The following is a 71,233-nucleotide window of genomic DNA, read 5'->3' as shown; positions in this document are numbered from 1 at the left end:
AAACATTACTGGGGTACTTAATATTTTCCTTTTCAAAAAGCACTGCTGTCTGTGAGGTCACCTTATGATCAGGTACAAAATCATCAGTGGGTGAACACCCTCCCACTCCTGAAAGAACTTTCCAGAACCTCCTTCTGTGTTGGGCAGGGGAGGAAGGCATCCTTCGTTCATGTGTGAATGCTGGCAGGTATCTCTCCCACAAAACCAGTCTTGACAGGAGAATGTGAAGAGGAGGAGAACAGGAAGTTTAGAATAGGTGAATTAATAGAACATTCTATCCATGACATACCTAACTGACTTCTCAGCAAGATCCAGCCAGTTTTTAAGATTTTATCATCTCTGATGGGCTTCTCAGAACATAAGCTTGTGGAAGGACTGGGGGAATATTAATTCAGCTAGAGACTTTTCACCATTAACTTCCACTTCTAACTACCCAGGCCTACCCCCAGCACATACAGTAAGCCCCCCCTTGGGCCCAGCAATAGCTCTTCATGAGCCTCTGAAAATCTTTATTGGTTTGCTCTGGTTATTAACTCCCCTCCAGCATTGGGGCCTCCCACTGTGTGACCCCAGAGCCCCTAGGTTCTAGTCTGGGTATAAGCCTGGGGTCCAATATTTAAAGGGCACCAAAAACTCTAATCAAGAAAGATAATATTGTAAAGTATTGTTCTAAAAAATCCAAATGAATACAAAACAAACATGATAAGCAAAGGATCAAAATTTTAAATAAGAACAGGCTCCTCTAGGTACAAGATATACAGAAGGGGTCTATTCCCCAGGCAAAGTGAGCAGGCCAGGGCCAGGCTCAGAGCAAGGCATAGGGCCTAACAAGCCAGGCCTGCAACATTTTGTCATGGCAATTATTCCCAGGGGGTAGAGGTGAGGGGTGGGGGCAAGGTCACTGCAGGCCAAGGTGCATCCTCTTCAAAGGGTCCTGGCCTCTTAGCAGGAGGGGAATTTCAGGAAGCACCCGGTCCCAGCACTTAAATCCTCTAAGATGATGAACTAGTGGGGGGGGGCAGTGTTTATCAATTTCCAATCCATCATGGATTGACACTTTTGTAAAATAAAAAAATAAATTTCTAGAAAAATGACATGGAAAAAAAGATACAAGATGCAAAACAACTTTCTTATTATCATATTTCATTATTATATTATATATTATATTATTATATTTAACAGATCATTACTTGTTCAAATGGCTTTCATATGTCTAAATGCCTGCTCTAAATTTCTATACTTACTAGATCATTAACAACCCACACTCAGCAGGGTCCTCGGGCCACATACTGAGTAACATGAATGTGGCCCAGGCGCCCTTCCAGAGAGCAGGGAGTTGAAGCACTGGAAATGGCGGGGGGGACAGTCTGCCCCCACCCCCACCATCGCCACCCCATGGGCCCAAGCATGTTCCCATCTCTATTCACAATAAATCATTGGTTCTCAGTCTAAGTTTCCCCCCAGAGGCTGTCCTGGTGACAAAAGAACATGACTGATTCCCTGGAACAATGAAAAACACAGAGGACTGCTGCATAATCCAAGATGGCGGAGGAAGAGACCTTAGTTTCAAATTCAGCTAGATAGCTATCGAATCATTCTGAATGGCTGTGAACTCAACCAGAGCTCTAAGAAAAGAATAGCTGCCACTCTACAAATAGAAAACTTATGACTTTCTACAAGGTAGGGGGTGCAGAGAAGTGAATCCAAGGTGATATATGGGAAGATAAACCATGGGGTGGGGGTCTCCATAAGCCAGCACCAGAAAGTGTTATAACAGAGGAGCACAAAATCAGAACTTTTAGAAGTCTGCTCCAGTGAGGGATGACCCTGCCTGAACAGAGCTCAGGGGGTGAAACAGGGCAAAATCCTAAGTGAGACAGTGTGGTCTCAGGATCAGCTCAGGGTTGCCATATACAGTGAACTGAGGAGCGATCGTGACTGCTCTCTAAGCAGGGGCCCACAGAGTGGCAGAACTGAGGCAAGACCCCCCCCCCCCTTTCTCCCAGGAAGCAGCAGCACAGGTGTGCACCTCAGGAGTCTGCAGGATTTGAAACTGAGTCGTGTGCCTGAGAAAGAAATTCTCGGTCACAGGCTGGGTGAGCACAGAGTGCAAATGGAGGCTTCATAGATATATTCAAAGCATTCTATCCTAAAACAACAGAATACACATTCTTCTTGAGTACACATAGAACATTCTCCAGAATAGATCACATACTAGGTCACAAATCATGTCTCAACCATACCAAAAGATTAGGATCATTCCCTGCATATTTTCAGACCAAAACACTTTGAAACTGGAACTCAATCACAAGAGGAAATTTGGAAAGAACTCAAATACATGGAGGCTAAAGAGCATCCTACTAAAGAATGAATGGGTCAACCAGGAAATTAAAGAAGAATCTTAAAAATTCATGGAAACAAATGAAAATGACAACACAACTGTTCAAATCCTTTGGAATGCAACAAAGCCTGTCCTAAGAGGGAAGTACCTAACAATACAAGACTTTCCCAAATACACAACCTAATCTTACACCTAAAGAAGTTTGAGAAAAACAGCAAATAAAACCTAAACACAGCAGGAGAAGAGAACTAATTAAGACTAGAGTTGAAATCAATGAAATAGAAACAACAACAAAAAAAAAACAGTAAAACAGATCAATAAAACTAGGAGCTGATCCTTTGGGTGTTTTTTGTTTAAGATTTTATTTCTTGGGGCACCTGGGTGGCTCAGTGGGTTAAGCCGCTGCCTTTGGCTCAGGTCATGATCTCAGGGTCCTGGGATCGAGTCCCGCATCGGGCTCTCTGCTCAGCGGGGAGCCTGCTTCCCTCTCTCTCTCTGCCTGCCTCTCAGTCTACTTGTGATTTCTCTCTGTCAAATAAAGAAATAAAATCTTAAAAAAAAAAAGATTTTATTTCTTTATTTGACAGAGATCACAAGTAGGCAGAGAGGCAAGCAGAGAGAGAGGAAGGGAAGCAGGCTCCCTGCTGAGGGGAGAGTCTGATGCGGGGCTTGATCCCAGGACTCTGGGATCATGACCTGAGCTGAAGGCAGAGGCTTTAACCCAGTGAGCCACCCAGGTCCCCCAAGGAGCTGATCCTTTGAAAGAAATAATAAGATTGGTAAATGCTTGGCCAGACTTATCAAAAAGGAAAGAGAAAAGATCTAAATAAATAAAATCATGAATGAAAGAGGAAAGATCACAAACAACATTGAAGAAATATAAACAATTATAAGAACGCATTATGAGCAACTATATGCCAACAAATTAGGCAATCAGAAAGAAATGGATGCACTCCGAGAGATGTATAAACTACAAAAAAACTGAAACAGGAAGAAATAGAAAACCTGAACAGACCCATCACCAGCAAGGAAACTGAAACAGTAATCAAAAATCTCCCAACAAACAATAGTCCAGGGCTGGATGGCTTCCCAGGGGAATTCTACCAAACATTTAAAGAAGAATTAATACCTATTCTCCTGAAGCTGTTTCAAAACATAGAATTGGAAAGAAAACTTTCCAACTCATTCTATGAGACCAGTATTACCTTGATCCCAAAACCGAAGACCCAAAGGAGAATTACAGACCAACATTCCTGATGAACATGGATGCAAAAATTCTCACCAAGATATTAGCCAATAGGATCCAACAGTACATTAAAAGGATTATTCACTATGACCAAGTGGGATTTATTCTTGTGCTGCAAGCATGGTTCAACATTTGCAAATCAATCAATGTGATACACTACATTAATGAAAGAAAGGATAAGAGCCATATGATCCTCTTGGGCAAGACTCTCAGGTCTCCCTCCTTTCCTGGGAGCTTTGTACTCCAGGTATTCTTTGTACTGTCCGTTTGCTATCACTCAATAAACCTTGCTTTGTTACCCACACACAAAAAAATATACAATTTGTGTGAACATGTGTCTATGACTACGTGAGTGCATGGATGTGTGTTCACGTGTGCCCGTGTGAGCTTGAGCATGGACAACATGTTCTCTATGTGAATGTGTTTGTGCATATGTGAATATGAGTTCATGGTTATGTGCACATGTGCACATTTGTGTATGATTGTGTTCCATGTGTATACATGGGGGAGTGTGGATGTGTTCCTGTGGTTGAGTGTGTGTGTGTATGTATGTGTCTAAGTGTGTTCATATGTGCATGTGTATGTGGATATGTTCCTGTGTGTATCTATATGTTTTGCGCATGTGTGCCCATGTATGTGGGTACGCACGTGTTTCTGTGTGTGAGATCATGTATGCACATGTATCTGTCTGCATGGGGGGAGCTGGGACTGTTTGCAGAAGGGAAAGGATGGCCCATCGTGGTGGGGCACAGAGAGCAAGACCTGCAGTAGGAGACAAGACTGAGCCTTGATGGCCAAGTTCACCATCACAAAGCCTAAGGTAGCTGCAGGTGATGTGTGACATGTGCCCATGAACATGAGTTCTCTGGCTGCTTCCAGGGGCACAGGCTATAAGAGGTGAAGTTAGATTCTTGGCAAAATCAATCTGGAGATTTGGTGCTCATCTGATGGGGCCTCCACTCCGTGGGCTCCACACAGAAGAAGCCCCATCTTCTATCTTGAAAGACTTCGAAAGTCTTTCTCGGAAGACTGGTGGTTTTAACCTGGGTTAAGCTTTCTCACTTCCTCAACTCCCTGTTTGCCCTAGGATTGTCCTTCCTAACTAGGTTCCGGCTACTGCAGATTGTTCACAGTGGCCAATCCTATAGCCTGCCCAGACTAGGGACTCTCACCTCCTAGATTCTAGATATCAGATTTCTGTTAATCCAGGACAGGCCTAGAAGACTGGAATCCCAGCTCCCTTCCTGCCGGCTTGCTCCTAAGGCAGTTTCCCCAGGAGAGGCAAGCTGAGATGATGGGAGGCACCCAGGGCTAGAGCTCAGGGAGTGCCCAGGAGAGAAGGCGGTGTGTGGGAAGGAGCTCCCAAGCACCCACAGAAGAAGGAACCGAATGTACGTAAAACAGAATGTGGGAAGTTCAAGCCTAAGGGCACTCCTGAAAACAACAGCTCCTCTCAATTTAGAGCAACCAGCTAAACCAAAAGCTAGCTGGTTCTTTGAAATAATATGGATAGCAGATAGAACCAGGGAAAGAGACAGCCAAGAACCATCCTCCTGGGCTCCAAACCATCCTCAAAGACTGCATGAACTTAATTGGATCAGACCAGGGAACAATTTTTATGCCAGGGCATTCTTGAAAACAATTGAGCAATCAGCCAGGGATTAGAGGAAAGGGGCTGGGTCTATTACCCAATGAGGTAGACAACCAGGAGACCGGAACAGACAAAGAGGACCCTGTGAGACCACTGCCATCCCAGGGTGGAGGGGCTCTGCCCAAGGCTGTACTCTCGGAGGATAAAGAAGGTTCCAAAATTGATTAGATGGTGGATGCCCAACTTGATGACTATACTAAAAACAATGGAGTTGTACACTTCAAATGAATGAACTATATGATAGGTGAATTACATCTCAACAAAATTATTAATTAAAAAAGATAGTACAATTATCGTGATGAGCACCGAGAAATGTATAGAATTGCTGAATCAGTCTATTGCACACCTGAAACAAATGTAACACTGTATCTTAATTACACTTGAACTTTAGCATTTTTTAATAAAATAAATTTTTAAAAAGATACAGAAAATAAATGACCTACGGAGTCATTTCCATATTATTTCAAAGAACCCAGTCTTAAGAAAGAAACAAATGAAACCAAAAAAATGAAACTAAATGACCTGGATAATAGAAAAGACCATGGGATTAACGAATACATTTATTTTTTGGACACCTAGCTACTCTTGTTTCTCTTTACAACAGTCTGGATTTCTGCAAAACGCTTCCAAGTGCTCCCAGGAAGACCCTCATTTCAGAAGACTTTCTTTTATTTGACTCTTTGGCCTTTGAATGAAAAGAGAATTTTCACACAACACTCCCCGGAGAGCCTGTTCCCTCGGGTCCCTGCTGTGGTTTCTTCCTCTGAGTAATTCCCCAGCAGGTACCCCAAGGGCGGGCTGCCCATCTTGGGGTCCACATTTCCTCCATCAATATGGCCCATACCTAGACGCATCGCAAGTGCCGCCCCCCAGACAGCCAAGGAGGAGGCGGTGCTCCACTCCAAAGGCTTCTACTCAGATCCTCAGCCCTAGGAAGGAACCTCATTTGCCCGGAGAGCATCTGGACTCGGCCACCACCATGCACTATGCGATCAGAGGGACGGGGAAGCTAGCCGCCTGAAGAAGACATCCTCCCATTCAGGAACTCTGGGCCTGGGAGGCTCTGCCACCTACTAGGCAGGTGACCCAGGTAGATCACTTGGTCTCTTGGAGCCAGGGTCCCCTCACCTGTGCAATGGGTGCGTGAGAAGTACATGAAATATTGGACGTGGGGTGCTTGGCACTTAGTTTCTGTCTCCGTCAGCCATTATGGGCCAAGAGCTCCTGCCAACCTCTTGTGCTCCAAACAGCCTCACTGCCTCACTGCCACACGTGAAGGGTTGGGGCCGGTCTCAGAGGAGCTCCCGCGGCTCTGAGTAAAAGCTGCTTAATCTGACTTAAACTCCAATTGAATCAAAGGTGGGTCACCCCGAAATAACAGCCACATCCAATGAGATGAGTCAGGACATTGGGCCCCTGCCTTTTTGGTCTGCTGTCTGCAGAATGGAGCCTTCCCCTTCGCCATAGCTGGGCTGGTGAGAGGTGACAGAACTTGGGCACCAGATGGCCTCGACAAAACCTAATGTCCCCTGGGGTTTGCAGACACAGCATCTGGAAGTCTCTGAAAGCCCAAACACCCAGCCATGTCTCTTCCTTAGCATTCCACATACAAAATATTTGGAAATGAAATCATGACTCCTTCTCTCCACATTAGGGAGTAGGGCTGGCGGAAAACAACCCCATGTCCAGTCCCATCGTCACTCCCCACGTGACACTGGCTTGCTCAGCAAAACACCGGCATGCGACCGCTCTATCCAGACTGAGCAGGGGACCCCAGAGGCCTTCCCAGAGTCCACCCAGAGAAACTGCCAGCAACGTCCCCAGTGCCCGGAGACAACGTGAGTAAGGGGGAGGAAGCGGGGGTCAAGGTGGAGCAGGGGGCCACTCAAGAGGCCACATGTCCTTCTACCAGTGGCAGGTGGACACCGGGCTCTCAAACCAGGCCACTAGACAGTATCCAAGGCAGCTATTCTCCAGGGACATCTGGTTCCCATTCAAGGTGGGTCAGTCCTGCCATCAGCTGAATTTTCTCTCTATGCTCATATGGAAGGACAAGGTTTCAGGCCCACACCAGAGTCTGGCCCATCCACAACCAGAGATGGAGAAGGGGCCTTTGGTACTGTGCCTCCAAACTGGGGCAAAAGACAGTCTTTCGGGATAACAACGTGCCAGAATGTTGTACGAGAAGCTCTCAGTAGGTTGCCAACTCTTTGGCCTTTTGACTCTTCTGATTTCTGCTCTGGGCCCGATCGCTGGAGGCTCTTCGGACCCTTCGGATTGCAATGGGTCTTTGCAGCTGTAACAGGTGACATTACGATGAAGAGTGGCGTAGGCCCATCATCCCATGTGACTGGGGTTCCTAGAAGAGGGCGGGACAGACACACATAGGGGGGACACCATGTGACAATGAGGTAGAAACTCCAGCCGCAGGCCAGGGATGGAGGGCCATCACCAGGAACTAGGGAGAAGCGAGGAAGGTTCTACCTGGTGGGAGAGGGAGAGGCAGAGGCTGGAGGGAGCACGGCCCTGCAGGCAGCTTCATTTCTGACTCCTGGCCTCCAGGACTGTAAGAGAAAGGACTTCTGTTGTTTTAAGCATCCACTTTGGGCAGCTTTGTCATGGCCAATGCAGGCCCCAAACTCTGAAGCATAGCCCCCCACCACCACCTCTCTCCACGTCCCACGGGTGCTGGCAGACTTGAGAATCCTGCTGGAGGAGGAGGCCACTTGGGGGGCGGAGGGGAGGCCCAAGGGTATGCTGGGCACATAGAGAGGGTGGACACAAGGAGAAGGACAAGAAACGTGCTATCTCCTGACGGGGGCTCCCACCTTGGGAGGGACCCAAGGAGGGTGGAAGCCGGTGAGCATGGAAGGGCTAAGATCCTGTCCAGCCATGGTCTCTGAAATGGCTGGGCCTAGAATAGAATCAAGTCTCCTCTCTGCTTTTTTGAAAACCCTGGAGTTCCTGCCAACAGGGAAAAAAAAAAAAAAAGAAGAAGAAGAAGATGAGGAGGAGGAGGAGGAAAGCCCACAACACCTCTATTTCTCACCTCCGCATGTATTTGAGAACCCCGGGGTCCCACAGATGACGACCCCACCCTCCCAGCAGAGCTCACACAGGGCTCAGCAGGACCTTCTCATTACGCCAGAGCCATGAACCTCCCAGTCAAGAGATTTGCAGTTATTTCTACTTTCCAGCAGCAGGAAGGAAAAAAACAAGTTGGATCTGAAAAGCAGAGGGAGAATTAAGAATGTACCTCGGTCCCAGGCATCCTTTTTTTTTTTTTTTTAACCACTAACTGGGCAATGAATAATTTATAGCCACGCATGTTTGTGGGGGTATAAAACTGTTGACAAGTCAAGAAAAGCCTCTTAGCAGCCTGATGGAGCAATCCATCTTCAAGAAACAGGTTTCAAATGCATAGTTTGTGAAGATGCTGGTAGAGGTTGTTTCCCTTCTTTCTTGGGTTTTTTTCTTTTTTTATCTATATGGAAATTGGTGGGTGCTGAAATATGCTTCACTTCAGCACGAACTTGGGCTGAATGATATCCCAGGCAAGAATTAAATCATCGCTTCGTAGAGCAAGAAATAAACACCCAAGCAAGGCAGAGCCTCTCGGCACGCAGAGGGAGAGCGGGAGACTTCCAGAAAGTTGAGCGAGCTGTTGCTGTTCCGGGCAGGGTGCCATGCAGAGCTCAGGCTCAGCCTCACCTGGCGAGGGGTGACCAGATCCAGGGAACGTTCCTTCAGGAAGCCCCCAGCAAAGCAGGGCTGACTGCACAAACCGAAGCTTCCCATCTCTGAAGAGCAGCATCCTCCCGAGGTCCTCCCAGATCCGGGCAGTGCCCTGAGGATGTCGTGACAACAGTGGCTGCCATGAAGCTAATGAGGCCAAGAACCCCGACAGCTGCAGGGTCAGGGTTGCATCAAGCACCCGCCATGTGCCAGTGCCCAAGAGCCTCTTCCTCAGTCTGCAGGTTGGCTCTCTGGCCGGTGCTGCCCGAGCAGTCTGGTCCCTCTGTGGCTCCCCTCCATGCCAGGAGGGCTCCTTGGGAACCGGAGTCTGGGGGGTTCTTGTAGACCTGTTAAAGATCACACAGGTACAAGGTGGCAGAGCCTGGCTTTGCCCCCCCCCCGTCTCACCCACCTGCTTATCCACCTCCTTGCTCCTACACAGACCGACTTGCCGTCCCCTTCCGTTCTCATGCCCTCAACGGCCCCCCACCTTCTCTGACCAAAGTTAGGGCAGCAGGCTGAGACCCAAGGGTAGACCACAGCCACACGGCTCCCCTGGGGACAGAATAGGGGAAGTCGATGCCAGTCACCAGACTGTGTTAGTTATCCTCTGCTTCGTAACAAATGACTCCCAGACCCGGCAGCTCCGAAACAACAAACATCAACTACCTCACGGTTTCTGGACAAGGCTTCAGGGGAAGCTACCTGAGTCCCGGGGTTCGGGGTCTCTCACAAGTCTGGAACCAAGGCGTCTGCTGGGGCTGCTGTCATTTCAAGGCTCAACTCACCTGCATGGCTGCCGGCGAGATTCTGCCCCTCACAGGTTGCTGGACTCTTGGTCTTGGTTCCTCACGGGCTGTTGGCTAGGGACGTCCGTCTGGTCTTGGCTACATGGGCTTCTCCACAGGGCAGCTCACGACATGGCAGCTGGCTTTCCTCAGAGCCAGGGAGGGAGCAAGAGAGGCGAGCATAATGGAAGCCGGAGTCTTCTGGAAACGAGCTCAGAGTCACACCCCATCAGGTATGCCTTGTTCTTTTATCAGAAGCAAGTCACTGTGTCCAGTCCACACTCAAGGGGACGGCATCCCCGGAGGCATGAGTAACCTGGAGGCTAGGATCCTGGGCAGCCGTCTTGGAAGCTTAGGAGAAACGTCATCAACCGTAATTAGTAATCAGCCGTATTAGTTACTTACTGTTGTGTAACAAATTACCCTGAAGCTTAGCGGCGTAAAGCGGCAATAATCACTTCCTATTTCTCACAGTTTCTGTGGTCGGGAATGCAGGAGCAGCGTGGCTGGGCACTTCTGCCTTGGGGTTTCTCAGGGGACTGCAGGTGGACGTCAGGGAGGGTCTGACAGGGGCTGGAGGATCCACTTCCACGTGGCCAACCCACGTGACTGGCAAATAAGTTGGTGCTGGTGGCTGGCGGGGTCATCAGTTCCTCCCCACGTGGGCCTTCACGGGGGCTGTCTGAGTGTCCCTGCAGTGTGGCGGCCGGCCTGCCCCGTGTACCATCCAGGAGACCACACAGAAGCTACAGAATGCTTTTCTAGCCCAGCCCCGGAAGCCACAGAGTGCTGCTTCGGCCGTATTCCCCCGACCACGGGGTCAGCCCTGCTTGGTGGCGAAGGCAAGAATACTGGATGCAAGATTCTCTAGGCGCCATCTTGGACCCACCACCACACCAACTAGGCAAGCCCGCCATAGGACGGCATTGCAGCACCGGAGCCGTGCTGAGGGGGCACTGAACCCACAGCCCAGACTCATCGCACGCCGTAGCATCCCTGAATGTGACTGGCCCTTTTGGGCTTGTGCCTTTGGGAGCCTCCCTCTCCTTGTCCTGTTCTTCTCCCACTGGGAGCTCCTATGCAACCTCCAAAGCCCAGTTCAGATGTTAGCTCCTCCACGAAGCCTTCTTTATGCCTCACGTGGTCCCCTCACCCACCACACCCACAACATGGCCGTCTCCTTCTGTGGGCCCCTACACAGCTTTTGACACCCTCTATTGTCCCCTGCCCCACAGTTAGCAGTGGGTCCCTTTTACACACGTGCCCTGGGGTGAGCGCCTTCCCAGAGCCCCTCCCTCAGGCCCCGTCCTGTGGAGACACCTGGAAACATCCTTTGGCCCTTGCTGGAGACAGCCCTGGGCTGCCATCCCAGCTCCGGGACGTAGGCGGCTCCTCCCGGCTCTTCATCCCCAGATTCCACGCCTGTCGCCTGATGCCCACCGGCCTCTCTCCCCGCCGCTGGGTCCCTCGTAAACTTGGCCGCCAACGCTCCACCAAAACTCAGCACAGGCTCCGACCCAGGGCCAGGTCCTCACGCGGACAGGCAAGAGGTCCAAGGCAGGCCTGACTGCCTGACGGACAGGCGTGTTTCAAACCGGAGGCCTTCCTGCTGCCGGGTGGGAAGAGCTGCCTGCGGCCTCCTGGCGGCCGTGACCCGCTGAAGGCACCGGTGCGCTCAGCATGCGCCGCCCCTGGGTGTGGGCCCCCCCTGAGCAGCTCCGCAACCGCGACGGGGCAGGAGGCTTGGTCCCCCGCCGCCCTCCCTTCCTCTCCTTCCCCTGACGGACAGGAGGCCGTCAGCCCAGTAACACGGCAGTTAAACGGGAGGGGCCCTTCCCAAGGGCTTGTGTGGAGGGTGACCCCCAGCCCACGGAGAACAAATACATCCCAGGCTGGGACGCCGAGTAGCCCAAGGGGCAGGCGAGATGGAGCCAGAACAGAGTAGGGAGAAGCTGGGGCGGAAAGGGAACGAGGGGCTGGGCCGGACCCAAGGGGCTTCCTTCGGAAGGCAGCCCTCTAGGGTCCGTCGGTTCCCCCATGAGACATTCTGGTGGTGCTCCTGATTGGAAGTCCTCAACTCCCAGAGACCTGAGATCTGGTCGATCTAGGGGGATGTCATTTTTGTGTTAAACCCTTGCCTTGGGGTGCCTAGGTGGCTCAGTCAATTGAGCATCTGCCTTTGGTTCAGGTCGTGATCTCAGGGTCCTGGGATCGAGCCCCGCATCGGGCTCCCAGATTAGCAGGGAGTCTGCATAAGGATTCTCTCCCTCTCCCTCTGTCCCCCCAACTCATGCCCTCTATCAAATAGATAAATGTGGGGGGGGGCTCTTGCCAGTCATTTCGATGCAGATCAGTTTGGAAAGCCCTGACTCAGAAGGTGAAGTCACTATCCACCCTGATCTTCTGATACAACCTCCATTCCCTAAACTGAGCAACAACGGCCACTTGTACTAAAACGGGCATTGTTCCGTGGTTCTCCTACTCAGTCCTTGATGTTAATTAATTCACATATTATGAATCTGTTGCCCAATCCCGTGATCCAGTTCCGGGTTCTTCCACATCTCAGCCTGCACCAAGGGTTTCTTGGCTGTTGAAAAGAAGATGGAGAAAGCCGGCTTCGAAAGGAGTTCCAAAGTGAGCCATTAGCATGGCTTCTTCCAAAATGGATTTACATTGATTAGATGCATCGTTTCCTCTCATTTTTCTCATGTTTAATGGCTTCAGAGTCTAAGGAACAAGCCAGAGAATTTGGCCTGGACATCCGATCTCCTGTTAGATCCAGCAGCCCTCTGCCCGGAGGCCTGGCTGTGTCTAGTGTCCTTGCTGGTCCCGGTCATGTCTGAAGAGCTGCTACGGTTCTCCGCTCTGGACCAGCATGTGCATGAGGGCGAGGGCCGAGTCTAGGTCTCCTTACCATTATGCTTCTCTGCTTGGCACCATGCCTGGCACACAGGAGGCCGTCAGGAGTAAGACCCCTGGTGAACTGTGTCCAGGGCCCCTGGACACTACTCCCCGCCCACTGAGATCAAAACCTGAACCGAAGGCAGATGCCAGGTCTCGGGTCTCTGGGATCTGAGGACCCCAAATCAGGAGCACCAGCACACCTGCCAAGGCATGAAGTCAGCTGGGGGCCCATCCATTCTGCAGTGGGGTTCATCCTCATGGTCACAGCTTGGGGCAGCCCCTGAAAGGCCCAGAGAGGAAAAGGCAACCTTAGCCCAAAGGGAAAGTCAGGGCAGATCCTCGCTGAAAAGATGTTCTTTGGCCAAGCTCACGGCGCACTCCAAGAGAGACGGAGATCTCTCCCATGACCCTACAGACTGTGACCTCAAAGCGAGCCAGCCACATCCACCATCCCTCCCAGGAAAGGCCCAGCCCACCTGTCTGCCCACATCTCTCTCCAGAACTCTCCAGGCCTGCCAGCTGGGCCCTTTGCTTCTTGCAATGCACATCCCGAGAGAAGCTCCTGCATTCCTGCAGAGCAAGCACCTCGTGGGGACGCCAGGCGCAAGAGGACGCCCGCCACAGCCGCGCTGACCGCGCTGACGGAGAGCGGCGGTCAACAACGTCCCCACAGCGGCCACCCCGCTGAGCTTTGCCCTGCCCCGCTGTCTCTCCTTGGAGCTCCTCCGATGAAAAACCCAGGTCCGGGGTGGAAAAACCTCTTAGGAAGTTAATAGCAAGTGGATAGAGCAGTAAACGTACCGATTTAATCCTCCGAGGGTGGCTAACAGGCTGCTGTTTACCAAAGTCTTCACAGATAATTACGAACGGATAATTACGAAAAGCTGCCGATCGCAGCTGCCCCAGAAACGAGCACAGCCCCCCCCCCCGGTCTACTTCGCCAAGCTACGTAAATGGACTCATTCCGCGAGAAATTCCCCACAAGTCGCCTTCTTGGAAGGACGCCAGCAAGAATCCCACGGCGCCCTCTTGCTCCCTCCCTGGCCGCTGTCTGTCTCCACCACCTCCGGAAAGCTCCCCCAGTTCTCCCCGGAGAAACACCGCGATGCCTTTAAGCCGGCTTCTCACGTGGCCTCTCTCCCTTCTTTGTCTCCAGTTAGCGGGCAGGAGGCAGGGTGTCACCCGCTCTAGAGGCCCCGCTCCAGGACAAGCCTGGACGAAGGCGCTCAGACCCGAGCTGTCTGGGAAGGGCAGGACGGGTACGCTGAGGCTGTCAGCAAAGTGGCCCTAGACGTATGAGAAGCTTGACCTCAAAAGCATTGTCAAGTCTTGCAGATTTCACTGAAATGTTCATGGAGACGTAAAGGAAGAGATGACTCTGAACCTCTCGGGGGAGGACTTCCTCAAACTCCCACGTTAACACGTCTGTTTATTCCCCAAGTTTCGTTCTTACTGCCTCTGCTGTGTCCCTGAGACATACCTGTCTCTCGCAGCCACCTCGCTGGCTCTGCTGGGCTCCCACAGAACACCCCCCACAGACGCCCCCAGCAGGAGAACGTCCAGCCCCCCAGCAAGTACAGGCATCCGACAGCATGGCGCCTAGCTGTGGTTTCTCAAGTTTGCACCTGGGATGAGCTCCTCCTCCTTGCCAAAGGTCCCTGGACCAGAGGCTTCACCTGTAGACCCACAGGTCCCAGAGCCCGTCAGAGTCTATAATACGCTCATGTTCACAGTCATGGCTTGGGCTGTCTCTGCCCTGGCCCTGGTATCGCCCTTCACATGAAGATGTCTTTTATGGTCCTAGTCACTGGTCATGGTCATCTTCAAGGTCATGGCTTAGGGCTACCCCTGTTCTGGGTGGGACTAGGTGCCATACCCCCGTGAAGATGTTTGTTATATGGGTCGTGGGTATGGCGGGAGGCTTTCCTTTCCCTGGGACTGGGTCCCGTACTGTGTGTCCTCGTGGGTATCCGGTGCAGGCCATAACTCCATTCTTGCCTGTCCTGCGACACCCATCCTTCAGCTGCAGGAATAGGGAGCCTCGCGGCCCAAGCTCACCCAGGCTGTGGCAGGCAGCTCTGGGAGAAGTTTTCTGCTGTGGCGGAAGGGACACACATTTCCACTTGAGTTATTTTGACATCAAACACCATTGAGCAGGCAGCCCGGGCTCCTTCAGCCAGGAAGAAGCCCTGCGTGACAGGCTGAGAATTAGTGGCACTCTGACAGGAACCCCTCAACAGGGATGTGTGGCTGGCCTCGAGGATGCAGGGAATTTGCCGATTCTGAGGACACACTTTCTCTGCAACAGAGCGCCCCGAAGATGGGGAGCCTCCCGCGAGCTCGATCCAGACTCACCAAACAGGGAGAAAATCCTCCCACTAGCCTGGGTGGCCCCCAGATTTTAAGAGCCATCTCAGCAGCCTTGGCAGGGCCCATTTTGAGGCGCAGATTCCCATTTTCATGACCACGTTTTTAAAAATTGCATTACTAATTCAGTTTCGGGGGGGGGGGCGGCGGGAATCCAGCTTGAAACTAGGTAAGACTTCCTGAATCTGAAGGCAGTGAGCAAATCATTATTCCGGCCTTCCTTCGGAATGTTCTGGGTGTGTGGCAGGCCCCCTGCTCAGGAAGGGAGGTGGTAGGGATCTAGGCACCCCCTGACCACACTTTCCAAAAGTGGCCCCCTTCCAACTCTTTCTTCAGAGGGAGAACGCTCCAAGGACCGTTGGTGGATGACAATGACCAGCCGGGGAGGAAGTCACATGGAGCCAGGCCAAGGGACAGGACGGTTGGGGGGGTCACTCCGCTCTTGTCCCTCCCACCTGAGCCCACCTACACTTACCATACCCTGGAGACAGGCGGCGGGCGGCAGACACCCCAGCTGCCCCACCCCCAACGGCACCCCTGAACCCACCTCTGACTGCTGGGCCTCGGAGACAAGCGTCGGGTGACCTCACACTCACTTGGCCACTACAGCACCTGCTCTGTGCACGTCGACAAGCACATGAGGGCCTGCCCGGGCCAGCACACATAGCTGGGAGCACAGGGGTTAATCCCTAGGTCCAACCTTGGGCAGTAGGAGCTGAACCAGTGGGTGGACTGGGCCGGCCTCCGCCTTTCCTATGGACAGTCCTCATGGCTGAAGGCCCCAGCAGATGCCGGCATCATGGCCTAGACCGGGAGGCTCAGAGAAGCAAAGCTGGCCCTGTCCTGGGGCCAAAGAACTGCTGTTACCCCTGTCACCCCCAGACAGACACACTCCCGCCCCACGCAGGTGTGAGAGCTATAATTGCTTTTCACCCAGAGGCCAACTCTGTGCTCAGACATGGCTCGCTCGCGCTCTCTCTCTCTCTCTCTCTCTCTCTGACTCCGGGGGAGGGAAGGGCATGTTGATACATGTCCACATGAGATGCCTGGACACCGAGGGGACAAGCAACTCGCAATCACCCCCCAAACTCCTTCCAGAAGGCTCTATTGGAAAGAAACAGTAGGCCTCTGCGGGGACCAAGGAAACTGCAGCTCTTGTGTCCCTGGGCAGGAAGTAGGAAGCCCACGCAAAAGAAGGAATCCCGGCCAGGGGACCAGGGGGCCAGAGGCCAAAGTCCACTGCTGGCTGTGCCAAGCGATCCCCTTCTCTCTCAGGCTCCAGAGTTTCCAGTGAAAAGCTGAGGGGTTGGGGAGGGTGCCCAGAGGCAGCCCGGCTCTGTCCATAGTCCCCTCAACCACGACCCCATAGCAGCAGGTCTAGGAGAAGGAGGTGGGTATCCCACGGAGATGTCCGCTGGTCCAGTACCCTTGGGAAGACTGGCACACAGGAGCCCCCTCCTGGGGACTGGCTTGGCACGTACTAAAGGCCCTGAGGAGTCCAGCAGGGCAGAGCCCTGCCCAGCATGTGGAGTTTCTCTGACTTATGTGGCCACAAGAAACTGCTGCCCGAGCGCATCTACTCGTTCTGAAACACATATTTTGAGCCAATGATGCCGGCGTTTGACTGGCTGTTATCAAGGTTCCTCTAAGGATTCTGCCTCCTTGGCACAGAATCAGACCAGAAGTTTCCATTCTGATAACAAAGCCCTGGCATGGAGAGACAGGTACCTCTAGCTGTTGCAACCAGAACAATATTCCAAAAAACAGAGAGAGGAAACACCTGACCCCTCAAAAGACTGTTTGTATTTGTTATTGATTTGTGATTGGTCTGAGGGTGGTCAGAGGTGGAGGGAATGGGCGCCTCCAGCTGGCTGGGGCTCAGACGGCAAGTTCTCTTGGCCTCCCTTTGTCCAAGGATGAAATCTGGGGCCCCGAGAAAACCTCCAGAAGTCAGCTCTGTGATTTATTTCCCAAGCTGTGAGCCCAAGAGGATAGAGGGATGAAGACAGACACCGAATCCAACATGTTCAGAATAAATCTTGTCTTTCCAGCCTCAAACCCACTCCTCCTCGGATGTCCCCAGCTCCGGGAAAACCTAGCGGCACAGACAGAAAACCAGACAGCGTTCTTCCCCCCAACACACACCCCACCCTGCACATTACCACGCCCAGCCTGCAGGCCTGTTGTTTCTGCCTATCAAACAGCATGCGGACCCTCCCCGTCCCATCATCATTCCCCACGCAGCATTTCCTCTCTGAGGCCCCCGCCTGCAACCCACCACCTGCCTAACAAGAGAAATTAAGACACAGAAGCTGTTCCCTGAAGGAAGGTGGAATGTGTGTGCCTTGAATGTGAGGCCGGTTCTCCCGAACCCTCTGCCCAAACACAGCTTCTCTGTCGAGATGCAAAGACACCAGGGCTGGGGTCTCCCCACAGAGGCCAAGAGTCCACCCCACGCACAGGGACGGGCTCCAGGATGGGCTATCACTAAGCAAAGCTCCAGTGCAGCTGCCCCCACAGCCCAGAGGGCCCAGGGCCATCCATCCATCACACAGCACCTGCTCCTGGGGCACTCTGCCAGCAGCCTCACCCAGGGGGACCTCTGCCGGGGAGGCTGCCCTATAGGAGACTGGGCACAGGCAAGGCGGAGGCCTTTCCAAGGCTGCCTCAAAGTCGCCCCTGGAAGCGCAGAAGGGTCTATGGTTTTCAGGAAACGTGCAGACTTGTATTCCTGGCCCCACTGTCTCAGACTGGCGACAGACCCAGCCTGCCCCGGCGCTCCAAGCAGGAATGCCAAAACCCTGCCTCCCCGCCATCCTGCAGACCTCCGCCCTCTGACCCACTGTGCCCTACGTCTCCTCCTGGCCAAGGGGCTCATTTGTGGTCCAAATGATCCTTCTATTTGTTTCTAGAACCTCAGACTATGAGCATGGATGATGGTGAGCAAGTGCGATTCTCTGCCTTGTCCTTGAAAGACTGACTGGCTAAGCTGCCCCTGCCAGGTCAGTCCGGGGGACAGGGATCAAGTACGTCTACACGTTTCTCACTAGGGCCTGCCCAGGGTTCCCCAGAGGTTGTAAGAGCAGGTTGACACAGCAACCATGTTGCTCGGAGAACCCCCAGGAGCCTAGAAGGACACGTGGGCTTCATCTTGAGGAAGGCGACCATCCAGGGCTTGCTAGCTAAGACCCGCATTTACAAGGCCGTCTGCCTGTTAGGAATAGACTAGCTGCAAGTAACAGAGTCGGATTAACAGCAGCTTGAAGACACAAGGATTTACTTTCTTGCGCTAACAAGAAATCTGAAGGACGGTGGCCCCTGACACTGGTTCGGTGGCTTCAGTCATCATAGTTCCTCAGCCTCATGCTCAGAGTTACGAGATGCTTGCTGTCCCCCGGGAGAGCCACATCAGAACATGGGGGACCCTCTGCTCTCCTCACCGCGTGGACCAGTGGGGTCATCTACTGCCTGCCTGTCTCCCAAGGTTTGCAACACCCTCCCCTCCCCACTGCTTCCCAACCTCCCGTCCCTGACTATTCTCAGTCAAGAGCTTTCTTCAAACCCTGGAGGGATAATTGCTCAGAAGGAAGTAGAGACAGATCAGAGATGAGGCGGCAAATGAAATACACATATTTACTTGTTCTCACTCTTCAAAGGGAGAAGAGAAAACACTCACAAAGTTTTAGAAGCCAGGAAGCAAATGGTTGAATAGTAAGTAACTTAGCAAATCCGAAGTTCTGAATCTTAAGCCCACAAGGGAAAAGGGAAGAAGAACCCATTTTACACCCCAGAGTCCTCAAAAGGCTCCTAAACAAATGGTAACAACTGCCTTTGGAAGCAAAAGAGAAGGTGAGGCTTAAAACTAGATGTGACTTTCTTGGGGGTGCTAATACCCTCCAGGTCTCCCCCACTATCTGAAAGTGGGGCGTTCCTGTGACACCTTTCGTAAACTGAAGGCAAAACCAAGAAGCAATTACCATGTCATGAAAAGGAAAGTCCCCTTCAGATTTCTTTTGGTTAACAAAACAGCTACTGATGCAGTCTTCCATAAACATAAAATGGCAGAATGCAAACTCTGTAACAGTATAATGGGGGAAACGTGTCCCCAGCTTCAAACACATGCTGTCCTTCATGAACAAGGAAGAATGACTCTGGAAACAGAGTTTGAAGACCAGAGTCTGGAATGTGAATCTTCGGGGGTCCAAGAGCAGATTGTGGATGGCAAAGTAATGCCCACCAAAGATGCCCATGTTCTAATCTCCAAAACCTGTGAATATCTTACCTTACCTGGTAAATGGGATTCTTCAACCATGATTTTGGTTAAGGGTGTTGTGATGGGGAGATATCCTGTATTATTGATAAGGGTCCAATGTAATCTGGAGATGTAAAGAGGGGAGCAGACAGGCCATGAGCCAAGGAATTGCATTGCCTCTACAAGACGGAAAGACAAGAGGGGCGCCTGGGTGGCTCAGTGGGTTAAAGCCTCTGCCTTCGGCTCAGATCACGATTTCGGGGTCTTGGGATCAAGCCCCGCATCAAGCTCCCTGCTCGGCAGGGAACCTGCTTCCCCTCCTCTCTCTCCCTGCCTCTCTGCCTACTTGTGATCTCTGTCTGTCAAATAAATAAATAAAATCTTAAAAAAAAAAAAATAGATGGAAAGACAAGGAAATAGATTCATCTCTAGAGCCTCCAAAAAGAATGTAGGCCCACTGATACCGTGGTTTTAGCCCACTGAGACAAATTTCAAACTTCCAAGCTCTAGAACTGTAAGACAAGGAATCTGTCTTGTTTGTGCTAGAGCTAAACTAAGTTGGTTTGTGGTCATTTGTTACACCAGCAATAAGAAATGAATACAGCCCCTAAACGTTTCCTATGTTCATCATATCGTAAATGGAAAAATTAAAGTTCAACTTCCATTTGATTATTTCTAGTACATACAAATGAAAGAATTATATGTATTGATCATATATCCTGTAACCTTACTAAACACAACTGTCAGTTCCAGTAGCTTCTTTTGTACACTCCCTCAGACTTTCTTCCGACACAGGATGCTGTGTAAGAAAGACCACAGCTTCACTTCCTTCCCCATCGGGATGCCATCTATTCTTTTTCTTGCCTTATTGCACTGGCTAGAACTAACGACTTACTTGGTGGTGAGAGTGGACATCCTTGATTTGTTCTAGAAATTAGAAGGCAATATTTTCTCCTTCCCATTGAATTTGATGTCCACTGTGGATTTACCATAGGTGGCTTTATTGGGTGAGGAAATTTCCTTCTTTTCCTAGATTTCTGAGAGTTACAATCAGGAATACAGGATCTTGGATTATGTTTTTTCTTAATCCATTGAGATGATCACGTTTTACTTAACCTATTAATAGAATGAATTGCAGGGGCACCTGGGGGGCTCAGTTGGTTGGTCATCCAGCTCGAGTTCAGCTCAGATTCTGATCTCAGGGTCATGAGATCGAGCTCCACATTGGGCTCCATGCTCAGTGGGGAGTCTGCTTGGGATTCTCTCTCACCCTTTCTCTCAGCCCCTCCACCCCCTTCTCTCTAAAAAATAAATGGACAGATCTTTTAAAAAAAAAGAATGAATTATGATTATAGATTTTTAATTTTTAAAAACCCTGCATTTCTGGGATAAACCCCTTTAGGTCATGGTATATTATCTTTTTAATACATTGTTGGAATTAATTCAATAAAATGTTGTTAACAGATTTGCATGTATGAGGACCATTTATCTGTGGTTTTATTTTCTTGCAATATCTGTTTGGTTTGGTATGAGGGTAATACTGAAATCATAGAAAGAGTTGAAAATTATGGCCTCCTCTTTAATTTCCTGAAAAAGTTTGTGCAGAATTGGTATAAATTTTTCCTTAAATATTTGTTAGAATTTATTTGATGTAATTATTGGTTGAGGGTTACTCCATTTTGATCAGAAATGGAAGTCCCCAACATATTCACTTTTATCCTTCACTCCTCTGGTAGACATTCACCTCCAGCTCCACAGCCTTCATTTTTCCTAAGTTCTGCCTTGAGGTTCCTAATGGTGATGTTAAGATGATGACGGGCAGGCTCCTAGGACATCACAGATTGAGATTTTATAAGAGCAAGTTCATAGCAGTCAGAGCAGGACTCTTCCTTCTGAAAAGCTTGAAACTGGAAGAATCATCACAGAACTTGTTCTCTTTTAATCTTTTGGTCCAAGTGGAGAAAGCAGTGACCTTTCTGCCAAGGCAGCATCAGGAAGCTATTCTAACATTCTTGTGGGCTGGTGGAATTTGGAGATATAGAAGTTAGATTGAAATAAGTATATATTGCTTCATAACAGAAGGAAGATACTTCAAATGCCCTGTGATGTCTCCACATCTCTTGGCCTCAGAGTAAACTCATGCCCCTGTTAATGGCTCCTCTCATGCAGCCAAGGCACAATGGTTTGAAAGGATAAAACTGTTCCCTAACATCTACCCCCATCCTTCACTCCCAGGCTTTACCTAGAGAGGAAGAGAAAACAAACATACAGTTATAGTTGCTGTATCCTCAAAAGATGTTTCTCACTTACTCTTGCTTTAGGGCTGGCTCCAATCTTGGCAAAAGAAAATAAGCTCCCTGGCACATAGTAGGTGCTCAATAAAAATATATTAAATAAATTAGAGAATCAACAAATGAGTAAACAAATAAAAGGGTCACCTTAAAGATGTCCCATGGAGGCAGGGGACGGTCAACCCATGAACATCCTACAATACTCACCCTTTCCCCTCCCAGTAAAGAACAGTGGGCGAGTGGCGAGATGTGCAGATATTTAATCCTCAGTGGGGTCCGTGACCCAGAAAAGATTAAGAGCCATTTCCTTAAGGTCTTCAGACACGCTGATGGATAAGATGATAATACTAATTTGCTTCCCATGGCCAAGTTTCTGGCTTATAAGGATGGGTCAGGCTCTCAGGACAGCCTTGATGTCTACACAAGAGATCTCCCGATTTCTGAGCCCCACAACACAGCTCCATTTATTGCATCTCTAAGTGCACAATTAGCTTCCACAGGCAGCAGACCCTAATGAAGCAAGCTGATTATGGATCCATTAGAGCCTGGCAGAGCTCGTTTATCCTCCCCACAGCCTGGCCAGTGAGAGGACACCGGGTTCCTCCGAGGAAGGGACTGAGCCTGGAGACAGCCATTTGTTCCCTCCAGAGCAGTCTGGCCCCAGTGGTCTCCCCTTCCCGGAGGCATGGGGTGGGAGCAAAGTGCTGTTTGTGTCCCCGTAGGATGTCACGACAGAGGAAGGGGAGTGAGGAAAGGAAGAGGGCATCTGGCTAGGGTTCGCATTGGTCCTACTCATCACCAAAGGGGACAATTTGTTTCAGGAAGGTCATGGAATTTCCTTGATGTCCATTAAATTTCAAAATCATTGAGCCAGTAAGAAATACAGTGAGGCTCTGAGAGGAATTTAAAATGGGGGCCTATCCATTCAATCTGAAGAACAAAACTGTGTTCTCTTGCAATTAAAATAAAAGCTACAGACTATGAAGATGAAGAAATGGCTTGGTGGGATGTGCACAGATGCCCTGGAAGCCCATTAGGTCCATTGACCTCCTTACCTTCACCAAGCCTGCCAGAATCTCTGGTAAGGTGTCAGGATACACTCACTGACATAGCTCCCTGAGAGTAGGCTGGCCGTCAGGAGACCATCCACACTCTCTGGACTGGCTTCTCTAGAGACGGAGGCTACTCAGAACGGGTACCATCAGTGGCCTTGGCCATCAGCAGTGTCCCCTGCTGAAAGCTAATCTGTTAGCACTCCTGTCTGCCAGGGTGGTGGGTGGGAATTGAAGTAAACATCCTGGAAGGCAGGATGGAACTAGATATCAAAAGGGAAGTGCATTGGCTTCGCATCAGTTATCTACTGCTTTGAAACAAATCATCCCGGCACTTAGCAGCCTCAGACAGCAAACATCATCTCACAGTCCTGTGGGTAGGATTCATTTCCTCATCAGAGATGGGGCCAAGGTCCCAGTTCCTCACGGGCTATTTGGCCTTCTGTTCCTTACCACATGGGCCTCCCCACAGGCTGGGGCCTCACAACAGGGCGGCCTACTTTGCTCAAAGCAAACAAAAAGGAGGATGGGCAAGACAGATCACAGTCTTTCTGTACGTGAATCTTGAAGGCAATATCCTGTTACTTCCACTCTATTTTATTCATCAGAAGCAAGTCAGTAGTGTCAGTCCACACTCAAGGACTCAAGGAGGTTATACAAGCATAGGAAGGTTGGGAGTGGGATTTGTTGAGGGCCAATTTACAGGTTGCCTACATACCTTTGAGCCCCATAACTCCATTGACTGGAAGTTATCCTTAAATAAATAATCAGACAAGTACAGACTTGCACAGCCAACACTGCTGTTTAAAATGGTGTACAGTTTGGGCGCCTGAGTGGCTCCGTTGGTTAAGCTGCTGCCTTCGGCTCAGGTCATGATCCCAGGGTCCCTGCTCAGTGCTTCTCCCTCTGCCCGCAGCTCCCCCTGCTTGTGCTTGCTTTCTCTCCCTGACAAATAAATAAAATCTTTTCTAAAAAAGAAATAAAATAATAAAAATAAAGTGGTGTACAATTGACAGGAGCCTGAACGCTCAGTTGGTTAAGCATTCAGCTCTTGGTTTAGGCTCAGGTCATGATCTCAGGGTCGTGAGATCGAGCCCCATGTCGGCTAGGCTCCTTGCTCAGCACAGGGTCTGCTGGAGATGCTGTCTCTCCCTCTCCCTCTGCCCCTCCACCTTTCTCTAAATAAGTAAATAAATAAAATCTAAAAAAAACTAAAATAAAATAAAAGTGTACAATTGGAACCCATCTGATCCAGCTGATTTGATTTCAACAATGTTCGTATGACAGAAAACTATATAATCAATAAAACATGTCAGAGAAGAGGGCGCCTGGGTGGCTCAGTGGGTTAAAGCCTCTGCCTTCAGTTCGGGTCATGATCCCAGGATCCTGGGGTCAAGACCCACAGGCTCTCTGCTCGGCGGGGAGCCTGCTTCCTCCTCTCTCTCTGCCTGCTTGTGATCTCTGTCAAATAAATAAATAAAATCTTTTTTTAAAAAATGACAGAGATGAATATTTATGTACATGAGAAAACATTTGTGATGAAATATTGACTTTAAAAAAGCAAAACACGGGGCCCCTGGGTGGCTCAGTGGGTTGAAGCCTCTGCTTTCGGCTCAGGTCATGATCCCGGGGTGCAGGGATCGAGCCCCGTGTCAGGCTCTCTGCTCCGCAGGGAGCCTGCTTCCTCTTCTCTCTCTCTCTGCCTGCCTCTCTGCCTACTTGTGATCTCTGTCTGTCAAATAAATAAATAAAATCTTTTAAAAATTAAAATTAATTAATTAATTAATTAACTAAAAAAGTAAAACACGGACACCTGGGTGGCTCAGTCATTTAATCGTCTGCTTTGGGCTCAAGTCGTAATCCCAGAACACCAAGCTTGAACCACACGTTAGGCTCCTTGCTCTGTGGGGAGTCTATTCCTCCTCCTCTGTCTGCTCCTCCCCGCTGCTTGTGAGCATGCTCTCTCTCTCTCTCTCTCAAATAAGTAAATAAAATTTTAAAAAAGCAGAGTACAAAACCATATGCAATATGATTCCAATAGTCAAATACATAGAGAAAAAAAATGAAAAGAAACCACTTTTTAATATTTTGGAGTGTCTCTCAGTAAGGACAGGACTATGCAGGATTTTCACTTCTTTCTTTATACTTCCTTGTGTTTTCCTAATTTTCTATAATAAATATGTATTATAGTTGACACAACACAGGTTTCAGCTGTGTGGGTCCAATTATACATGGATTTTTTTCGATACAGAGCAGTACTATAAATGTTTTCCTTCTTATGATTTTTTCAGCAACATTTTCTTTTCTCTAGCTTACTTCATTATAAAAATACAGTATATAATACATATAACATACAAAAGACACGTCAACCATCAGTAAGTCTTCCACTCAACAGTGAGCTATTTGTAGTTAATTTTTGTGTGTGGATTTCCAATTAGGCAAGGGGATCAGCATCCCAAACCCTGCTTTGTTCAAGGACCCTCTGCAACTCAGTCATCAGAGAAGAAAATGAGTTTGTAAGGTTTACATCCACTGCGTGGTGACGGTCACACATCCCACATTTGTTGTGCCCTGCAGAACTCCATGATGGAGGAAGAGATGACAGACAGAGCAGGACACTGGGGCAGAGGAGGGTCAGGCCTCTGGCCACAGGTAACACGTCTGCCTCTGTGCTCGTGGGAAAAGCCCCCCTCTGGGAACCCCCCCACCCCATGCACGCACAGCTGGGTGAGCAAACATGCCTTGGGGTAATTTAGAAAAAGGTAACCCCCAGCTCCGAACAGACACAGCCCCAAAGCAGGATACACAGGGTGGCCAGGAGAGTGGGCTGGATATCAGCCCTTGTCCCTGCTCAGCCCAGACTCTTGTTCCTGTCCTGGGGGTCCTCACCTATCTCTGAGAGACCCCAAGCTAGAATGGCCTCAGACCCTGACTGTGAGACACAGCTGAGCAAAACCCCCAAATCTGGCATCACAAGCACACACAGTGCCTTCTCCCGGCTCCCCTCGCCCTGCTCCTGCCCCGCAGACAGCTCTTAGCAGTGTCATCCCTTCACTGACAAGGGCACCCCAGTTAAGTGACGGCCCCTTCTGAGGCCAGGGAGAAAGGAAAGAGAGGAGTCAGCCCTGGAAGACTAGTACCTCACGTCCAGCTAGACTGTTCTCTCCACCCTGAACTGGACACGTTTTCCAGACCATTCTGATTTCCTCCTCCTGGTTCATGCGCCCACCTGGGGCCTCACGGGCACAGCTGCGTCCCCGTTGGCAGGGCCCCTGACTTCACCCCTGGCCCCCCTTCCTCTACTACCTCCTACCTCCTCCCTCCAAGGAGTAGGACGGGCCTGCCCGTCTGTGTCTCCCTCCAAGGAGCAGGACGAGACACAGACGGGCAGGCCCGTCCACCGTTCAGAGATGGGGCTCTCGTGGCCTGCGGATTTGCTCTGTGCCCAGGGACAGCGCGAGGTTTCCACCCTCCGTGGACTTTACTAGCCCTGACTCGCCAATGAGACACCTGAGGCTCAGGAAAGTCCATGACTCTTCAGAGGTGACACAGCTGTCAAGGGAGGGGCAGGGCTGGGATCCAAACCTCATTCGTATTTGTCCACGATGCCTCTTCATGTGTGTTCCACAGGGAGGAGAAGGAACAGAAAAATACGGCTGTGTGTCAGAAACCCACAGAGTGGACTCGTTAAGGACACGTCATGGTTCAAAAGCAAGCCTAGGAGATGGAAAGTCCCCGTTGGCCGAGTTTCCAGGGCCTGGGAGAGTCCTGGGGACTAGCCTGACCAACAGGGCACAGAGGCCTAAGGCTGATCCTGCCGCAGCTGGGTGTGTGTGTGTGTGTGTGTGTGTGTGTCACACAGATCCCTCTGTGGGCTCCAAGCCGGCGGACTGGGTTCTTAGGGAAGGGAGACAGGAAAGGCCACCTCCATCGAGGGTGTGGCTCTGGGGACCCAGAGTAGCCCAGGTGTGACCGGCCACCTGCATGGCTACTCCTGCCTTGCCCTGGTCATGGAAGGAGCTTCCCAGCCCGCTGGGGCACTGGCCCGGGCAGCTGAGAGACAGCCTCAGCCTCAGGGTCTCTCAGGGCTGCCGTTCTCCCGGCAGCAGCTGCAGGCGGGCAGGCACGAGCAGGGGCTGTGGGCAGAAGGCAGGGGGCCCTGTTTCATGGCGACAAACAACGCCGACGCTCCAGCAGGGAGAGAAGCAGGGCAGCCTCCACCCTGTACCAGCCTTAAAGACTGTCCCCCGAGGGACACCATCTTGGCCGGCCAGCACGCTCGGGGGTCAGCAGAGGCCCCCCCCCGCACACGGCCGGGCTGTTCGGAGGAAGATAAAGAGGGTGGGTTGGAAAAAGGGAGGAGCAGATGTTTTAAGTCCACCCTGTTGGCGATGTGTGTGTTTACGTTATTCCATTTACCTTCCCATGGGCAAGCAGGAGTGAGGTTTCTTCCCAGGTTCTAGAACGGGAGACTGCAGCTTGCTGACAGGAAGCAGCTTGCTGGGGGTCACATGGCCAGTGAGAACCAGGCTTCCATACCGGTCTGGGAGGGACGTGCTCTGTTCCCTGTGAACTTGGCACCCCCAGCCCAAACCAAAGAGCTGTTTCCAAACTCCCTTAAGCAGGATCCTCAAAGAAGCTGAGCTGACCTCGCCCTTGAAATATGCAAGCCCGCCCTCCCTACCTGTCGGAGCACCCCCAAGTCCCATTTCTCAGCTCTGGCTCCTATAGCTGACCCTGAGGAGACCCAGAGCGAAAACCCCCCTAGGAACTCTGCTCACGGGGTGCCAGGCAAAGGGAAGGCAATCTCTCTGAGCCCATTTTACAGTCGAGGAAAGAAGACCAGAATCTGAGTTAGGCTGTGCTGCTCCCGGGGAAGGCCAGCCCTGGCAGCAGTCTGTGTCCTCAGCCAAACAGTGACCAGCACCTCTGCACAGACCCTGGATGGCCAATCCCACCAACCCGGCATGCTCTCACACCTTCAAGATTTTTTTTTCTCCTTCTCCTTCAAATTTTATTTAAATTCTAGTTGGTTAACATGTAGTGTAATATTGGCTTCAAGTGTCAAATTTAGGGATTCATCACTTACACACAACACCCAGTGCTCATCACAAGTGCCCTCCTTAATGCCCATCCCCCATGTGGCCCATCCCCCACACTCCTTCCCTCCAGCAACTCTCAGTTTGCTCTCTAACATCAAGAGCCTCTTATGGTTTCCTTCCCTCTCTTTTTTCCTTTGCTTCCACACGTATACAACCATCTTTTTCCTAAATTCCACATATGAGTGACATTACATGGTACTTGTCTTTCTCTGACTTCACGTAGCATAATACTCTCGAGTTCTATCCATGTCCTTGTAAATGGCAAGATTCCGTTCTTTTTGATGGCTGAGTAGTATTCCATTGTATATATATGCCACATCTTCTTTATCTATTCATCCATCCACGGACACGTGGGCTCTTTCCATCATTTGGGTACTGTCGATAACGCTCACACCATCGAGATTTTGAAAAGCAAGCTCAAGTCCCTTTTTAAGCAACTGTCAACTGCCAGTTACGATGACTTTGTATCTCTGAGAACTTGGTAAGAGCAGTTAAAGAGACGAAAGCCTCATTTGATGAAATCCAACTTGCTAACAGAAGGCAAGAAAGTTCAACAAGGTCCACATCTGCGTGGCGCCTCTCAGAGAGCCAGGAAGGTTGCTGTGGCAGCCCGCAGGGCTCCGTGATTTCTGCCCACAAGCCACGGTGAAGGCTGGGCCTCTGCTCCCCAGGAAAAGTAGTCATTCTCTCGGGGGCGCTCGCCACAGGTCGGTGCTGGGCTGGTGAACAGCAGGGCAGACGTAAACCCTACAGCAAACCTCTGGGGCAGGTGAATTACAATTCCTGTTTCACAAATGAGGAAACTGAAACACAGGGGTGGAGTGACTTGGCCCGGGGAACTCAGTGGTCTGGGACTGGGCCCCCAGCAGTCAGAGGCTGTGGATTTAGGGCAGGGCTGGGGTCCCTCCTGCACCCTAGAAGCTTCAAAAGCCGCTGGCTTGCATGAGAACCGGTACAGCCGCTGTGAGAGACAGTATGGAGTTTCCGCAAAAGACGTGAGGTGGAAGTCGTAGATGATATGGCCATCCCACTTCAGCAAAATATCCAGAAGATTTGAAAGCAAGTTCTCAGAGAGATATCTGTACAACTGTCTTCACGGCAGCATTACTCGCAGCATTACTCGCCACAACCAAGTGTCCATCTACGGATGAGGTCCAACACAATGTGGCCTCTACCTGCAGGGAAATATTGTCCAGCCTCCAAAGGAAGGACATTCTGACACCTGTTACACCTGCTGCAACGTGAACGGACCTAGAACTTGTTCCACTCAGCGGTGTAAGTCGGTTGCCAAGAGACCGACATCATACGACTCTGTTTGTATGAGGTTCCCAGAGTGGTCAGATTCGTAGGGAACCCCCGTGGAATAGTGACAAGAACTGGAGGGCTGTTTAATGGATAGAACGATGAAACAGTTCTGGAGCTGGAGGGTGGTGAGGGCTGCACACCAGCCTGAGCGTACGGAATGTCACGCAACTGGAAACGTAGAAACAGTTAAGATGGTGATCTTTGTGTTATGCAGCTTTTGTCACAATTATTTAAAGGTTCTTAACACACACACGCCCACACACAGAAACAAGATGACCCATGAGGCAGATCTAGATGTGCCCGTAGGAGAGAAGTGACAGAAACCCAAACAAACAAGCTTCAGCCTAAAAAAACATATATTGACTCATGAAATGGAAAAATCCAGGGTTGAGCTTCAGGCACAGCTGGCTCCAGATGTTCAAGAGAGGCGTGGACTCCACCTCTCTCCGCCTCTCACTCCGCTTTCCCCTAGGTAGGCTCTGTTCTCAAGGGAGTGGTCTCCAGCAGGTAGCAAAGGTGGTCCTAGAATTTTCAACTTAGACTCTACCAGTCTGGCAAACCCCACCAAGCAAGTGACTGTTTCCAGCAAAGCTTGCAAGATTGAGCCTCACTGGTCAGGCTTAGGCCACCTCCCCGTTCCTGAACCAAGCCCTGTGACTAGAGGGAGGCCTGGGATTGAGAGTTCGGGGGTCCCAAAGGAGAACTGAGGGGCTGCTTCTGAAGAACGGATAACAGCTACTGGCCAGGCAGAAACATCAGCGGTCCCCTCCAGTGTGGAAGTGCTTAGAATTCTGCCAGGCAGGGTCAGACAGAGAAATGGTCAGTGTAGCAGACCGCCATGTGCAATGCACCTGCCACATACCCAGGCTGAGAGATCCGGTTCCACAGAGGGGTGGGCAGGACATCCCTGTTCACTCCAACATCACAACATACTCTCGCTGGTCTCAAAAGGAGCCAGAAGGAAGCGTGGCTCAGGGGCCCTGGCTCTGGCACTCCTTGGCCATGTGACTTTGGGAATGTGATCTAACTATGCTTGGCCTTCGTTTCCTCATCTGGGAAATGGGTACAATAAACCTGGCTTGTGCGGTTGCAGCAGGGACTGAAAGAGAAGAAGACCGGAATGCCTGGCACCAGCCTTGGCACGCGCCAGGGGCTCTATCAATAATTTTTAAGACAGCACCTGCCGGCTGGTGCCTGTGTTCCCAGAAAGCACCTCGGCATCTGAACTGTAGGTGAGTGGACTTTCAAGAAAGCAATTTCTCTTTGCTTTAGCTGTTGGCGGGCATTAACGAAAAGAAATTAAATAAAAACCAAGGCTGGGGGCGCCTGGGTGGCTCAGTGGGTTAAGCCGCTGCCTTCGGCTCAGGTCATGATCTCAGTGTCTTGGGATCGAGTCCCGCATCTGGCTCTCTGCTCAGCAGGAAGCCTGCTTCCTCCTCTCTCTCTGCCTGCCTCTCTGCCTACTTGTGATCTCTCTCTGTCAAATAAATAAATAAAATCTTTAAAAAAAAAAAAAAAAAACAATGCTGGGACATTCTTAGATCCTTCCAAGCCACTTGAGTCAGCAACAGTGAAAATTCGGGGAGAGCCGGCCCCGCCCGGCCAGTTGAGATGAAAACGATCAGCTGGAGGGGTCTGGGGGCCGGAGTCTGGGCCGCACTCCTGCTCTGGGCTGCTGAGGCTGCTCTGAGATGTCAGGGCTCCAGTCAGAAGAACAGGACACCGAAAGCTCCTCACCCACTGCAAAACCAGCATGAGATTTTCCTCCAGCTCTGGACCGGGTGCTCAGCCGAGCTCAGCTGGGAGCTCCCAGGAACTCGGGGCCAACTGAGCAGCGACTGCCTTCTCACCAGAAAACGCCATGCCAGTGGTTTCCAAAGGGGGCACCACGGGACCCACAGCCCTTGGGCAGCTGGCAAGTGTGTGGTACTTTCCAGGTGACTTGAACTCTGGAGAAAATGCAGCAGCAAACTGTTAAGAAAGCCTCTTTTTGTGCAAAATTTAAATAATGCAAATGTCCCCTTTCAAATATTCAAATGTGTCACGAATTGTCTAATTGCAAAGTTGAACGCATTGTAAACTGGGCTTCCTGTGCCCCCATAGCCAGCGAATAACCATACCCTGCCTTTTGTCCATGCTGCGGGAAATGGGTCTTGAATTATTCACGTCATGAGGACACAGAGCTTAAAGAATGGGTCCTATGTGTGAAACACAACCACCCTGACGTGAAAACAGGTGGCCGTGCTCAGACAGGCTCTCAGCACATCAGCAGCCCCCCATGAAACACTGGGGTGGGGGAGGGCGAAGGGAGATGCTGGTCTCAATCAGCGACCAGCTAATTATAGCCCACAGGCCAAATCCAGCCCCCTTCCCGCTTGTGAATAAAGCTCTATTGGAACATCAACTTGGGTATTGGCTGTGGCTGCTTGGACACGACCACAGACAGGGGCCTCGGGAATTGTGTGTCCTGTGTGTCCTGCAAAGCCTCCAATCTTCACTGTCTGGTCCTTTATAGAAAAATGTGCTGATCCCTGGTTTAAATCAAGTCAAACAAGTTTCTTTCCTGCAGGACTTCTTAGGAGCCTTTGGAGTATTATTTTTGGATGATGTGAATGTCCCTACAAAGGATTTCATTAGAATGACAAAGCTCTCTTTCCTGGACGTCTCTCTTCCCTGGACGGAGCCACACTGGCCACACAGGCCCTGCTATGGTCTGAGCAGGTCTTCCTGGGATGAGGGGAGGGCTTGGCCGATGAGTCACCCCAGTCTGGGTAATGAGGAAGAAGGTCCTGAGATTCCCAACTGCGTATTCATTCAGTCATCCTGCTGTCGCTAACCACGATCTCAAGGACACCTCAGTCTCTGTTCCCCCGGACTTCAGCCCCACTCTGGGAAGCCAGCAGGAAAATGCAGTCCAAGGCAAGAGAGGTAAGGCCGCCCATTTGGAAAATGACCACAAGCAGAGCCCAGTAGGATGAAGTTTAGAGCTCAGGGTCAGCCTTTCTGCCCAGGGCGGTGGGCAGAAACATTCTGAACGAAACATTCACCCAGAGCGTCCTGCAGACAGGAGTCATTGCTCCTTTAAATCAACAAACAAGCAGCAGACTGAGATACCAGCTCTGTATCCCTGCACAGCTTGCCCCCACCCTCAGCCCCTCTGTCCTGCCTCTCCCGGCCCTGGGGCACCGAGCAGAAAAAGATGAGGCGAGTGGGAGCCGCTTCTCCTTCCTTCAGATTCAGCCCACGGCATCGCATCCCCTTCCGGCTACACCCCACAGGTGCCCGTGTCCCAGCTCCAGACAAGGACAGCATCGCGGGACCCCCACTGGTACCCACAACACCTTCACCAGGGTGTGTGACGGCTTGCCCTGCTCTCCTCAAGAAGCTGACGTTAAGCAACTGGCCCAGGGTCACCCGGCCAGGAAGTGGCAAGGGGAGGGGTTTCCATCCAGACTCTCGACCTCTCTTAACCTCTTCCTGGGGGGAACAGATGACGCTCAGCATGTGGGTTGTGTGCGGTCCTCCAAGCCCGTTGCTGAATCATTTCCTCCAGCTGATCCTACTGCACCCAACGTTAGAGCCCCAGGAAGGGCCCTGCTGGCCCTGGCAAGTGTGGGCCTCCCAGGGATGCTCGTAGGTAGGGCTGAGGCCCTCCAGGGAGGCACTGATAACAGCCTGTCTCAGTCTCCGTGGCCTGGCACGGAGCCTGGCACATAGTAGGTGCTCAGCCAACTGCTGCTGAATGAACATACAGTGCATGGCTGTTTGTGAGTCAGTGAAATACTCCAGGGTAACCAGCTTTCCTCTCTAATCTGTGTTAAAAAACAAAATGAAGCTCTCCTCGTATTTGCAAGCTCACAATCCATCTCGAAATAGAATTATGCTCCCCTACATTCCCCACCGTGTCTGGCTCCCAAGAACTTAGATGATTGCCGACTTCAGCTTCGAGATGGAACGTGTCAGATTCTGACAGCCAGAAGCGGAGAAGCATCGAAGACGTTCAAAAATACGGCAGCCAACCAGACAGCTCTGCCAGCCCCCAAGGAAGACGCCGAGACAGGCCGCAGAGGCTCTCGTCGTCCGGACCCGTGAAGCTTGAGCGGCTCACCTGCTGCTCGGCTTCCCAGGAGGGGCTCGTTCTTTCCGGGAGCCCCAGAAGTGATGCAATAAATCTCCTGATTATTGGTGGTTCTGCTACTCCGGGTGTGGGCTTCTGGGCCGCGGATTAAATGTCTCATTCAAGATGATCACAGGGCACCTCGGTGGCTCAGTGGGTTAAAGCCTCTGCCTTCCGCTCAGGTCATGATCCCAGGGTCCTGAGATCGAGTTCCACACCGGGCTCTCTGTTCAGCAGGGAGCCTGCTTCCCCCTCCCTCTCTGCCTGTCTCTCTACCTACTTGTGATCTCTGTCTGTCAAATAAATTAAATCTTAAAAAAAAAAAATAAAAGATGATCACACTACCTTGGTCAGGAAATAGGAACAAAGAGAGAGGAATGAAGTTCAAGTGCTACCCAGAGGCACGGCGGCCCACCCTGGATGGGGCTGTTCTGGGAAGCTGCTGGGGCATGAGCAGGACAGGGAGGTGGTTGGGAAACAGGGGTGAGCAAGTCCGCGCTGGCCTTCAGGGCTAAGGAGAAGCTGGGAGAGGGCAGTGGACATTAGACCAGAGGCAGCTGTAATGCGAGATGACCCCTTGCTAGTCTGGCTGGGGGCAGGGGCCTCTGTGACCTGCCTGCTACTCACCCCCTGGATGCCCATGGTGCCCACCACCCGCTGCTTATACCTGTCTCCCTCCTAGCGTACAGGCAGGAACTGAGTCTGAATTCGAATTCATCCCAGAACCTGGTCTGGAGTTGATGCTCAGAGAAGGCTTTGATTGGAATAATTATTGGTTTGGGATTGGAAGGCTCTGTCTTCAGGAGGCCCCTAGTGCAAAACCAGAAGGTTGATCTATGTGGCTTACGGATTGGCTCTACCCTTAGAGCAAGAGGGCCTGGCTTTGAGTTCCATTTCCACCGCGTGCTGACTATGACCTTGAGGAAGTCACTTACGCTCCCTGACTTGTAAGTGGGAATAATAATAAAACCAACGTGGGGCGCCCAAGTGGCTCGGTCGGTGAGGCCTCCGACTCTCGATTTTGGCTCGGGTCATGATCTCAGGGTCATGAGACTGAGCCCCACCTGGACTCAGAGGAGAGCCCGGCCACCAGCCTTACAGAGAGCCCTCCAAACCCAGAATTCTAGGAAGCAGGTAAACAGCTGGTATCACGGTTCTTTTAAAATACATATAATTAATGTCTCCGGAGCGAAGACAAGTATGTGTTCCCAGTAATCCTGCACCATCTGTCATTCCTCAATTTGCCCACCCCTCCCGAGCCGGCTGGGACTCTGGGTTCCATTCTCCGCATTCCACTCCTCTCCCAGCTCTGCAGTCAGGGCATCCGGGCTGGTCCCATGGGGTTCGTGCTACCGAACAAGGTTTCCAGGCACCTGCCGAGAGCGTTTCTAATACCGGCACGTCTGCTCCCCAGTGCAACCCTGGGAGAGCAGGTGCCGTGATCACCCTCTTCTTGCAGATGAGGAAACCAGGCATGGAGAAGTGAAGGGATGTGCTCAAGGCTAAGCCAGGCCTTACCTGACTTCTCTCCAAATGGCCAGGCTGCTGACCCAACGGCAAAGTGGGGGCCGGCCAAGCCGTGGCCACAAAAGCTGAATCCACATCCATCTGTAAAGCCTCTCGGCGGCCCCTCAGCTTCCCCTCAGCAGTCATGTCATCCTCCCCGAGAAGTGGAGGGTCCATGTCTCCCTAGAAAATGGGGCCCAGTGGCCAGGACAGAGGAAGTTTCCAGAGATTGGGAGGGAACAAGTAGCAAGAGGACATGCCCCACCCCTGACCTCAGGGTGCCAGAGTTAGCAAACACGAACCAACACAAGATGCCTGGTGAAATTTCCATTTTAGATAAACAACAAATAAATCTTTAAGTATGGTGCATGCTGTATTTCCCAGTCCATCTGAAATGCAGCTTTAAGCTGGTATCCCCTTTCTCTCGAGCAGCCCTACCCCTCATGCCCCAATACTCGCAATAGCACTGGTGGGGAGAGTTCGGTGTGGGGTTTGGTGCCCAAACTCACACCCCACTCTTGATCCTGGCCACGGAATATAACCGTCTAGGACGATCTCCATGATCATGAGTGTTATCCTCTGATTAGAGAAGGTGTCTTGGATTTGGAGCAGGCTGTCCTGGGGGGATGGCAGCCCCCATTCTCGGCTGTGCAAACCAGCCGGGTCCCCCAATGTCCAAGCGCCCGCTTCCTTCTCTGCAGCTTGGGGCTGATGAACCTGCCCTTCCTGATCTCAGAACCACTGGGAGAATCGACCCCCACACTACAACTAGAAGTGCTCCAGTAAGGTGAGGGGCTGTCGACTCCTACTGTGTTATGATATATTCATGCCATATTGATAGTAATAAATGAGCAGGTTGAATTCATTGCATGACTCAGAGTCCCGTCTGGACCTAGCTTTCTCTACGAGCCTGGTTTTCTGCGTGAACACAGAGTTAATGCAAACTTCGTGCTCTGGAGGTGGTTAAAAAAGAAGCCATAGCAAATTTGATGTCAGTGCCTAATTCCATTTGAAATGACTTGGGCAATAAATAAACCGCTCTCTGTGATTCTTTTAAATCAGCATATTTCAGAAGCAAAGTGACATCTTGGAATCGACTGTCCTCTCCATCTCGCTCTGCTGACCCAGGTGTGTCCGCTGTGAAGGGACACCGAGGCCTGGCTCAGAGCCGGGTTGCCGGATTCTGCAACCACAAAGACTACCTGCTGCCCGCTGCCTAGGCCCCGAGAGTGGCGGGCCATCAACCCTAGCATGAAGCCAGTGGAAGGCTTTGCTTTATTCAGCTCCTCGGCAGTCCCAAGGTGGCCCTCATGGTGCTGAGTTTATCAATCTGTCCAGACGGTCCCCTAGGGGGACGGGGAGGCTTCGGGCAGAGATGCCAGCTGAGGCAGGATCCCGGGATTGGAATGTGGATCAAAGGCCCGGCTCTTCGGCCTGGAGTATTGTCCAGGGGTCCTTCCTGGGGAGCAGGCCATCACTGGCTTCGTGAGTCAGCCAGGCTAAGCATCGCGCTCTGGAGTCCAACAGCCCAGATCAGCCTCCCCGAGATCAGAAAAGGTTAAGGAGCTCCTGAGCTCCGCTGGACCCCCGCTGGCACACCCGGGCGGCGAGGATGACAGGGGTTTGCACACCGAACGCCATCATGAGAATGACACAGTACTCACCAACCATCACCATGCAAAGCACAGAGCACAGAACTCAGCTTAGCACGTTGGGACTCCTGGGGGAGTTTGGAGAAGCTGCACACATGCACACACATGCACGTGTACACACTCTGACACCCGCAGCCACGTATGCACACACGACACTGAGAATCGGACATGCATGCACACACGCGACCTACACCCATGCACAGACACTGACCCACAGAATACACAAAAACATATACACACACCGACACACATATATATGTAGACATACACACTCTCACGCACTCACACACACACAACATACCCCTGAGAGGCAAAGCCGGGCTTGGATCTGCTGGTTGGATGTGGTCCATGAGCGGCTGCACCCAGCTCTCGGCCCCCAGTCCACGTGGACGCCAGCCCCCTCTCTGACCCCCCCCACTCTATCCCCAGACACCACCCCAAGGTAAGCCGTAGGGTCAGGTGAGGATTTTACTTTGTATCTTTCTTGGTAATAAAAAGAAAGCTGAGTAATTTAAGGTCTTGGTTTTTAGGCCCCTTCAAAATGGCCTTGGGTCAAAAGGCTGGATGGAGAGGCTGAGCGGCTGGTCCTGGGTCTGGTCTCCTTCCCAGCACACAGCCCCGTCTGGCTCCTCCCTGCTCTGAGAAGAACCTACCTGGAAAGTTTCCCCAAAGCTCTCTGGCTGGCCCTTAGACACCACCAGCAACCAGAAGACCTTTCCACCCTGGGTCTGGTTGGGCTTCAGTCACAGGAACCACAGAGACCATGGGAACCATGGGGACCTCAGAGACCATGGGAACTGTGGCACCACAGGAACCACAGGGACAATGGAAGCTATGGGAACCATGGAGACCAGAGGGGCCACAGAGACCATAAGACCACGGAGACTATGGGGACAACAGGGAGCACAGAGACCATGGGAACCATGGGGACTACAGAGGCCACAGGCACCAAAGGAACCACAAGGACCATGGGAACCATGGGAACCAGCCACATAGGAGCTGCTGCCTCACTTGTCTGAATTTGGGCCACCCTTCCAGGAACCAGAATGCCATGGATGGGACAGTGCATTACTTCGGGAGCTAGGGCCTGGTTCTCTTAGGACACTCACCTCTGGAGCCCTGAGTGTCCATTGAGAAAAATCTGACTCCCCTGCAGCTGCCATGCTGGAAAAGCCCAGGCCATGGAAGAGGCCACATGTCCATGATGACATGTTGTGCTCCATCCAACGGAAGCAGTTGAGGTCCTGGATAACTTTAGCATCACTTGCCAGACATATAAGTGAAGATGCCTTCTAGATGATTCTACACTTCAGCCTTGAGTCTTCACAGCTGAAGCTCCAGATGCTGTGAAGCAGAGACAAGCTCTCCCACCTGGACTCCTGGCCTGCAGAATCCAGTCCATAGAGGAAAGCAAATCACCATTGCTGTGGTCACTGGAAGAGATGGACCCTGGGCCTTGCGACCAGCCAGATACAAGGGTGAGGAAGAAGGGAGAGTGAGAGATACCCCCATGCCTCTAACTCACTTCGGACCTGTGGGATCATATGTGCCTGTGGGCTACTGGCTGGAGGTGCCCAAAGGGTATGGGAGCTCCATGGTGGCCCATGTCCCTCCCCAAATCATCAAGTTAGATGAGCACACCTCTGCCCCATCTTCAAAAAGCTCTGCACGCCCCCTTGACAGTTTGCAGCAGCTCCTCATTAAAATATTGTCCTCACACTTCAAGGGGGAGGGGAGATCAATGCCACCTCTCCCTGGGAAGAACATTCTAGAACTCGCAGACACATTTCAAACCCACCCAACCCCTTGGGAGTGTCTCCAGAAAGCCTGTTCTCCTTCACCCTCTGGCTACTACCTTGGCCTGGGGCCTCCCTAACTTTCATTGAGGCTTTTGAAACAAATTCCTTGTTGGTCTCCCCATCTCCAGCCTTCCCTCCAAGACTTCCATCACCAACAACGATGTTCACAACACAAACAGGTCCAATCACTTCCTACTTCCTACTTACCGGGACTCCTCAGGCAGAGGCTCACGAGTCTGGCTTGCAGGATGCTCTCTTCCCACCTGCTCAACCTCCCTGATGCCGCCCTAGTCCCACTGCATCTCACGTCCTCCACTCTCCTTCCTGTTCTGCTGCCTTTGCACAGGCTGGCTTCTCCACCTGCAAATGTCCCATCTTCTTCTAGACTATCCTAGCAAACTCTTATCCCTCCTTCAATACCCAGCTCCAATCTCCCAGGCTCTGTGATACCATCCCCGGCCCATCTGTGAATGTAAAATAGGAGCAGACTGGGGTGCCCAGGTGGCTCAGGCAGTTGAGCAACTAACTTGTGGTTTCAGATCAGGTCATCATCTTGCACTCAGGGGATCAAACCCCACATCGGGCTCTGTGCACAGCACAGTCTGTTTGAGTTTCTCTCCCCCTCTCCCTCTCACTCATGCTCCCTCTCGCAAATTAATTAATTAATTAATTAATTAAATTTTAAAAATAAAATAAAATTGGAGGAGACCAGTGGCTCTCAGTCTTGGCTGCACATTGGAACTTTCTGGGGAGTTTTAGCATATATCGGTGGCTGGGTGACACCCCCAGATGTTCTGATTCAGCAGACTGGTTGCAGCCAGGGCATGGGAACTTTTAAATCTTTCCAGGAGAGATTCTAATATGCAGCAAAGTTTAGGAACTACTGGTAGCAACCAAGGGTTCCAAATATGGCTGCACAGGAAATTCACATGGGGAGTCTCACAAAACAGCTTTCTCCCAGACCCCCACCTCAACTCTGTCAAATCAGAAACTATAGGTCTAAGGCCCAGACAGTGGCATGGACCCTTTTTAAACCTCCCCAACCCAGATGGTGTTAACTCACAGCCAGGGGGAGAAACACCAGGATACTACTCACTCTCACTCAAAAACATGACGTAGGAAGCATGCTCAAACCCGTAGTCTAACTTCTGATTTGTAGAAGATGATCTTTATTCTAGAAGTGAACAAGGTCACAAGCCTGTTGGGTTTTTATAGAACATATCACAAGGCACTTTACAATTCTAAAACCAATAAAGAAATGCAAAATATGAATAATTTAAGTATCAATTTCCTACACATAATAGATCCTCAATAAATATTCATTGAATGAGTTAATAAGTCAATCAATCAATACAAGTACAGTTTTAGAGCTGCCCAAAATACTTCTACATCTGCCTTGTAGAATATGAGATCCCTGAGGACAGGCCTGGGGAACCCCCAGCCCCCAAGCAAGGACATTTGATGAAGGAAGCAATGAATTGACTTGCAAAACAAAAGGGCTCTGAGAGCTTTTAGCTTTCTCGGTATTTCCTAGGTGTGTGATGAATTTCTAAGAGAACAGGGAAATGCTAATATGTCATTTTTGTTGAAAGGATGACAATGTAGCAATTTAATTATAGAAAAATCAGCTTGCCCAGGGTATTGAGCTTTTTTGGTGGCCTAGGGAGAAGCCCAGACATGGCTTTCCAACTCAACAGGAAGCCACAGACTCACAGCCAAGCCCCAGCCATGCATGCACAGGCGGATTGAGTACCTAGCACGGCCTCATGCACTGCCCACCACGAGGTGGTGGCTCAGCCTTTCCTAAGCAGTGAGGATGTGACCTCTAATCCATGACCAGTGGAGGGTGGATGATGGAACCATGGCCTGGGCCTCACCCCGGTCTTGTGATCTTGGGTTTTGGCCCCTTGATTGCAAGAATATTCCTTCCCCAGGGCATCCCACCAGCCCAGCGATAAAGAGCAATGGCTCCGGGGTCAGACGGCCAGAGTTCTAGGGCCTGACCCACCACTAGCTGTGTAACTAAGGCAAACCACTGAACCTTTCTGAGCCCCAGTATCCCCACCTATAGGATGACATCACCACAGTACTCACCTGGAAGGTCATTAAGAGATGAAAATGGAATGATTCCTGCAGAGCTTCATAGAAAAGGGCTTAGGGTTTGACACATGACAGTGAAGAGGCCGTGGTAAGCCTTGCTTTTTGCACCTGTAAAATGGGACTGATTACAACTTATCATAAAACCATTGTGAAGTGCCAATGCCGAGAAGGACCAGTCGTGGGAACTGGCTTACAATGAGCCCTCCCTATTAGCTGCCAGCATTAATTTTGCTTTTCTAAGATCATGGTTTTTAATAGCTGCCACTTATAAGGATAAGGAGCTGATGCTTCTCCCAACAAGGGTGTGGTCACAGCTCATGTGCTGACAACCCCCCAGAGGCTTGGGAAGAGCTCTCCTCCTACCACCACAGCCCCACCAGAAGTCTGCTGCAGCTGTGTTCTAGTGAGTAGAGAAGCATCTGCTGCAGCCGTGTTCTAGTGAATAGAGAAGCATCTGCTGCAGCCGTGTTCTAGTGAGTAGAGAAGCATCTGCTGCAGCCGTGTTCTAGTGAATAGAGAAGCATCTGCTGCAGCCGTGTTCTAGTGAGTAGAGAAGCATCTGCTGCAGCCGTGTTCTAGTGAGTAGAGAAGCATGCAGCCGTGTTCTAGTGAGTAGAGAAGCATCTGCTGCAGCCGTGTTCTAGTGAATAGAGAAGCATCTGCTGCAGCCGTGTTCTAGTGAGTAGAGAAGCATCTGCTGCAGCCGTGTTCTAGTGAGTAGAGAAGCATCTGCTGCAGCCGTGTTCTAGTGAGTAGAGAAGCATCTGCTGCAGCCGTGTTCTAGTGAGTAGAGAAGCATGAGGTCTAAGAGAGACAGGGAAGAGAGGGGAGCTGCCCATACAGGTCACCTCAACCCAAGCCTGGAGGAAAGAACAAATTCAGGTCCCCATGTGAATAATGCACTGATTTCCCCACATATAACCTGAGGCAACCAAACACCAACAAAAGCCTCCTTGCCCCGATCCCCAGAGGAAAAGTGAGACTCCATGGGTGACCTTCTTCTGGAACCATCCCAGCCACCGCCTTTTCCTCCATACCCCCGGAGCAATGTGTAGAGCAGGTGGGAACCTGGGACAGGGACAAGATGCTGTGTCGGAGGGACCGAGGCTGGACCAGTTGCTCACAAGACTCCTTCCCAAATGCACATGTGAGTCCTGGTACAGATGAGAGAAAGGAAGTCAGGACATTCCTTTAGCAAAGAGAAACCCTGTGGCACCCGCCACCATCCCATTCGTACTCAGACGGCAATGTCCTTGAACAAAGGTCAGCAGACCACCTTCTCCCACTCTGCTATAGGGACAAAAATCAAGCTTCATCCCCAGCCAGGGATGCTGCTGTCCAGCAAATCACAACTTCCCTCAAGAAGTCTGCCAGGCAGCCACGTGGCCTCCCAGAATATAGAACCAGAGAGGAGAAAGGTTGGTAGCATGTCAGAAGGCGTGGGTTTCATCTGAGCTAAGTGTGGCTCCCCGTGACCCTGAGGGCTTACGCTCTCTTGCTGTGGAATGTGGATAAAGGTCATTCATTCAAACTGCCTTTTCACCACCCTGGGTACATTGGATGCAGGGAGATCAAAACGTGCCCTCACTGCAAATTCTGGAGTTCTGGGCAGGAGCTGGTGATCATCCCCCCCTCCCCGGTGCTGGGGCACCCCAGGCAGAGGAGCGTAAACTTCATTCTGGGCTCCCGGGAGCAGTAACTCGGAGCAACTTTCTGCAAATGTGAAATTTCTGCGATAGCTCTTCTTTGATCTTCTGGGTTCCTGCTGACTTTATGTTTAATTCATCCTATCTTAGTTTGTTTTAATAAAATGCTGTTTTAAACTAGTTACCATCTGCTAGATTGATGCATCCAGTAAATTGGTGCTCTAGAAAGTTGACCGGGACGTCAGCCCCTCGGTGCTGCCAGCAAAGTTGGCTCCTGGCCGCGAGAGGTGGAATGCTCACACGCCTCCCAGCAGGCAGGTACCAGGGCTCCTCCAAGCCCAGGTGGATCTGGGGTGCGTTTTGGTGAAACCCTCTGAATGGCTTCTCACCTGGATTAATACAGAAACCTGGCCGTTCGGCCTGGCCCTAGGGAAGCAGCTTTGTGAGACTCATCTGGACAGGGAGTGAAGGGACAATCAAGTCCAGCCGCCATTCTCCAAAAAAAGAAACTGAGGTCTGCCAGAACTATGCTATTTCTGCCTCCCCATGGTGATCCCATTAAGCATGAGTCACAGCCTTGCTGGGAGCCCAAGAGGGGCTGGTCTTGTATGAGGTGACAGGAAAGGGAGGCTGGCCTCAGATTGTGAGGAGGACTCCCCCATCCACGTGCCAGGTGGTGACAAAAGCCCCCTTCTGGAGAGAAGTCCCAGGGGCTCAGTTTCCCAGAATATCTGCCTGCGTACACCTGTCTCTTGCCCCTCAAGAGCTTAGACCCAGGAGCCAGATGAGCCTGGGTTCAGATGCCAGCATGTGGCCATTGGCTTGGCCAGGGGGTTCTCTGGGAGGAGCCCTGGGAAATGACCAGCTCCCTGAATCAGACCCTGTGGCACCACTAGGTAAGCACCTCAGAGACCCGCAGGCAGCCCACTTGTCACCAAAGGGCGAGGGGGTCTTCTCTGCAACAAGAGGGAATCATAACCTCTAAGAAGCTGCTACCAGATCTCCTTTTTTGGAACCCCATCAAGACAGCCATGTGTAGCCTCATGAGCAGTGGGGCCAGCGCCCCTCCCACTAGGGCAGCACCTTAGGCAGACAGCCACACATGGGGCCGTGAGCAGGAGGCACCTTTGGCTTCCCAGGGCAAGAGTCGATCCCAGATAGGGCCTGCCAAGAAGCCAGGGTTGGCAGGGACCTCAGGATCATTCAGGTCAATATCACTATTACACTTGGACATTAAGATGTCACATTTATTAATTTGTCCTAAACCAACACAAACCTGTCTTGGAACCCTCACTCAAAAGGAGGGGAAGTGATCCAATGTGTTGGGTGGTCAAACAAGACCTCCAGGAAATTCACAGAGGGGGTCTTGGGTCTTCGGGCCACAGCAGCCCTTCTTGGGGCCTGTGGCCCACCCCTGTGGTTGTGTGAAGGTGGAGACATGCCATGGAGACACACCGTGCCTAAGCATGGGGTCCCTGGACATCTGTGATGCAGCTCTGAGATCTTTCCCCTACCATGGCTTCCCCAGGAGATGTTTGAGAAGGGGAACAGGTTTCTGCTATTTATAAACCCTAACCCAGGTGGGTCCATGTCTACCTTCAGAACACCACCACTGTGGGACACCCAGTCCCGCCGCTCCTGACTTCCTGGCTTTCAAAACACATACCCAGGTTCTGTTTCTCTGTCCAGCATCTTCTACTCCGGGCCCTGCAGCCCAGAAGCTGTTTACAAACCCCTGCTTGGCTGCCTTACAGATCTGGAGGCAGGAAAACCCAGGACTGAGGAGGAAGCGCCATCTCAATCATTAGCCTGACACATACATGCATGGAGAAAGTTCTAGAAGGATATATGCTGAACAGGGGTGGGGCCACGGAGGGGCTACAGGGCATTCTCTACCAGTACCTTGAAAATACTTTTGTGTTCTCTAAATGGTTTATTAGTAGTCATCATGTATTACTCTCATAAAGTTTTCATAAAGAAAGAAAATGAATGGTGCTGTTTCTTACCAAAAGGAGCCTGAGGTCATCAGACAGAGGCCAAGGGATCAGGTGTGTTCTCCCCTGCAGGTGGGAGAACGGAGACGTGGTGACAATGGTCTGATGGTCCAGGGCTCCTGGCTGAGGCACTTGGCAGATAGAGATGCAGGCAGGCTGCAGCAGTTCTCAGAGTTTTGCTTTCTTCCTCTGCAGGGTAGATAGTAATTGTCTCTGCCTCCAGGTTGCCATGGAGATGAGTGGGCCCCTGCAAGTATCATGCTTGGTGCAACACGGTGGGCTTATCACCATCATCTTCATCATCATCGAGGTGGATCCTGCCCCAGATTCCTCAGAGACCACCGTCTGCTCCGGGGTTGCCCCCAAATAACTCCAAGATCTCGACAGGCTTCTCATCCTCTCTGTCTCATTCCCTACCCCCCACCAAGGGCTGTCTTTATGATTGCAAGGCCCCTTGTTCAACACGAAAATGTGGGATGTTTGTGCAAAAAAACAGGAGGAAAGTGCCATTAAAATTGCTAAAATACCAAACATGCTTCTTTCTTCCACGATACCCTCCATCTCCACTTGTCATGGTGTTTTTATTTGCTATTTAATGCCATTCTAACTACACCATTCAACACTGCATTGTGCAGTGGCAGTTTTAAATGCAAATATAAGACCATTTAACTCATATGTGGAATCATCAAAATCACACACTTCATTTTTTGCAGTTTGTACGCAAAAGTATTTTCGTCCTTTCCAGAGCAGTAGAAACACGGCACTAACTCGACATTTTTTACGTCGCTGTGCCTTTGCCCTCCTGCTGAGTGAGGAGGGACTGGAGGAAAGGGAACCCTGGGTGCCTGTGTGTCTACTCCCTTCTGTGCCCTCACTTTCCCAGTAAGCGACTGGCTGACACAGGGAAGTAACCTGAGTAAGAATAAGACAGTGTTTCTCGGTCATTCATGTTCCCTAGAACCTTACCCTTCTTTCTGCATTCTAAGCAAGTTCTGGTTCAAATGCAAAGTGTGGCCTTTTGGAGGCATCCATGCCCTTGCTCAGGTGTCCTTGAACGTAACACACACATATTGTACTCACTCTGAGTCTCGCAGTGCTGCTGTACCTCTGGGGACCCACTGGAGTTTTGTGCTCATGGAGCTTCGAGAACACTGTACGCAGGTAGGACAGCAAGGAAAAATTGACACATGAGTCAATGGACCTCTTCCACTCCTGCATGGGCTTCAAGATCCCATCAGAGTTCACTTGCAAAACACAAGTTCAAAGACAAGATTATTAAAATTTCAAGATGGCAGCAGAAGAGCGTTAAGTCAAGCTTGGACCCTTCTGAGCCCACCTCTACTATAAAATGGACACAATATGCCCCTGGCTTGCCTACCTAGTGACTTGGCAGGGGGCGGTGGGGAGGGGGTACCATGTGCAAGCAAGATGCTGTAAATGCTGGTGAGCCATGACTCCCAGGAGAGAAGAGGCCTGCACCCTGAGTGCAGCAGGCACCAGACAGAACAGCCAGTGGGGCAGGGACAGCAGGGAGCTGACCTGATTCCAGATGAGCTGGAGTGACACAAAATCCATTTCTGTTCAGGGTCAGAACTACACTCAATAAGCCAGCAAGCTCAGGGTCACACATTTCTCTGCGTAGCCATGAGGCTCTAAAATGGACACGTGGGTCTGCCATCCAGCTCCGTAGGATGGGGTGGTCAAGGCCAGCTGGGCTGCTCAGAGCTTCTGCCCACAGAAGGTGGATTTTGCCAAGTGTGCTGGGACCACGGGCCGTCCCGTGTCTGCAGATCTTGGAACTGGCAGTCAACGATGGTTGTCTTGGGTGACGGCTTTTCTACTCTGCTGTTCTTTCCTTGGTCACCCATTTCCTGTGAATAAGCCCATCCCCACCCATCAGGGCTCAGCCACGGCCACAGAGGAAAGCCTTTCCCCATGTCCGCTGAAGGTGCTGGCATTAGTCACGCTCCTGTCTCAGACGGTGATTTCACACTGTCCTCTTCTCACCAGGAAGCAGACAGGCCCTGTGGACACAGGAACAGGGACGGACTTGGGTCACACAGCACAGGGAGTCCAGGCTATTCTGTGGCTCTGTCCAGCTTACCTGTCAAGACAGAAAGAGAGCCAGACTGAGATCCAGGGGGTCCCAGTTTCTCCACCCACAGCCATGGGACCTGGGTCTGTCAGTGACACAGAGGGAAGCCACGTAACACTTGGTATATTTCCTCCACTGTAAGCTGGGCCACAGGGCACTGCACAAATCCTCACAGCTACCTGCGAGGTGGCGGCCCAATCCTACTTCATGTGGACACGCCTGAGGCTTAGAAAAATCATGTAACAAGAATGTTCCTGTCCCAGCTTTATTCATGAGGAAACTGGCTTGAGGTCACTCAGCAGAACTGAGGTCATGCCCAAGTCTGGGCAGCGCCCAAGTCCACGCTCCAACTCAGACGTAAGTGCCAGGAACAAATGAGCTCACAGATGTGTCGGGGCATCGTAACCTTTACTACAGAACAAGGCGGGCAACTACTGTTTGTTTAAACACGGAGGGTGTCTCATGGGCCACTGTCATGAAGAAAGAGACAGTGCTGGGTGAGAGTCCAGCCTGTCCACCACCTCCAGTGCCCCTCAGAGCCTGGCCCACACTGAGACATGAGAGACATTCAGTCAGCAGAATGAATGAATGAATGAATGAATGAATGAATGACGAGGCGGGCGACTACTGTTCGTTTAAACACGGAGGGTGTCTCATGGGCCACTGTCATGAAGAAAGAGACAGTGCTGGGTGAGAGTCCAGCCTGTCCACCACCTCCAGTGCCCCTCAGAGCCTGGCCCACACTGAGACATGAGAGACATTCAGTCAGCATGATGAATGAATGAATGAATGAATGAATGAGCAAGCAGAGACCCAGACTCCATGCTCTCCTTCTTCCTTCCCAGCCCCCAAGGGGGCAGTGCTCGGACTGCACTCCTACCTCTCCCCTTATTTCTGGAGGTTGATTGGTCCCCGTATCCTCCCATGCCTCACTTCAGCCTCTCCATGTGCCGGAGACATCCCCCAATCCCAGCGCAGCTCTCTCTGATCCCAGCATGCATGTCTCCATTCCTGTGATGACCCTTCTGCCAACTTCATGCCTCCCTCTCCCTCCACCCCACGAGTCTTCTCCGTCCTCCCATCCCCACATTCTCAAGCGTCCATGTTCTTGTCGCTCACAATGCCATACCCTTGGCTTCACGAGCGTCTTAATTCCAGCGCAGGCATTATACCCCCAGCTCCTCATCTGATGATGTTGAACCCTCCCTATATCAGAGGAAGGTGGGGTGTGGATGAGTGCTGGGCCTGACCTGGCCTGACCACTCCGGGCCTATTTACACCAAAGTAAAAGCAAGTGGTCAAAGAGCTCCCAGGGCCACTCCCACTCTGAGGAGAAGATTCTGGGGGAAATGCTAGCATTGACTGGAAATTCTAGGTGGGGGGTGGTAATATATATATATATATATATATATATGAAGAAAATATATAAATTATATGAATAATAGACTCACATTCCCAAGTTCTATAAGGAATATATACATATTCAGATATTCAGGTTGGTGGAACCAACTGTCCAAGCAGAAATCCCAGCAAAGTGAAGCTGCCTTCATGAATCTCACTAATTGCAAATGTGCATCACCTCATTCTCCTTCATAAATATGGACCACTGTGGCATCTGGGTGACTCAGTCAGTTGAGTGTCAGACTCGTAATTTCAGCTCAGGTCATGATCTCAGTGTTGTGAGATCAAGGCCTGCAGTGGGCTCCCGCGTCATGGGGAATCTGCTTCTCTCCTTCTTCTTTTGCCCCTCCCCCCTTCTCTCTCGCTCTCTCTCTCAAATAAATAAATATTAAATAAATAGGGACCACCAAACAAGGCACCGAAGGATACCAATAGCATAAAAGGTAAGAACCAAGATGAACAAAGCAACAAAATTCAAAGAACAGAAAGGAATTCTTAAAAAAGTAGTGTCCTTAGTGGAATTCAGGAAGGTATGTTTTCCTTAAAAGAGAACAGGCTATGCTTAAAATGGAGCAAACATGGAACAAGAATGAGTTCTTTTAAGTGTTAATGCTAAAATAAAAATTCCATAGGAAAAAAAGATAAAGCTCAGGGGATCTCTCAGAATATAATCAAGAAGACAGAAGAAAATATGAGGGAAAATACAAAACATACATGATTAGTCTAAAAAGACTTGTATCCCTTTGGATCACTACGTTAATGTTTATAGCAGCAATGTCCACAATAGCCAAACTATGGAAATAACCTAGATGTCCATCAACAGATGAATGGATCAAGAAGATGTGGTATATATACACAATGGAATACTATGCAGCCATCAAAAGAAATGAAATCTTGCCATTTGCGACAACATGGATGGAACTAGAGCGTATCATGCTTAGCGAAATAAGTCAAGCAGAGAAAGACAACTATCATATGATCTCCCTGATATGAGAAAGTGGTGATGCAACATGGGGGCTTAAGTGGGTAGGAGAAGAATCAATGAAACAAGATGGGATTGGGAGGGAGACAAACCATAAGTGACTCTTAATCTCACAAAACAAACTGAGGGTTGCTGGGGGGAGGGGGTTTGGGAGAAGAGGGTGGGATTATGGACATTGGGGAGGGTATGTGCTTTGGTGAGTGCTGTGAAGTGTGTAAACCTGGTGATTCACAGACCTGTACCCCTGGGGATAAAAATATATGTTTATAAAAAATAAAAAATTTAAAAAATAAATAAATAAATAAATAAAAATAAAAAGACTTGTATCCATTTACTAAGAATTCCAGACAAAAGTAAAATACAGTGAGTGAAAAAAGACCCACCCCCAGACACATTCTCCTGAAAACTAGAATTCTAAGTGTAAGACAAAGGTTGTAAAAGCTTCTAGACAGAAAAACAAATTATCTGCAAAGGAATTGCAATCACATTGACATGTGACTTCTCACCAGCAACACTGAAAACTAGAAAATAGAGCAATGCTCTAAAGTTCTCATTAAAGACATAAAGTTCTAGAATTATAATTCTGTATTTTCTTTTGAAAAACTATTAAATTGATGTAAGGACAAAATAAGCAGTTTCAGTATAAAATACTTAGAAAATTTACATCCTAAATATTTGTTTTAAAAAATATTGTCTCAGGATATTTTCTAGCAAAATGAAAAACAAATTCAAGCAAGAAAAAAGACGTGGTAACTCTAAAATAAGAGTAGGTATCCCAGGAGTTCAAGGAAAAAGTCCAAGGTCACAGTTAGGCAGTAAAACTAGAAATAATCTGTCCAAATTGTAACTGGAGATGAGAGAACTCTGAGAAGAAAAAAAAAATCTTCAAGAAGAAAACATTTACTTTAATAAACAGTATCATTGAGTGACAGGTAACCTTAAAGATAATAGAGATATATAGTTCTTTTCTTAAAAAGAAAAGAAAAGCAATTATAAATTCCAGGAAAGAAAAAAATAATAAGTCATGATCAATTATAAACTAAGATGTAGCAAAGTTTGAGCAATCATTAGAAAATAACAAAAGAAAATTCTTTTCACTCGGGCTCTTAAAATATTCTCCTTCTAGTATTTATCCTTTTTCTTCTTTAATAACTAATCCATAGATAAAGAACCACTTAATTATGTTTAAGAATGGAATGTACATGTCATAAGTATTAACAATGTGGATATTGTGGTGTGGTTGACAGAAACTTGAAAAGTTGTAAAGAAACCAGAAGAACACTAATACTATCACTTATATGAGTGACAGTTAAAAATCTGTATAAAGGTGATAGAAAAAAAAAACACCAGAAGTATATGGATAATGTTTAAAATTTTGGGCGCCTGGGTGGCTCAGTGGGTTAAGCCGCTGCCTTTGGCTCAGGTCATGATCTCAGAGTCCTGGGATCGAGTCCCACATCGGGCTCTCTGCTCAGCAGGGTGCCTGCTTCCTCCTCTCTCTCTGCCTGCCTCTCTGCCTACTTGTGATCTCTCTCTCTCTGTCAAATAAATAAATAAAATCTTTTAAAAAAAAATAAATAAATAAAATTTTAAAAATAACCTAAAAAATAAAAATATTAAAAAAAAATTTTTTAAAGAATAAAAAGGTAACCAATAGTGAGACAGCTGGGTGGCTCAGTTGCTTAAGTGGCTGACTCTTGATTTCAGCTCAGGTCATGCTCTCAGGGTCATGAGATCAAATGTCACATTGGGCTCTATGCTGAGAGTGGAGCCAGCTTAAGATTCTCTCTCTCTTTCTCTCTCTCTCTCTGCCCTTTCACCCCCACCCCCACTCTTGTGCTCTCTCTCTCTCTCTCTCTCTCACAAAAAATTAAGTAAATAAAAGGTAATCAATAGAACTGAAATATTAAGGTAATGAACAAAAATTTTGAACAGATAGAGATATAAGGAGATGAAATAACATATTTTTGTTCTCTTGACTTCTCTCTTAAACAACTATAAAGTCTGAACAGTGTGCTAGGTGATGTGTAGATGCAAGAGAAACCAGACCCTCACCATGGCCTCCAAGAGCCTACATTCTAATAAAAGAGATTAGCCAGATAAAGAAATGTCCAGAAGACAAAGTAGAATGATGTCTGTATCAGGAGGAAGATACAGATAAAGAAAGGTACAGAAAAAAATACACTGGAGTGCAGAGTATTATGGACTAAATTGAGTCCCCTAAAAATTCATATGTGGAAGTCCTAACCTCCAATATTTCAGAATATGGCTATATTTGAAGACAGGGACCTTGAAAGGAGTAATTAATTTAAAATGAGATCATTAGAGTGGGTCCTAATCCAATATAACTGGTCTTCTAATAAGAAAAAATTAAACACATAAGAGGGAAGGCCATGTGAAGACACAGGGAGAAGATGACCTACAAAGCTAAGGAGAGACTCCTCAGAAGAAACGAACCCAGCTAACATCTTGAACTTGAACCAGCCTCCAGAACTGTGAGAAAATAAATTTCTGTTGTTTAAGCCACCCAGCCTGTGGTACTTTGTCATTGCAGCCCTAGCATACAATTTAATATTGGGAATCAGAAAGTTTCTGGAAGTGCTTGGGTGGCTCAGTTGGTTAAGCATCTACCTTCAGCTCAGGTCATGTTCTCAGGGTCCTGGACCAAGCCCCATATCAGGCTCCCTGCCCAGCTGGAAGTCTGCTTCTCCTACCCCTTCCCCTCCCCTGCTTGTGCTCATTCTCTCTCTCTCTCTCTCTCTCTCTCTCAAATAAATAGATAAAATCTTTAGAAGAAATAGAGAGGGAGAAAGGGAGGGAAAGAGGAAGGGAGGAAGGAAGAGTGAGTTTCCGGAGACCATAAGTCAAGGACGATCAAGAGGGTAACAACATCTTTCAGTCCCTAATGCCTCCATTTCAACAATAGGACCCTTGTTCATAAAACAAAGTCTACAGGAACATGAGAAGTTAGGAATAGCCTTCCAATCTCAGGTGGTAGAAGAAGCTTCTTAGTCTGCTGCTCTTTCAGGCCACTTAGTGTACCAGCCAGGTGTGCTGTGACCTGTGCCATAACCTGTGAGAGACACAAAGCTTCCAGGCAGGCCACCCAGTCAGTGGGGTCAGTAGGTTACATGAGAGATAATAAGTAAAATATATATGAGATATGTGCACCAAATAACATAGCTTTGCTTCTAAAACTCTGTTCTCTTTTGTTTTTTTCTTTTTATCCTCTGTGCTTCAGTTAGAATAATTCTACTGCCTGTCCTTGAGCACTCAATCCTTTATTCTGCTCTGTTTAGTCTATTAAGCCCAACGAATTAATTCATTTCACATTGGGTTTTTTTTTTCAGTTTCAAAATCCCAATTTGATTTTACTTTAGAGTTTCCATTTCTCTACAAAAATTCTCCAACTGTTCAAACATAGTGCCTGGTTTTTTCCCCTAACTTTTAAAAACAAATTTATATTAGGTATTTTAAAGGTCTTGTCTGTTCATTTCAACATCTGGATCATTTGTGGGACTGCTTCTGTTTACTATTTTTCCTCTTGGTTATGAGGCTTATCTTCCTGCTTCTTTGTAGGTCCTATCTTTTTAAAAACTGAAGTCTGGACATAGTGTATTAAAGAGAAGTAGAAATGAGTTTGGGTAACTTATGTCCTTTCCTCTATAGAGCACCTAGGCTAACAAGTTGATCACTTTGACCCAGTTAGGAGTTGAGATTGGTTGGAGCCCAACTGCAAGTTGAATTCATTTCAGCTTACCTCTGGCTTCAGAATGTTTGTGGCTGAAATCAGGCCTCCCCTTCCAGCACAGCTTTGGGACCAGGCACCATGCTGCCATGAGTTCTCCCTGCTTTCTGGCGACACCCTCAGCCATAGCTTTCTCCGCTTATTAGCAGACAGAAATTAGTTTTGCATTTGGGATTCTTAAAAATTCCAACCCCTTATGCCAGCCTGTGCAGTAATTAAAAGTTTGGCTTGTTTTTTTCCAGCAAAATATCTTTATCTACAGCAAATTGCCTCCTCAGTCCACCCATATGCTATCTAGCTAACCTTTCCCAGGTAAAAAATCAGCCATCGGTCAGTGCTCTTCTAGAAATGATCGATCTCTCTCCCTGGCATATAAACTTCTCTATACCCATAGCTCTTCAACAGCTTTTTTTAGATATATAATTTTTTATCCAGTGTTTTCTGTTTCCTCAAAAGAAGCAGTCTTTTGCCATTTTCTACATCCTGATTAAAAGTGAGATTCATTCACGTTCATGCACAAAAAGTGAAGTTATCACTGTTTATATGTTGGCTCCATCAGAAAAACCATACGAATAAGAATATGGTGCGGGTTTTATTTTGGTGTCATCAGATTCTTCTAATAGAGCTTCAATTAATTACAATAATGTTTCCATTTTTTTTCATCCAAGTCATAGACTCAGAATAAAGCTCTTGGACATTTTCCTCAATTGTGCATCATCTGAGACTATTAGGACACTATTGTGATGTTGACATTGAAGCTAAATAGTGCTTGTCTTTACAATAATAATCAAATATACTTTTGGTGGAGGGCAGTGTCATGGCAAAAACAGCATCCTTACTAAATTAAGAAACCTATGAAGCAGAGATTTACTTGGAATTGGTAATGATGCATATATAATTCATAATTGGATCCAAATAAAGTGTGATATTCTACCAATTTAAGTAGAAGTTGTAGCTGTCAACATTTTATGACAAGGCTGATAAAAATGAAAAACAAACAAACAAAAATATCTTTCAGCACGGCTTACTGTGTGCTGTCTGCCATCTATCAGATTTTAGAACACTTGGACCTTTTGAAGTCAACTAACTGCTCTACAATGATATTGATCTTTTCGCAAGTAAGTCTTCTTAATTTTGGATGCATGTTGTTCAAAAATCGGAGCACCTTGATCAAATTATTCAACACATAAACTTTCAGTTGCGGAGGCTTTGAAAGAATTACATTAATTGAAAGCAAAGTTTGCAAGCGAAAACACATTGGAATTTATCCCTAAAAATTAAGAGAGAAGTGGAACACATTAATTAATGAGAGCTCAATACTGAGATTCTGTAAGAGGACTTCAGAATATCTTGACTTGTAAAAAGACTCTTTTGAAGGAGTCCCTATTTTTAATTAGAAAAAATTACATTGTGTCCCAGAAGAGCAGGAAACTGGAAAGGCCTATAATTTTGCAACATCTAAGTTGCAAAAAGAATTCAAAAAGAATCATTCAAAAGAATCATAAACACAATTTTTTGATGAGTTTAGTTTTATGAAAATGTTTGTTGAAAAAAAGTTACCCTGAAAGGAAGCAAAAATAAAGTCCCTGGTAAAATTTGGGGGCTGAAAGATTTTCACTTTTTAATGCCAAAAAATCAGCATTGAGAGTGTCCTTCATTTGTCCTCAGCTGACTAGGTGTCTCAACAACTGTAGACAGGATATTTTCCCTATTAAAAATATTATAGCTTACAATGAAGAGTAGATTGAAGGTGCCAATAATTTCAAATTAACTAACCACAAAATGTTACTTTGAGGATTACAGGAAATTTTGTGAAAAAATCATAAAAATCCTGATACCATATTAAGGGGGGAAAATCCCATTGACATATTAAAGATGGACGTGTTTTACAATAGCCAAATTATGGAAGCAGACCAAATGTCCATCAACTGATGAATGGATAAAGAAGTGGTGTAATGGGGGCGCCTGGGTGGCTCAGAGGGTTAAGGCCTCTGCCTTCGGCTCAGGTCATGATCTCAGGGTCCTGAGATCGAGCCCCGCATCGGGCTCTCTGCTCAGCAGGGAGCCTGCTTCCCTTCCTCTCTCTCTGCCTGCCTCTCTGCCTACTTGTGATCTCTGTCTGTCAAATAAATAAATAAAATCTTTAAAAAAAAAAAAAAAAAAAAGAAGTGGTGTAATGGATATATATATAATATATATAATATTCCATTAGGTATATATAATGGAATATTACTCAGACACAAAAAAGAATGAAATCTTGCCATTTGCAAAGACATGGATGGACCTAGAGAGTGTGATGCTAAGTGAAAAAAGTCCATCACAGAAAGACAAATACCATATGATTTCACTCATATGTGGAATTTAAGAAACAAACAAATAAACAAGGGGCGGGGGAGAAAGAAGCCAAGAAAGAGACTCTTAACTATAGAGAACAAAAGGATGATTGCCAGAGGGGAGGTTGGTGGGGGAACGGATGGGATGGGTGAGGAGGATCAAGGGTACATTTATGAAGAACACTGAGTATTGCATAGGGTTGTTGATTCACTGTATTGTACACCTGAAACTCATGTAACATTGTATGTTAAATGCTAGAATTAAAATTAAAAAGTCAATTAAAAAAAGAGACATGGCTTAAGATACTGATTCAAGTACTTGATTCTGTGTTTGTTATTTTTTATATTCAGATAATCAATATAAACAGTGTTTTTAAATTTTACTTTATTGTACATGAATATATGTTAATTTTTTGTTTTAGAAAGAATGTTATTGAAAATTGTTTCTAACAGAACCGTTCACAGCACCAGTATAATAAAACCAATCCATCAGTCAAGAAATAAACACTTTCAAAATACACAAAACTGTAATTGTTTCTGAATCTTCTTTCACTCTCAAAAGTGACTTGGTGTCGTCAACAAAATCTATGGTCCCTCTAGGGGTGCCAGGCTGGCTCAGTCAGTGGAACATCTGACTTTTGATCTCGGGGCTGTGGGTTGGAGCCCCATCTTGGATATAAAGATTGCTTAAAAATAAAATCTTCTAAAAAAGAAAAAGAAAAAAGAAATATCTGGTCATGGGGCACCTGGGTGGCTCAGTGGGTTAAAGCCTCTGCCTTCAGCTCAGGTCATGATCCCAGGGTCCTGGGATTGAGCCCCGCATCGGGCTCTCTGCTCAGCGGGGAGCCTGCTTCCTCCTCTCTCTCTGCCAGCTTCTCTGCCTACTTGTGATCTCTGTCTGTCAAATAAATAAATAAAATCTTTAAAAAAAAAAAAAAAGAAATATCTGGTCACTGTAGCAGGAAGGATGGGGAGGCATGTTAGTCACTGTTGCTGTATAATAAATTATCCCCAAACTGAACAGCTTCAAACAACCAACAGTTATTATTGTCCAATGTGGACGAGATACAAGATACCATGTAGCTCAAGAATCCAGATGTGGTTTAGCCTCTGGATTGGGGTCTCCCATGAGGCAGCAGTAAAGGGCTACAGTTTAATCTAAGTCCCCACGGGGCCTGAGAAATCCACTTCTAAACCCACTCCCATGGCTGTCAGCAAGCTTCAGGAATTGTGCCTCCAGGCTCCCTGACAGGGTCATAGGCCTGTATTAGTCAGCTCGGGCTGCCATAACAAGTAGCACAGAGTGAGGACTTTAACAACAGACATTTATTTCCTTACAGTTCTGGAGACTGGAAGTCTGAGATCAAGATGTCAGTGGGATTTTTCTCCTCAAGCTTTCCACTTGACTTGTAAATGGCTGCTTTGCCCCATGTCCTCACATGGTCATCCCTTTGTGTATGTCTGTGTCATAATCTCTTCTTCTTATAAGGACATCAGTCATATTGGCTTGGGGCCCACTCTAATGGCCTTGTTTTAATTTAATTACCCCTTTAAAAAACTCCATCTCCAAATATAGTGACATTCTGAGGTCCTGGGGACTAGAACTTTGACATACAAGTTTAGGGAAGATGCACTTCAGCCTGCAACTAGGTATCTCCTTCTGAGTGTCCTTACAACATCGAAGGCTGTGATTCAAAATTAGGGGGAGAGAGAGGGAAAAGAGATCCCAAACACCAAGGCAGAAGCTACCGTCCCTTATAATTTAATCCCAGCTGTCACAGCTCATCTTTCCTGCTGGAAGAGAATCAAAAAGTCCAGCAAAGGAGGGGACTACACGAAGCACGGATACCAGAAGGCCGCCATCTTGGAGGCCACCCTCCAAAACCGATTTGCTCCAAAACAGGAAGGATGGACCTAGACTGAGAGTGGAGATACCTGGCTTTGGAAAGGCAGTTTTTCCTTCTAAGACCAGAGAACACATCAGACTGTATGTCAGACTGCCCAGGATGACCAAAAGATCAAGGCCCCCACAAGCAGCAGGCTTGTCCACACAGCTCACTGGGTTCCTCAGAAGAGGATCAGCCAGCCGGGTGTCTCCTCACCAAATTCCAAGACAGAAGTTGTCCAGCGGGCTGATTCATCTCAAGGTGGCAAACTCGAGGCTTTCTCCCCTCTGCGGCATGAAGCCATGACCAGGAGTCGAACCAAGGTCGCCCGCTGAACACACTGCTCCCCGGGCTGGGGGGTCCCACCTCATAGCGGTGTGTCCCCACTCAGCTTCCACACTCTGACCCCGACTCAGCAGATGGTTTTCATCTGTTCCCCAGATGCCTTTTTCCTCCACCACCTGATGTACCTGGGGTTTATACTTGCCAATTGTAGAAAGCATACCTCACTGTCGTCTCAGACACCGGCATACGACACGCTTGCCCTTCCTCGTGTCCACACGACACCCCCCACTCACAGCAACTCGGCTGCCTACCGCGGCGCTCCTTTCAAAGCCACTGCCAAGTGACAGGAGGTAGAAAGCACGGAGCCTGTGCCAGCTTCGGGCCTGTTGCTCTCACCCACCGCCTGACAGGCAGGCCTGCGACTGCGGGAGGAGCGTGTTCTGGACGGATGGACGGATGGACGGATGGACGGAGGGCCGCAGAGCCAAACACTGTGGGTGGGAGCGGGAGCCGGCCAGGAAGCCCAGCAGTGCAGGGTGGCAGGAGCCAAAGGCAGCAGAGGAGGAGGAGGGAAGAGAGAGGAGAGAGGGGGAGGAGGGGTGGAAGGGGAGGAAGGGGAGGGGCAGGAGGGGAGGGAGAGAGGGCAAGGGGGGTTGGACAGCAGAGAGAGAGGATGCTGCATGCAGGTCTGCTGTTCCCTCCCTGACAAGGCCACCAGCGGGGGGGCAGGACACAGCATCCCAGTCACCCTGCATGTCCTCCTCTCCTGCCACATGCACACATGCACGCACGTGCACACACACACAAATACATGCCACACACGCACACACCACACACACACATAGACACACACCACACACACTTATACCACATATGCACACACAGAGACACATGCAAGCATATATGTGCATGCACGCACAAATACATGCCACACACATGTAGACACACACAACACATGCATACAACACACATACACACATCACACCATACACACACACCACACATACAACATAGACACATACAACACATAGACAACACAACACACATAGACACATACAACACACACATACAACACACATACACACACATCACACCATACACACACACATAGACATATACACCACATATATCCACCACACACACATACACACACACGACCAAGTGGTCACATCAACACAACGCATACACGTACTCATATTCAGTCACAATCTCAGGCAATGCACATGACCAAATGGTCACATCAACACAACACACACATGTACTCATATACAGTCACAATCTCAGGCAATGCACACGTGTTCGCACACATGTATTCACACACACACACAATACACAAGTCGTACATACTTGCCCTCAGGGTCCTACACACACATCGACAGCACACACGCAAACATCACCACACACACACACACACACATACACACATGATCCCCACCAGCATCCTCCCAGGGCCTGGCATGCGGCTGGTGCTCTGTCAGGGTTGACAGCATCGATGAGACATAAATCAGAGGAAACTGCATTTGGGGATCCCTTTTTCCAATTAATCTTTCCAGCGGTTCAACATCAGCTCCTGAGCACTTGCTGTGTGCATGCAGAGGCCTAAACTCATGCCGCTTGGAGTTAAAGATCATTTCCCTTTCCCACAATTGCATCTGAACTCACCACGCTTTAGGGAATTTTTCCTGAAATATGACTTTGTAAGTCAGGCCATTTCTAAGTCTTATACTTTACTCAAGCACTTATGTAAGGGAGGAAGCATAAAAGAGTCTCTCCGAGCAAACCACTTCCCCCACATTTTGGGGGGTCCTTTTGAAGGAAAAGGGAAACTTCCAGAAAAATTGCCCAGCAGGCTAGAGGCTGCAGCTTCCAAAGCCCCCCAGACAGAGAACCAGGAATGGAACCCTCCAGGAGTAAAAACATGACAGAATTTTTTGAACTGTGTTTTCTAAGGAATATCTCAAATAAACGTGCATTATTTTGTAATAAGTCAAAAGTTATTCTTTAGAAGTAAAAAGAAACAATCCTGCTCACACACTGAGTATAAAGAATTCAGCACAACACCTGGCAAAAAGGGCTCAGAAATGTCACTTTTTGGTTGTTTGGTTGTAAAGAAATCGGCATCCTTGGGGCGCCTGGGTGGCTCAGTGGGTTAAGCCTCTGCCTTCGGCTCAGGTCATGATCTCAGGGTCCTGGGATCGAGTCCCGCATCGGGCTCTCTGCTCAGCAGGCAGCCTGCTTCCCCCTCTCTCCCCGCCTGCCTCTCTGCCTACTTGTGATCTCTCTCTTTCTGTGTCAAGTAAGTAAATAAAATATTAAAAAAAAAAAAAAAAGAAAGAAATCGGCATCCTTGACCGTTTGATGCCCCTTTCTGGAGGCCCTCAGAATCCTGCTCCTAAGCCCAGTGTGTGGGCAGAAGCCTCCAGTCTCGAGATTAATCCACGATCCCCACCAAAGAAGGGGGCTTTCCACATAAGCCATTCTTAAGCCACTGACTCAGGGCGGGAGAAATCCCAATGAAAATACAGCAACATCGGGAACACCGTGCGGCGCTGACCTCAATATCCATCCCCCAACAATTCCCCGGTGTGTTCTCATTTATGACAGGGCCCTGCTGAGCCTGCTGTTTCTTATTAGAGTGTTATTCTTTATTTGATTTCAAAATTATTCTTCATGTGTCACCTTTTTCCTTGGGCCATTTTCTCCCTCCAGTATAATCTTGGCACCCACAACAGCTCTCAGAACTAAATTAATTATAAAAGCATATTAATGTCATCTGTATGGTGATGAAATTAATTTATTCAATACATTCAAGAGGAAGTCATCAATTACGACCAGTGACTATAGCATTTTGTGTTACAGCATTTACTATTCGTACAAATTTTAATATTTCCTCCAGAAAGAGTTGCCATAAATATCTGCTGTGCAGCCTTGATTTATGAGTTAAGTGTACCTTTTAGATGCCACTAGTGTTCGAACATTCCACATTCTATTCTTATCAAGCATGTGTTCTGGAGGGGAGTTCCTCCCTCTCTGAAAAATAAGGATCTCCATTCTCTTAGGGATGACTCTCCCCTCAGGGTGTGGAAAGAGGCACCTGAGTTTTTGTTGGGACATATATGAATTTCTTAGAAGTGCTTCTAAAGTTCCTAGTTAAATTTCCCAAGACACACTATAAACTCAATACAATGGAAATCTATCTGTGCCCTCATGTCAAGATCTGAATATTACTCAGGGCCCCAAGTGGCCCAGTCTCAGAGTGAGTGAGGCATTCAAAGAAACACAGTCTGGTCTTCAATGGTGCCTTCCCAAGACCACTGGAGAAGAACCACAATCCATGGCAAGACTCGTTAAACCCCTCTTCCCACTCCATTCTTCCAAGTTAACCACACAACCCACGGTTAGCCAGAAATCCTCTCTCAGCTGTTCCCCAAAACTCCCTAGGAGAGGAGTTCTTATTGCACTTACAGAGCAATGAGAAAAAGCCAGGCATCCCAGTAGAACAGGGCAACATGCTAGAACAGGGAATTCACTAAGGAGGAGGTCCGAATGGGCACTAGGCGTGTGAGAAGGTGGCCCCTCATGATCCTCAGGGATATGCAAACGAAAACCATGGTGAAATTAGAACAGAACACACCCACTAGAACAACTGCAAAGAAATAGCAGAAAATGCCAAGTATTGGTGAGGACACAGAGCAACGGGAACTTTCACACACTGCTGGTTAGAGTGTAAAATGGTACCATTTGGAACAGCTTTTGGCGGGATATACTAAACTGAACATATGCATTCCTTATGACCCAGAAATTCCACTTCTAGGTAAATGCCCAAAGGCAATGAGTCCATATGTTCACCAAAAGACACATATTAGAATATTCACAGCAGCTTTGTTCACAAGAGCCCCAAACAGAAAATGACAAAATGTCCATGAACAGAAGACTGGAATAGGGTTGCCAGATAAAATACAGGACAACCAGTTCAACTTGAATTTCAGATAAACAACAGATAATTTTTCAGGACAAGCATGTCTCACACAGTAATTATTATCCAAAATGAACTACTGCCATACATAACATGATGGCTCGCTCAGACGCGCTGATGCACGAAAGAAGACAGACCCAAGAGAATACAAACCGAGTGGTTCCATTTATACTCAAAACCAGCCCAAACTCAGCAATGCTGTTCACAGAGCTCAGGATCTAGGATAGTTGAGGCGGGGTGGGTTGTTCCTGGATGGGAACACCAGAGACATTTTGGGAGCCTGGAATGTTCTGTTTCCTGCTCTGGGTGCTGGTTGCACAGACACGTTCCTGTGTGAAAATCCATCAAACCGTACACTTAAAATAGGTGCCCTTTTATAAGTGTGAGACGTGCTTATAGAGACCGAGCTTGTTGCTTTGCAGGGGTTCAAATTTAGTAGAAAACCCTGTATCTTACCTAACAACCCTATTCTATTCTTCTGTTAATGGACATTTTGTCCATCAATGTGTGTCATAAATGTATTTTATACATCGATAAATGTAAAAAAAAAAAAAAAAAAAACCTCATAGGACACTGCTATTCATAGGGGTCCTCCCAGAGTCCCTAAGAAGGGAGGGGAGTGTCAGTGGGATAAGCTGGGGTTTTTCCTGGGCTGGGAGGAGGGACCAGGTAGGAAATAGGACTGCAAATACTCCTCCGTTGTCATTTTTGTAACACAAAAAGTCAATCTTCTGAAGTCCAGAGACATAACCCTTATTTCCATTCTCTTAGGATTTAAATTCAAATTACTTCCTAGGGACCTTCAAACTGTTACCTGTTTTGCAGAAGGAGGGACAGTGGTAATCAGTCAACGGTATGCGGGTACGCGCGTTGGAGTCCCTCTCTTGCTTCCAGCATGACCACACCCCTGGTCTCTGGGCAGAGGATTGGGAACCAGCAGGGAATCCCAACAGGGTGGAGAGAGATACCAGGAGAGCGGCTGCTTACCAGCAGGTGTCCCACTAAGGTGGAGACAAAATATAGAGGGAAAAGAGGCCCTGAAACACCAGATCCAAAGGGCCAACAGGCAGCCCAGGAAGTGTGAAGGCGAAGGTTAGACTTGGCTCCAGCCCTCCCTGGAGGTGTGCCCTGAGCACCCTACTCACCGTCTGAACCTCCACTTCTCATCTGAAAAGTGGAGAGAACAGTGGTGCCAATCTAACCAAGCTATTACAAGAATTGGGTGAGAAAACAGGTGGCAGACTGTATTTTTCACAAGTGACCGCAATGTATTTCCCACCCCAAATGCCCATCTAGAACCTTGCCGCTCCCCCACCAAGGTGGAGCCTAACTCTAGAAGGATGGCTGGCCTGTGTCCAGCAGAAGGCAGCAGAAGTGATGCCGTGTGACTTTCAAGACAAGGTCATAAATGTCAGTGAGCCTCGGGCCACATGGAGAAACCGCATGAAGCTGCTCCCACAGACAGCTCCGACGGAGATCTACCCGAAGTGAGCCAAGACACCGCCAACCGTCAGTACCCCAGGTCATCAACCCTTGAGTCGTCCCAGTTGGGGCTCCAGACAGCACAGAGCCAAGAGACGTCATTCTCACCATGCCCTCTTCGAATCTCTGACTCATATCCACGAGCATGATAAAATGGTTGTTTTGGGACACGTGGGTGGCTCTATCAGTTAAGCATCTGCGTTCAGCTCAGGTCATGATCCCAGGGTCCAGGGATCAAGTTCCAAGTCGGGCTTCCTGTTCAGTGGGGAGACTGCTTCTCCCTCTGCCTTCCCCTTGCTATCGATCTCTCTCTCTCTCTCTCTCTCAAATAAATATCTTTTTAAAAAGTTATTGTTTTAACAATTAAGCAGGGGTTTAAGTTAAGTTTGTTATGCAGCAATATTAGCCAAAAAAATAATGTGCTATATCAGTTAGCTTTTGCTGCCTAACAAATCACCCTAAAACTTAGTGGTTAACACAGCACATATTTATCTGGTGCATGATTCTGTGGGTCGGCTGAGCCATTCCCATGTTTGAGCTGACTCTGCTGATCTCACCTGGGCCCTCTTCTGTGTCTGTGGTCGGCCGGTGGACCAGCTGTGGCTGCACGAACTAGGATGTTCCACTCACGTGTCTGGCCGTCGGCAGGCTGTCAACAGAGCAACGATGTACCTGGGCGATGGGTCTCCCTTCACCCGGAAGGCTGGCCCATGCTTCTTCACAGTGGAGCCGAGTTCCAAGAGCAGGAAAAAAGGCTCTGTCCCACTGTCCCACTGTCCAAGTGTCTCAAACCTCCACCGAAGACACATTCATTGAAACTTTGCAGCCAGAGCAAGTCCTAAGGCCGCGCCTGGAGGAGGAGTGAGAGAGCTTTCAAAGCGACAGGACAAGAAGGTGCGAGTGGGAGAGGGAAGAATCCACGGCCTTTTCTGTAGTCTGCCCCGTTCTGGCACAGTTAGCCTCGAGCACATGTTGGCTTCCCACGTGACATAAGGGCCTCTGAGAGTAGCAGCTGGGCAGAGGAGAGACAGGCATCTGTGTCTGGCTCCCCGGGGACAGGAAGTATAGCAGAAGGGGACAAAGTTTGAGAGTCAGATGTCCCAGTTTACCTTTGCTCATCCTCATGTCCCGATCTTTCCTGGGGTGGGAGCATCCGCATCTCTGAGCTGCGGTGAGGACCGAGGAGGCAGGGACCAGGCACGGAGCAGCCCAGCCAGGAGAGCAGCAAGGATGCCGGCTGAGGTCTTCTCTGTGCCCGCGGAGTGACAGGGGCCAGCGAAGACAGAGCCCCGGCCACAGCCTTCACTGACACCTCGTCCCTGAAGTCCCAGTCACCCTGCAGCAGGCTGGCCCAGTGCTTACCAAGAGATGACTGGCGCCGTGCTGGTCCGAGGGTCAGCCTGTGCAAACTGCCATCATGCAGGTGCTGCACCTGGGTAGCCCGGCTGGTCCACGCTTCTGCGCTTATGAATGCATTTCTCAAAGGCTCATGCTGGGCAGCGCTGGCTGGTATGACAAGGTGTCCTGCCGCGGGGCAGAGCCAGGGCCTGGGCCCAGCTGGCAGTGTTAGACCCGGGGCACATGCCAAGGGCTGCCAACTGCAGTCGGCTGCCATCACAAAGGCACGTGTGTCCCACATACACACCCACCAGTCCCCTTACCGCGTGGCACACCATGCATGTCCCTCACCTGCAAACACACTGTCTCCTCTAGGACCACAAGCCCCACTGTCCCAAGGTTTGTTGATGGGAGACAGGTGAGGGCACTCCAAGGAGAAAGAGCCCCCCGTGAAAATACACGGAGTTGCACGTGGGCCTGGGGGACCACAAACGTGCAAAGTTTTGCGTATTGGGTGGGAACAGGAGGACCCAGGCTCCCTGCCCCCAAAGGTCAGCTCGTGGACATTAAGAGTCAGTGAGACGGCCAGGCCTGCAGAGGGTCTCAGGACCATCCCTCGGGGACAGCGTGGAGGAGGCAGAGACTGACAGTGCTGACCAGTTCAGTGACATCCGTGGCCCAGCGGGGAGATGCTGGGGGGAGGGCCGAGGGAACGCAGGACCTTTCCAGGCTGGCATCAGCCTCCTCATGGGATATGGACGTGGGGAACATCAGGTTCCAGGAGGCACAGTGGGGTGGGGTGGGTGCTGTTAACCCCGGTCAGAGGGCACAGGGGAAGGACCAGGTCTGGGGAAGAAGCCAGGCTCCATCTGAGACTATTCAAGTGGCCTGGGTGTCTTGCTCAGCATCCGGGGACTCAGCATCTTTCCTGCCTGCATTGCTGCCACTCGAGGCCCTTCCACTCCCTGCGAGGGACAGACAGACTCCACTTCCTACCTCTATAGCCAAGGCCATGGGAACGAGAAAAGAAATCCAGAAGGTCCAGGTGAGAGGCTCAGGGGACCGTGTTGGAACCCCAGCAGGGGGAGTGTCTGCCTCTGAGGGCTCGCTCTGCCCGGGGGAGTCCTGAGGTTCTCCTGGAATCCCGGGCGCACTTGCTGTCTCCTCCGTCGGCTGAAGGTGGCTGTCTTCCCTGGCACGTGTCCCTCCCACTCGATGCCCCGGGTACAATGGGCTGGAACGCGCCATCTCTCCCAGCTGACCAGGAGCCCCTCCAAGTGGTGCCTCCTCCCTCCCACCGTGTCCTAAGCCGGTCCCGGCTCGGACCCATAGGCCATGTACGCACATACCCGCACCCGGCGCCACAGATGGTGAGCACAGTGCAGAACTGTGAGAGAGGTTATTTTTGAAACTTATTTGCAAGGTAGATTTCTTATAAATGCAGAAAAGCAAAGCCAATTCTGTGGATTTTTTAAAGGGAACACACACAGCGTGGATGTTCTCTGCGGGCACGTTTGCAGCATCATTTCCTTTACCTCGTGGCAGAGTTGAGGACTCTGCAGTCGCTCCCCCCCAACCATCAGCAGCTCTAGGAAGCTTCCATCGGGCAGCTGTGGGGCAGGAGGCGGGGCGGGGTGGGGCTGCCACAAGGAGGCATGGGCGGCTCTAGCATCCAGCGCGCTGGCAGGGATAGCCTCGGGGCCCGGCAGAGTCCGATTCTCCGGACTGGGCATCCCATCATGGGAAGGGGTGTTCATCTACCCCGGGCCCAACAAACTCTGGCACTGTGTCCTCCAACATCCATTGCTCCTTCCCTGGGCTCCCCATCTTCATGAGAAGGGCCACCCCCGCTTCCAGCACACAGCCTGGAAGAGGGGAGAGATGCCGTCCACACTGCTCCCCTCCCCCCACTGCCCCTCTTCTGTCTCCTGGTCCCGGGATTCCACCCTCTTGGGCTTCTCCCTTCTATCCCCGACTACCCGTCCAGTCTCCCACATCTAACCTCTCCTGCCCCAGACAGTCTGTACATGTCAACTGGAAAGGCTTGCCTGAAGCACAGTGTCTCTGGCATGCTCTCCCTCACGAACCTTCCATGGCTCCCATTGCCTACAAAATCAAGCTCCCACTCTTAGGGGTCCTATCGGATCCGACTCCACTGCTCCTCCAGGGCCTCAGACACTTTGCCTGGCCTTCAGCTCTCATGCTTTCCTAGTGGGGCTCCCTCCCCAAGAGGCCCCCCTTCTCCCTTAGCAACTCTGAAATGTCCTCTTCCTGGCTATATCCTCCATGAATCTCTCCCTGGTCCCGATGAGACCGTCTCTGGCTGCCCCACATCTTTCCCAGGGCCCTGAAGGTACTCATCCACTTTGGGTCACAGTCTCTAATGTTTGCTGTCCCCTCTGACCCTTGTGAACCCCAAAAGAAGGGGGGCCTTTGGTCTTCATCTCTGAAGCCCCCCCCTTGATCTGTTGAGGTGATGGAGCAGGAACCTCACTGGGCTGACACAGTGACCCCTGAGGCCTCACGTCACGCATGTCACATCCGAGGTCGATGTTCCTGGCTGGGCAGCCTTCTACAGGCTCACTCAAGGCCCTGGGCTCCCTCCGGCCTATGCCCCCCTCCCCGCAGTCCTTGGAGCCCTCTCTACAGAGGCGGCACGTCCGGTTTTCAGGGTTTGTTTTTACTATGGTAAAAAAAAAAAAATACACAACATAAAATTTACCATGGTAACCACATTTAAGTGTACAGAACAGCAGAATTAATTACATGCACATTGTTGTGTAGTGAATCTTGAGAACTTTCTCATCTTGCACAACTGACCTTCGTCCACGGAACAACTCCCTCTTCCCCCTCTTGCACACCCCTTTTCGACCACAGCAGCTAGGACGGGTGTCACTTCCCCTCACGTTCTATTACCAAGAACTCACCACATGGCCACACCCTGGGGGGCAGAAGCCTGCAGAGGGGGAAAGACAAGGCCTCAGCAAAGGCAAGGGCACTAGGCGGGAAAGGAAAGACAGGCTCTGGGGAAGGAAGGAGGAAAGGCTCACGCCAGTGTTTCCCAAGCACCCATTGTGCGTGAAGCACTGAGCTGGGCACAGCCACAGCCCAGTGCTGAGCTGTCCCATGGGAACGGCCCCAACGTGAAGCCAGGCAGACCTGGTCCAGTCCTGGTTTCTGGACCCGGAAAGTTCTGGAAAGTTCATGAACTTTCCCGGACTCACAAGACCCCCTCCATGAACTGAGAGGGAGCCCACCTCTAGGATGGGGCGATCCTGTGAGATGAGGTGAGCAGAGGGCCTGGCACACAGCAGGTGCTCAAGGGCGGGCCTCACTGTCACGGTTCACCTTCCACAATCCTACAACAGGAAAACCCAGTCTCCAGCCCCCTGGGCTGCTGACGCTGCTGATACGTGACGGGACCCGATTTGCACGCCACCGTGACGGCAGCCACCCCCATCCCACCCCACCCCCGCCGGGGCATCCCTGGGACATCTTCTGACCTCCTGGCCCAGGCCTGAAGCAGATCGGGGAGCCGGGGCCCCTCTCAGACCCCATAACCTCCCTCCACTGAACCTTTGCCCAGAAAGCCCTACGGTATCTGCCAGATGCCGCCCACTCAGTCCACACCGTTTACAAAGATCTTCCCCTGACAATCCCCAAGAAAAATACTGCAGAGCCCAAGCCACGGTCTGCTGATGTCTCTGCCTGGGAGGGAGTCCCTGCTTTCTGCTGTGGATCCTGTCCGGGATGGATCGGTCCTGGGCCCCCTCCGGGTGTGCTCACTGCCTCCCAGGGCACCCCCCCCCCGCAGGTGCAGGCCTCCCCCCTCTCCGCTTCAACACCTCGTCTGCGGGCGGCCGCAGCCCGCAAGCCCACCAACGGGTGCTCAGAAGCACCACGCCAGAAGAAAGCAAATCCGAGCTTGTGTCCCTGAAGGCCAGCCACACACCTGGGGACAGATTCCCCAGGAAGCAGCACGGGCCTCACGGGGCTGACAGGGAGCAGGGTGGGCAGAGTTGAGCCAACGTCAGACCCCACGGGACAGGGGACAGGCTCGGAGGTGTCCTCCAGCTCCCGCGGTCCCTGCTGGCCGCTCCCTAAACTGTGATGCTCCAGGAGACATTCACGCCTCCTCCCCTCTACTGAGCACAGTCCTTCAGCTTCCGAGAAATGCGGAGGTGGACGAAATGTAAAAACCACCCCTTCCTGCTTGGAGAAAGGCCTGGGTGCCTTGGAATGTTCTTACCTCACTGGCATGAGGCAGCTTATCGCGGAGAAATATTGATCTGTGGTGAGTTTCTGACACTCCAGAGCTTGCTTTCATGTTTGGGGGCCGGGGACATGGAGAAGGCCCCTGCCCACAGCTCTGCCGGCCGAGCCGCGTCTGTGTCGTTTGATCCTCGGCCAGTGAGGCTGCGAGGCCGCAGGAACCGTGGGCAGGAGGCCAGGCCGCCCGGTGCCCCAGGCCCGCATACCAGCTTCCGAGCCTGCGGCTTGTGATGTCTGATGTACGGCCGTCCCTCCCCTCTGCCGAGGTGCTCAGCAGAATGGAGGCGAGTTCAGTCGCCCAGGGTCAGGAAGCAAAGCAACCTCATTGCTCTTCGTCTGCACCCGGGGCCCCCAGCAGGAGCCCCCCCCCCAGCCACCCCTCTAACCCCCGTGAGTGGCCTCTCCCTCAGCCCCCACACCATCCTGGAAAGAGGCAGGACGCTTGTCATCCTTGGGTTCTCAAATGTAAACAAACCCCAGCAAACCCTGATTCCGCTGCCTTCCTTCTTCTAGACGTGCCGTGTATTTTCCAGGGCCGGGCCCTGTCCAGGGGCGGCAGGTGCTCTGGCCTCCGTGGCCTCCTGGACACACTCGGGGCTCAGTCTGAGTCATCGCCCCTCGGCTCCCTGGCCCTGGTGGCCCAGGCACCACAGCAAAACTACCCCTTTCCCCCGACAGCGGCAGGCTCACCTCCAGGCCCAAGGCCATCAGCACCAGGAGAGGGATCAGCAGCCATGACCATGCAGAGGGGAAGGCTCCAAATTCCATCACCTGGGATGGGGAGGAGGTACAAGACCTCAGAGCAGAGCGCGATGTGCTGGGCTCCTCAGGGTTCCCAGAGATCCTTGCCTCCAGGGCGAGCCTTTGCTGTTCCCTCTACCTCAGACACCCTTCCCCACCCAATTCACACCATTCATTCCCTTTGCTCTTTCAGGTCTCAGTCTGCTTCCTCCAGGCAGCCCTCTATGACCACACTAGACTCACACAGATGTCCCTCCTCCCACTCCCTCAGCTCCCAGCACTCCCCACCCCCATGCTGCCCCTACCACTCCGGGAGGGAAGATCCCATTGTTGGTCTGGCTGTCTCCTTCTGCAGGCTGTGAGCTCCTTAGAGCCCTGTGTCAGCTTTTCAGGATCCCTGACACAGCCTCTCATGAACATCTGCTGCCTGAAGGAAAAGGCAAAAATAATTGAGTGAATAAATGAATGAATGAATGAATGTTGGACTTGACGGTTCTTCCCAGGAACCTATGCTGACCCAAACCATAAGTGGGCAACCCATGTGGCCTGGACAAGCTCTCTCCTGCCCTAGGTGCCCTGACTGTGGGGGTCCCACGTCAGCCTCACTCCTGAGCTTCTGGACCTGGGGGCCAATACCCATCAGCCTTCTTGGAACTCAAGCCCTCCACAACCAGCTGGCCCTACCCATGGCTGGCCCTTGTTTGGGCCAGGCCCTCCTACCACAGGAGTTGATGGAGTGCCTGTCCTGCTGCTCCCCATGGTGGAGGGGATGGCTGACCACCTTCACACTCACTGGGCTGCCCGCAGCTGGCTTCCCACCATTGGATTCCCAGTGGCAGATATTAAAGGGCTTTCTGGGCAAGAGGATCCACAAGCCCCATCTGAGACCCTGGCTCCAACAATAGAATGAATGCTGATAGACCCTGGGGTTCCATGCCCTACCCCCTAGCTGTACCTCCAGCCTGGGTTCCAAGAATCAGTTTGCTCAAACCTAGGCGCTCCAAGGTCCCATCCTCAGGGCACTGTGCTTCTCGCTGCACTCACTCTTCTCAGTTTCCCCTTCCCATCTGTCCCCTTTGGGTGTAAAGACTTCCATACTCACCCCATCTAGTATGAAGACCTCCATGTTCTCCCCATCTAGTATGAAGACCTCCATGCTCTCCCCATCTGGTGTGGAGACTTCCAGGCTCTCCCCATCTGGTGTGAAGACTTCCAGGCTCTCCCCATCTGGTGTGAAGACTTCCAGGCTCTCCCTTTCCAGAGTGCATTCTCAAAACTCCACCTTGTTCAAAGTCTTTTACCACCTCTTTGACTGTCAAATGTCTACAGATCCTTCAAGAACATTCTCCAAACTTCTCCCTTATTGAATCATTCCTGATCACTCTTATCAGAATGAGCTTCTCCCTGGTCTGGACTCCATCTACTCATCCAAACACTTCCTACAGGAGTATCTTCTCTTTCTTCCTTGTCTTCTACAGAAGGAGGCAAAATCTTCTCTATCAGCATCCCCTCACCCTCACCTGGCCAGGAGCATCACATGACTTGGGGCTTCTCTCAGCTGATCTTCCCACTGAGCTGGACATTTCTGCCCAGGTCATTTCCTACTCTTGGCACCAGGTTTTCCTCTACTCAGCTCAAGAGACCAGGGACAGCCCACTGGGCTGCCAGCTTCTTTTTTGGATTTTGGTTTGGCCCCATTTTAACCACATTCCCGTTCTATACTCTGCAGATTCCCCACCTGGCGTGCCGCTTGTCTTCAGACTTCCTGTCCTGTCCAGGGCCCTACATTTCTGCCCATCAGAGGGAGAACGAGCCTTCCAGATGGGACAGATGCCCACTGTTTCCTGGAAAATGTTCTTTGCTCACACTTCCTTCCCCACCCCTTACCATGGGATCCCTGTGGATAAAGATATTGTGCTCCTCTTTGTTGCCAAATCATATCCCGTTGTATGAACAGACCACTTTGGTATTTACCCATCATCAGCCGAGCAGTGTGGGGTTGTTCCTACATTCAGCTCTTGGGACTAACACTGCTGTGAACATCTCATGGCAAGTCTTCGTGTGGACACGTGCTCTCGGTTCTCTTAGATCCACACGTGGCTGCGGAACGGTGGGTCCTCACCCTCTGTGCTCAGTTGTTTGAGGAACTGCCACACTGAGGCCTTCTCTCCCCTCTGCTGTACTTGAACCTGGGAGGATACACACTGCTGGCGGCCACCTTTTCTCAAGGGAGAGCGTGGGGAGGAAATGGCGAGAGGGAAAAATCACTTCCTGATGAGGTCGGAGCAACGAGTCTGCGGACACTCCAGTTACGTGAGTCACTGCAGGCCTCGCTCATGTGTTTCTTCTGTGCTCATTCATTTTACTGACACCGGTTTGAGCTGAGGTTTTCGGTACTTGCCATGAAAACTCTTAACTGTCAGCCTCACTCTTTGCGCTGATTCCCAGGTCTGGAGGCATTCTCATACTGGCTGGAATCCCAAACAGAACTCGCAGCCAGCACCCAACCTCTGCAGGCAGCTGAGGCTCCCAGGACGCAGGGGCGTCATGGGGCTGGTGTGGGGTGGTGGGCAGTTGGGTGCCGCCCTTCCCAGCACTAGCAGCTGGACCGACCTCGTGGGCCTGTTACCCTCCACACCACGCACCCTTTTACCACCCACCTCTCCTCTGTCCCTGGGGGGCTCACTGCCATTCACGGACCCGGCCCATCGCTTGCTCACACGCTCCAGCCCAAAGCCAGTGGCCCAGGCCTGCCCACAAGGCTATCTCTGTAGAGCCCCGTGGCCCTTGGGGGGCTCTCTGACTCTGCCCAGATGGAATTGGCAGATTCCAAAACTACAAAATGC

The 71,233-nt window shown here is 50.0% G+C and overlaps 3 long non-coding RNA genes across 8 annotated transcripts; 1 reads left to right on the top strand and 2 right to left on the bottom strand.

Annotated features, from left to right (window-relative positions):
• Positions 1-5,668: 5,668 nt before the first annotated feature.
• LOC101670323 lies at positions 5,669-13,866 on the bottom strand. 2 transcript variants are annotated; one of them, XR_199344.3, is made up of 3 exons: positions 13,467-13,866; positions 9,762-10,112; positions 5,669-9,320 (listed from the first exon to the last, which is right to left on the bottom strand). It is a non-coding gene; the product is annotated as an uncharacterized LOC101670323 (long non-coding RNA). The 2 variants fall into 2 exon arrangements; XR_006603178.1 differs by lacking the exon at positions 13,467-13,866 and having other exon boundaries at positions 5,669-7,802; positions 8,495-9,320; positions 9,762-10,505.
• A 17,981-nt stretch (positions 13,867-31,847) lies between these two features.
• Positions 31,848-33,222, top strand: LOC123388694. Its single transcript, XR_006603190.1, has 2 exons — positions 31,848-31,962; positions 32,313-33,222. It is a non-coding gene; the product is annotated as an uncharacterized LOC123388694 (long non-coding RNA).
• Positions 33,223-33,413: 191 nt separating this feature from the next.
• Positions 33,414-66,899, bottom strand: LOC123388693. Of its 5 annotated transcripts, XR_006603188.1 has the most exons (8): positions 62,594-66,899; positions 45,388-45,952; positions 44,929-44,999; positions 43,861-44,037; positions 40,203-41,362; positions 39,205-39,282; positions 38,316-38,468; positions 33,414-37,693 (listed from the first exon to the last, which is right to left on the bottom strand). It is a non-coding gene; the product is annotated as an uncharacterized LOC123388693 (long non-coding RNA). The 5 variants fall into 5 exon arrangements; XR_006603189.1 differs by having other exon boundaries at positions 33,414-36,116; positions 37,419-37,693; positions 43,861-45,952; XR_006603187.1 differs by having other exon boundaries at positions 40,203-40,316; positions 41,246-41,362; positions 43,861-45,952.
• Positions 66,900-71,233: the final 4,334 nt, after the last annotated feature.

Source organism: Mustela putorius, unplaced genomic scaffold (genome assembly GCF_011764305.1).
Source record: "Mustela putorius furo isolate JIRA1106 unplaced genomic scaffold, ASM1176430v1.1 tig00003909_pilon_pilon_pilon, whole genome shotgun sequence".
Classification (NCBI taxonomy): Eukaryota; Metazoa; Chordata; class Mammalia; order Carnivora; family Mustelidae; genus Mustela; species Mustela putorius.
Note: the sequence above shows the minus strand (reverse complement) of the source record. Positions and strands in the feature narration are given on the sequence as shown.